This window comes from Danio aesculapii, chromosome 5 (genome assembly GCF_903798145.1).
Source record: "Danio aesculapii chromosome 5, fDanAes4.1, whole genome shotgun sequence".
Taxonomy (NCBI): domain Eukaryota; kingdom Metazoa; phylum Chordata; class Actinopteri; order Cypriniformes; family Danionidae; genus Danio; species Danio aesculapii.
Window position 1 is genome coordinate 74,219,469 of NC_079439.1, and position 63,259 is coordinate 74,282,727.

General features: G+C 39.0%; 1 protein-coding gene across 1 annotated transcript; it reads right to left on the reverse strand.

Moving 5' to 3' along the window:
• Positions 1–32,930: 32,930 nt before the first annotated feature.
• tbx5a (T-box transcription factor 5a) lies at positions 32,931–59,926 on the reverse strand. The gene is made up of 9 exons (XM_056457133.1): positions 59,655–59,926; positions 58,864–59,041; positions 57,761–57,855; positions 56,134–56,253; positions 53,831–53,978; positions 46,440–46,592; positions 41,872–41,963; positions 36,745–36,965; positions 32,931–33,568 (listed from the first exon to the last, which is right to left on the reverse strand). The coding sequence occupies exons 2-9, from the start codon at positions 59,005–59,007 to the stop codon at positions 33,063–33,065; spliced, it is 1,479 nt and encodes a 492-aa protein (XP_056313108.1). The 5' UTR covers positions 59,008–59,041; positions 59,655–59,926; the 3' UTR covers positions 32,931–33,062.
• Between the last annotated feature and the right edge of the window lie 3,333 nt (positions 59,927–63,259).

Consider the following 63,259-nt stretch of genomic DNA (forward strand, 5'->3'; position numbering starts at 1 on the left):
GTTATGCAAAAGATGTCCTCTAGTGTCCTGTATTAATAAAATCGATATTAGATTACGTGTGCTCAGGGCAAAACTACATTTCTCTGAACATAGTGGATGCATATGAATAATTCTAATCACGGTCATACTTATTGCAAAGTGAATTTCAAGTGAGAGTCAGAATCTCTGGTGGTGGGAAAAACTGTATATAACTGTGATTTAGTTAGACGTGATGGACATATAGATGTGTGGCTGAATACATAGCTGGATGGATTGAAAGCTGGATGGATATGTTGGGGGAGGGGGGATATAGATGCATAGATAGATGAATAGATTTGATTCATTTATGCATTTATTCATTGGCCTGTTGTTGTTGTTGTTGTTGTTGTTGTTATTGTGGGAAGACACTTATTGCAGGTAGAATTGTTTGTTTGTTTTACCATATAGTATATTTGTGATTACATGTTTGCGACAAACTCGTTATTTACACCACCTGGTGGAAATTCGTTTCTATTTGAAGTTCTAAACATTTGCATTGACTTTGCATGTGGATTTTAATTTTTGGGGGGGTGAGATGCTAATGGTCCAATCGGATTCAATGATCTATGCTAAGCTAAATGTCTTATTTAAAAAAAATAATGATAAAAAGCCTTGCTGTTGTTGTGGGGGGTCTGAGGGATGTCCAACACATGCTGATATCAGATCATTATCTGCTGCAGGCTGTATTACAGTACAGGGGGGGCATCATCATACTGCAGAAAGCAGTTCTGGAGGCCGCCCCACATCAAACGCTGTCAGCACGCTGAGTTATGGAGCTCCAGATCCAGCAGACAGAAACGAGGACGAACCAGCAGAAATCTGCAGCCAGTTACTCGCGGCGGTGTGTTGGTGAACGGGCGGATGATGGAGACGAAGAACAGGAGCGAACGCAGCCGCAGGGTAATGGATGAGAGTCTCGAAGACACTTCAAAGGCTGTAATGAGCCACTGATAACACTGTTCTACAGCACGGAGAGCGGAGCGTCTGATGCTGGCACTGTGCCCGCATGCTGTAATGCTGGACCAGCCAAAATATTGACCTTGTTATTAACGTACGAGCGGACACGGCCATTAGAATCTTTTTAGATGCATGCATGGATGGATGGGTAAAGCATTTACCACTTTATAATGTTGCGTTCCATTTCACAACACTTTAAAGACATTTATGGACTGAAGACATCAAGTGATGAAGTGTTTCTGGTGTCATTTTGTCCGATTCTTCGTCCAAAGTCTTAAGGTGGCCAACAGTACGGGGTCTTCTACACATTCTCTATTGGAGACAGGTCGGGACTGCAGGCAGGCCAGTCCAGTACCTGTCTCTTCTTCCTCCGCAGCAGGACTCTTTAATGTGGTTCTTCATTGTCTTGTTGAACTCTGCATGGACGTTCCTGGAGAAGGCAGCATATTGTGCTGCAGAATCTCTCGGTGCTGTTCAGCATTAATGAAGCATCACAGGAGAGCAGGTTACCTTAGCCAAGAGCACTGACACAACCCCAGACCATGATGGACCCTGGCTTTTGGACTTGTTGCTGGAAACAGTCTGGATGATCCTTTTCTTCTTTGGCTGAAACACTGCTTCATCTGAGCACAGTACATGTCTCCACTGTGTGATGCTCCATCCCAGATGCCTCCGAGCCCAGAGAAGTGGACGGCGGTTCTGGACACTGTTAACATACGGCTTCCTTTTGGCATTTGTGGCACTTGACAAAGGTTGTGGTACTTGATAAAGGTTTACCGCAGTAGTCCTGAGCCCATGTGCTGATCTGACTTATAGATGAATGAGGATTCTTGATGCAGCGCCCCCTGAGGGGTCGGAGGTCACGGTTGTTCAGCTTAGGCTTGCGCTCTTGTCCTTTACGCACTGAAACTCCTCCAGATTCTTCAATCTTTAATGATGTTCTGCACTGTTGAAGGTGAAATATCCACATGTCTTCCTCTCTTTCTCTGAGGAACATTGTGTTTACACATTTCAGTCATTTTCTCTTGTATTTGTTGTTAAACTGGTGATCCTCGGCCCATCTCTGCTCCTAAAGGACTAGACCTTTACTGATGCTGCATGTGTACCTGATCATAATCACAATCACTTTCAGACGTCTCGGTCTGTGCTCCTCAGTAAAGTTTCTCTCCTCAGCTTTGAGAAGTTTAAAGAGAAACTTCCAGTGAGTCCTGCAGGGCTCAGATCAGTGTTCAGTGGATGCTGGTGTGTGTGTGTGTGTGTGTTTCTGATGCGGGTTAATGGGCTGCGCTTCATTCATACTAATGCATTAGCGATGTCCTGCATAACAGACTGTGTGTCGGAGGAGTGTGTGGCTGATGGAGACGACACACACACGCCAGTGCTGGAGTGATTACACACACACACTGATGAATCTTGCATGAGTGGTGCAGTGGCACACACACACACACTGCTGAATTCTGAATAAGCGATGCGCACACACAGTTCAATTCAGCATAAAAGTTGCTTGCAACACACACATGCTCCAAAATCAGACAGACAGACCGACCGAAACACACACTAAACACGCACCAAATACACACACATGCACCAAAAACACATGTATATTGAGACAGACACACATACACACACACACACACACACCAGCATGTGGATGTGATTTGCGCTTCAGTCAGTCATTTAAATAACCATATTTGATTTAAAATTATCTGTAATAAAGAAATCACAGCGTTATCCAGCGTGCGCACACACACACACACACACACACACACACACACACACACACACACACACACACACGCACGCACACGCGCGCGCGGTTTTGATGATCTAGAATGCTTTAGTGACACATTCCATGAGTGTGTGTGTGTTTGCAGAAACAATTAGTAAACCAGTTTTTGTGATGGAGAGTGTGTGTGAAGTGAAGAATGCCGCTGTAATTAAAGCTGACAGACAGACGTTTGGGTTGTTTGTTTGTGAATGTTGGTCTGTCTGCGTTCAGATGATCCACTGCTGCTTTATTTCACAGCGCATCATAGAAATCAAACTGTGTGTGTGTGTGTGTGTGTGTGTGTGTGTGTGTGTGTGTGCTGAAAACTCTACAGGCTACTACGCATTGACATCGCAAAGTGTGTATCTGCAATAGGCAGAGCGCTGGATTAGATTATTTATTAAAGATATTCTTTAAAATGATGACCGTGTTAGTTTACGTTTGATTGATTGTTCAATAGTGGGTGACACGGTGGCTCAGTGGTTAGCACTGTGGCCTCACTGCAAGAAGGTCTCTGGTTCGAGTCCCGCCTGGGTCAGTGTGTGTTTGTGTGTGGAGTTTGCATGTTCTCCCCGTGTTAGTGTGGGTTTCCTCTGGGTGCTCCGGTTTCCCCCACAGTCCAAACACATGCGCTATAGGGGAACTGATCAACTATACTGGCCGTAGTGTGTGTGTGAATGTCTGTGGGTGTGTAAAACATATGCTGTATTAGTTAGACCCCTGATAAATAAAAGGCTAAGCCAATGGAAAGTGAATGAATGAATGTTTAGTTTCTGTACTTGAATACTGTTAGACTCTCCAGAAAACCATAAAGCATTGGTTATTTCACTTTTATTTGATCTCTGTGGTATTTATATTGTATTTGATTATATTTTATGCTCCTGCACTGCAAATAAAGACTTGATCTCCCTAGTCTATCTAAATTAATGAGCTCTTTCCAAATATACACTGAAAAATAATTATTCAAAGATGATTCCTTGTGGATTTACTCAATTTTTCTACGTTAAGGGGTTGTAAACAATTTATTTGGGCTGAATTTAAACAAACAAATTAAGTTGAACATTATTAAATTAAATTTGTTTAAATTCAACACAAATAAATAGTTTGCAACAGTTTTGAATGCAACACTTTATTTCAGTGTAGTTGCTCAAATCATCTGGAGAAATTATATTCATGTTGCAATAAATATTGCAGCAAAGCAAAATCTCACATCTCAGAATATCATGCAGCATAATGCTTATCTTAGATAAACTTTTATTGACTTTTTACACCCACACATACATGTACAGATAAAGTCAGAACTATTAGCCCACCTGGGTGTTTTTTCAACACATTTCTAATCATAATAGTTTTAATAACTCATCTCTAATAACTGATGTCTTTTCTCTTCGTCATGATGACAGTAAATAATATTAGACTAGATATTTTTCAAGACACTAGTATTCAGCTTAAAGTCACATTTAAAGGCTAAATTAGGGTAAAGTTAGGGTAATTAGGGTAAAGTTAGGGTAATTAGGCAAGTCATTGTATAACAGTGGTTTATTCTGGAGACAACTAATATTGCTGAAGCGGGTTAATAATATTGAGCTTAAAATGGCTTTAAAAAGGTTAAGAACTGCTTTTATTCTAGCTGAAATAAAACAAATCAGACTTTCTCCAGAAGAACAAATATTAGAGGAAATACTGTGAGAAATTCCTGAATCTTTAGCTCAACATCATCTGGGAAATATTTGAAATGGAAGAAAAAATCACAGGAGGACGAATAATTCTGACTTGAACTGTATACTTGCATAACACATGCATAAATGAGTCTTTCAGCTGAAACCATGAGAGGTTTTTCCAATAGGGGTATGTGTGTTTTTTTTCCCGCACTGCTGATTGTAAACAGGTCTGCTAGTGACGCCTTTAACGATGTTCTGCTGCTGGTTGTGTGTCATTAAGACTCCTTCAGCTGGACTGTGAACATGCTTTTGTTACCTGTGTCAATAGCAGAGCTGGAAATCATACACTGAACGCTGTGTGTTATGATGACTGTGAACACGCATGCTTCAGTTCGTGTTCGACCGTAAAACAACCTCCCAGATATATATTAAAAACAGATATTTATGTGAACAGCATCATGTGTCGGACAGGTGTGACAACAGTGAGCTTGTAATTAAAGGTGCAGTGCGCAATATTTGAAGACACTTTTGACCTCAGTGTCACGCACGTTACAGCCAATCAGCGTAAGTGACGCGTCTAGTGACTATGGGCTGTTTCTCAATATGCATTAATGTAATGTAACGTAATCAAGTTTCAATTCTGAAAATCAAGCCTGCAAAAACAGAGGACCCGTGACAGAACCCTGATGCATTCCTGATATTGAGGATGCATTAAATACAGACTTTAGGACTCTAGAAGTCCCAGAAATCATTGCGGCTGAATAAAGGGGGTGGGAAACATCGCGTTTTATACAGCAAATTATTATTATTAATGTTCAGAGATGGAACTTCTCTCAGGAGTTTCCCTAAATGAGACTGTGAAAGTAAACATTTACGTGAAAATCTTAAAGGCATAAACGCATTGTTTTCTGAAATTCATATTAAAATCTGTTTGTTTTTTTGTATTGTGTAAAGTATTGTTTTAAAAATCAAAACTTATTCATTTTTATGGTTTACAATACAAATCTAATTATAACCACTTGTTTGGTAAACAAAGTAAGTCTCTCATATAATACATTACCTGACAAAAGTCTTGTTGCTTATCCAAGGTTTCCAAGTTTTAAGAGCAGCAAATACTAACTCTACTTCTAGTTGATGATTTGGTATCAGAAGTGTCTTATATGAAAGGTAAAGGCCTCTAGATGATCTTATTTGAGCACAATAATATCTGATCATGTCTTGATGTTGACTGATTTGATTAGGACAGTAAGGTCTGACTCTGCTTAGACTAAAGTCTGCTCACTGAACCTTCAATAATGTCCAGTATAGAATATGTGCTCATGCTGCAGTGGAAACAGAATGAATATTGTGTCTGACTCCATCATGAGCTTGGAGGACTGCATCCATACATCTCTGACATGACTCAAATCACTGATTAATAAAGTCATCTGGAATGGTGAAGAAATGCAGGACTCCCAGAGTTCATCAAGAGTCTTTGTGTTCATCTTCAACGCCTCCTCCTTCATCTTACCCCAGACGTGCTCAATAATGTTCATGTCTGGTGACTGGGCTGGCCAATCCTGGAGCAGCTTGACCTTCTCTGCTTTCAGCAGTTTTGATGTGGAGGCTGAAGTATGAGAAGGAGCGCTATCCTGCTGGAGAATTGTCCCTCTCCTGTGGTTTGTAATGTAATGGGCAGCACAAATGTCTTGATACCTCAGGCTGTTGATGTTGATCATCCACTCTGCAGATCTCTCCATACTGAATGAAGACCCAAACCATGATTTCTCCTTCACCAAATCTGACTGATTTGTGTGAGAATCTTGGCTCCATGCAGGTTCCAGTAGGTCTTCTGCAGTATTGGTGATGATTGAGATGCAGATCAACAGATGATCCAGCAGAGAAATCCACCTTCTAACACTTTATGATCAACTAGAAGTCCAGTTATTATGTGTTGCTCTTACAACTGGGGCGATGACCAGACTTTTGTCAGGTAGTGTATATCTGCTAAAAGATAGAAAATAATACTTTAAATGATGATAAATAATAAAAACATTCACATTTAATATTATTACCGATATTGATCTATAAACCAGATTAATATATATTTGCACACATTTACATAAGCAAATACACAGACTCAATAATGGGCTAAAGATCTTCAGATTTATGTGGAGTAATTGTGGAAGTTCAGTACTTAAACTGTGTAATGCCTTTTTAGACGTATTTAAGGTGGACAATGTAAATCTAATAACAAAGCAAGTCTCAATAATATCTACAAAAGGACAGAAAATACTACTTTAAATGTAAATAAATCATAAACATTTGCATATTTTTTTATTACTTTAATATAAAGCTGAATAAATGTTTACACATTTACACAAGTATATAAATAGACTCAACGATGTGATGATAAATACTAATATGAGTGCAGTAACTAAACCTAAAAGATGAATAAAAACTATTAGAACTATTACTCAAACCCAATTATAACCACTTGTTTAGTAAACAAAGCAAACCTCTCATATAATAGATCTACTAAAACAACAGAGAATATGACTTTAGATGTAAATAAATCATAAAACATTAGCATAATATATAATATTACTACTGATATTAAGCTGATCATGTGCACACATTTACATGAGTAAATAATCAGAGCTAATGATGGGCTCAATCTCTGGCTCTAGCGATGATTCCGTCCTCCAGCGCTGCGTTTAGACAGAAGCGTGATGAATGTGTGCGTGTCGTCCACTAGGGGTCGTTTGACCCTCAGTGTGTCCCGTGTGGATTATGACGGAGCGGCCCTTTGTGTCTCTGGAGCCGTAATGGAGGGGCTCAGAGAGGATTCTTGTCTAAACATTCTGCACGCGGGTTTGTATTCATTGCACCCCTGCTGCTATTGATATCATTACGCGGGGCCCTCCAGCTGAGAGCAGGGGCCCCCGGCGGCCGGATGGGGGTCACGGAGCCCGCCGCCCTAATGAGAGCTGACACTGGCTCCAGGTCGACCCAACATCCACCGGAATTCTATCGGAGCCGCACTTTCCCAGTCAGCGCATTAGATCAAAGATCATTACCTGCTAATCACAACACATGAGCGCGAGACTCCACTCCTGCAGGACGCTGGCGGCAGCTACTGCTACTCACACACACACACACACACACACTCACATACATACATACATACATACATACAATGACACATCTACAATCACACACATATGCACCTGCACACTTACACTCTGTTGAATACACACACACACACACACACACACACACACTTATGAAAGTCATTCATAAATTTTCTCCTTCAGTTTTGACAGATGGAACTTTTCTGAATGGAGACGGTGTGTGTGTGTGTGTGTGTGTGTGTGTGTGTGTGTGTGTGTGTGTGTGTGTGTGTGTGTGTGTGTGTGTGTATGAATAAGTGCAGGTGTGTGTGTGTGTGTTTGTATGTGAAACTGGCTTTGTATGCGTGCATGCATCCGTGTGTGACTAAGTAAACGTTTATGTGTACTGTGTGTGTGTGTGTGTGTGCGCATGCTGGTGTGTGATTCATGCGTGTGTGTGCACCACTGAGTGTGTGTATGGGGGGTATGAGTATGTGTGAGGATTGTGTGTGTGTGTGTGTGACAGGGTTTGCGTACATGCACGCGTGTGTATGTATGTGTGTGTGTGTGTGTGTGTGTATGTGTATAAATATTTGTGTGTGTGTGTGTGTGTGTGTGTGTGTGTGTGTGTGTGTGTCACTGAGTATGTATGTATGTATGTTTGCTGTGTGTGCTGCACTCTGCTTGAACCTCAGTGCTCCTCCACTGTTCTGAGGTCAGCGTCGGCAGTGTGTGTGTGTGTGTGTGTTCTGCTGTGAGTGTGTGCAGTGTTAGTGCTGATCTCAGACCTGCTGCAGTGTCTCGGGCGGCTCTGGCCTCATAACCCCTGCTATAATCCTGTTTCTCAGCCCATTGTTGCTTCATTAGGTCAGATCTTCCGTCTGACTGCAGCACAGTGGCTGGGCCTTCCTCAGGGATCTGTCTGCTGGAGATGATGAAGAAGATGATGATGAAGATGTTCTGCCTGAAGGCTCGATGCGCACTGATGAGGGCTGAGCATTATAGACACATTATCCAGACACTGTAGATGCTGGAGTCTCTGTAAAATCTCACAGTAATAATCTGTCATGGAGAACTGAACGTTTCCATCATTAACTTCAGACGTTTATCATAAATTCACCTCCTCAGTGTACAGTTCACTGTTTTTCTTCTGGAGAGGGGTTACTTCATAGGCTGCAATTAAAGCACACACACAAAAACACACACATGTATGCCACACACACACACACACACTTGTTTGTTTTGACATAACTTGTGTATTGTGTATCATTAATTCATTTTCCTTCAGCTTAGTCCCTTTATTTATAGGTCGCCACAGCGGAATGAACCACCAACTATTCCAGCATATGTTTTACACAGCAAATGCCCTTCCAGCTGCAACCCAGTACTGGGAAACACCCATACACACTTTCACCTGTGTGTACTTAATATCTATAAATAAATGCATACATATATTTAAGAAAATGTTGTATATTTAGATAAACAGTATATATGTTTATGATACAAATTATATATGAATTTCAATATCTATGGCAATAAATAGTTTTATATAGTTTTGTTTTCATCGCATATATATATATATATATATATATATATATATATATATATATATATATATATTTCAGTCATTCATTTTCTCATCCAGCATATGTTCTACGCAGCGGATGCCCTTCCAGCTGCAACCCATCACTGGGATTCACCCATACACACTCATACACACACTCATACACTATGGACAATTTAGCTTACCCAATTCCCCTGTACCACATGTGTTTGGACTGTGGAGGAAACCCACGCGAACACAGGGAGAACATGCAAACTCCACACAGAGACGCCAACTGAACCAGCTGAGGATCGAACCGGCGACCTTCTTGCTGTGAGGCGACAGCACTACCTACTGCGCCACTGCGTCGCCCATATATATACACACACACACACACACACACACACACACACACTATGTAAAAACACACAGATTTTTGATGCAATCAATCTTGATAAATTTTCCGCAGCACTAATATTTCTCTGAGCTGCTGTTTTCTTGAGTGTCTGATAAGTGAACTGGCTCTGGTTTGACACTCAATGCTGTGCTCGTGACTGTGTGTGTGTGTGTGTGTGTGTGTGTGTGTGTGTGTGTGTGTGGCGTCCGGCGGCAGTGATGTTTTGTTTGAGTTTCTGCTCCGCTGAGCATCTTCTGTCTCCATTAGCAGGGGTTTGTTTCCTCCTGCAGCAGGAGCTCACACACATGCACACCAACACACACACACACACACACTTACACAGACACACTCATACATACTGGCAAACTCACAAACACGTTCATTCACTTACATTAACACACTCACAAACTCTCACATATTCACTCACGCAAACACACACACACTCTCTCTCTCTCTCTCTCTCTCTCTCTCTCTCTCTCTCTCTTTCTCTCTCTCTCTCTCTCTCTCTCATACACACAAGCAACTCTTTCTAACAAACACACAGACACTATAGAAACAGAGAGTGTGTGTGGATTAGTGTATTGAGGAAGACTGTTTGAAGCATGCTTAATCTCCTGTAAATCAGTGTGTTCAGAGTAAAGTGAATCCTCCTAATGTGACGCGTCTGCTTTAACTGCAGTGAAGAACACACACTTCATAAAGCAACAGAGGCTTTTATTAGCCGTCGCTGTGGTTTGAAATCTGCGCCATGGCTTTATACTATTGTTTCAGCTCTTTTCAGATGTATTTTTGATTTAAAGTACACTTCAGAACGGTGTAAAGTGTAAACGAGCTGCTGGTTAATCATAATTAAATGCTCTTGTTAGATGATTTATAGGTTATTCTGCACACATCCCTCATTCCCAACCACAACAAACTATTGAGTTGCTCATAAATGTGTTTATCAAGTTAGTCAGCTTTAAATGGGACATCCACACTTAAAATAAGTCCACTACTGCTCTCTAATCAGCACTTTAATCAAAATACATCACAGATTTAAACACATTTCAATCAAACTTTAATACATGCAGCTTCATTCTCACAAGAATACTGTTAAAAACTAGCCTAGCTGTCATCATCATCATCACAGAATGATTATGTGCGATTTGACTATGGCATGCTGATACTGTACGCAATATCTTGTGAAGTTACTCCGAGTACGATGAGTCTCTATTTTGAACCATTTAAAACCGTTAATGCTAGTGACACCTGCTGGTCAAGCCATGTAAATGCAATAAACACTGCAAAACATGCATAAAGCCTGGTTTATAGTTCTGCGTGGAGTGATCGGCGTGACCCACGGCGCATGCCTTGTGTGTAGTCGTGCAATTATACCTCTGCGTGCTGTTTGTGTTGCTCTGCAATAACAATTCCCGAACACTAGCTGGCAGTAGAGGTTTGTTCCTCTGTGTTGAGTTTCTTCCTGGGTGTTTTGTATTTTCTGAACGCAACCTTAATGTACAAGTAGCTCAAACTCGCTCATTCAGAGGCGGGAACCGGCGGATGTGCAGCAACTTTAATCATAAGATGAACACAACACATCTGGAGCTCTCTCACATGACTCCACACTTGTGAACACTCGCTCTATCGGCCTCACGGCTCTCAGCCCCGCCCACATTCACTTTTTTAAACCTATTGCAAACTTTAAATGAACAGTGTAACTTATAAATTAACTTATCATATCATCTTCTATCATAAAATATAAAGCGTTTGCATAATCTGCAGTCTTTAAGTTTTCTAGGCTTAAATATTGTTTGGGATCTGCTAATCAGGCCAAAATTAGACTGTTATTAACTATTATTCTATTTCATTTTACAAATGCCTCATTAATGTCTACAAACTCGTAAAACTGACCCGAGATCAGGTAAAAACGATAAAACGTTTCACCACTAGGGGGTGATCTGAGTGAACCCTCATGCTTCATCTGTATTTTATGGCATTACACAGATCGCCCCCTAGTGGAGAAACATTGAGTTTTCAAACTGTTTGAATGGATGACATAAATTTGATATGCACCCTGAAACACTGATTCAACACAAAACATTCAGAGTTTTCGAAGCTTCATGAAGCAATTTTTTAAACTAAACACGAAAACTATGTGTTTAAACCACATATGTGAGTTTTACTCCCCCCAAAATTAACAAAATGATTTGTTTATTTTTATTTTTGAGCATGAAATGATCAAATTAGTTCTGTTAATATCAGATGATCATGTTAACAACCGAGACACAGCACTGTAGCCCATCCCTGTGAAAATAGTCATAAACAAATATAGCGTTTCGTTCATGTACAAAGACGTGTGGTTTTGTTTTTAGGAGAGAGAGAGTGTATTATAGGCTAATTAATGCAAACCCTTTACAGTTTTGAATGATGATGTTTATAACGACCCTAATCACTGAGCTGCCCATGTGTGCTTGTAATGATGTTTTACACCCTGCATATGAAATAATGTGAATGCTAAATCACATGCATTCTGTAAATAATGTTATTAATGGAATAAAATGTGATGTATCTGAGGCTTTAGTGGACATAACCTAGTTAAATTTGCATATATTAAATTAGAAATTAGTGATCAGAAATCAAAGCTGTCCAATTAGAAAAAAAACACTTGTAGTGTATCGCCCCTTACAGACGAATGTGATCGCATATGCTTTATTGTTCAGCCCTAGTTAGGAGACCAACTAAACCGAGAGAGGGAAGGGAGTTTAATTTGGAGTGTGTGAATGTATCGGCGCAGTCAGAAGTGCACACACACTCGCACAATTGTGTGTCACGAAAGGAATTTCGCTCAGACAAATTCCAAGCGTGGCGGCAGGATAAGGCCATGGAAAGATCTCTTTTATCTCCTCAGCGCTTTTGCCTTTTGTTGATGATACACTGACCTTCCTCATCGATCTCCAGCTCTAAGCTCCTGTGCGCTCTGATAATGAGACTCCGCTGATAATGAGGGAAACTAATTGTCCCGGCGGTGTGTTGTGGCTGTCCGGCGGCATCTGACCTGCATTGTCTGCACACATCTTGATTTCATTAACATCTCTTCCTTTTACTGGCTGTCACAAAGACTCTTGTTCTGCTGGAGTGATCCACCATGACTATCCTATGACTGTCTAGATACCCTGAGGCCTTTTAAAGGGGATCTACTGTGCAGAAATAGCTTTATAAGGGGTGTAAACACAGCAGAGTGTGAGTATCTCCAGCCTCTAATGCTCAACATGAATTAACTGTATTTATTATGATCAGACTTGATGAATGAAACACTTTGATTGGCATTCTCCCTCTGTACGTGTCATCAGAGGAGGAAAGCCCCGCCCACTAGTACCTATCTCACGATCTCATTAGCATAAACAGCAGCCCTGAGTGAGAAGTAGCCGTCTGTCCATTAGCCATTAGAGTGTTTGAGCTGCTGAAGATAATGTCAGCATAGACTAAGAGGATTATTAATCGGCTATAGCTCCGCCCTCTTTTTAAATCTCATTTGCATTTAAAGTGACAGTCACCAAAACACCACAATGAGGATCAAAGCCTGCAAGGGTCAGTTTCAGAGAGTTTGAAAATATTATGTTTCTATAGCAACTGTATAGCAATATTCTTAGCCACGCCCCTCTTGCTATTAGTTGCCTATGAAAGAATGATGTGCAAAATAAAAGCCCCACCCCTCAATATTCAGTTTCAGTTGAAAATACATTAACAACTGAAATATAAGTCTCCGAAGCTACCTGTTCACGTGGATATTAAGGCCTGTTCATGACTATAAATATAACAATAAATAGAGCTCACAGGGTTCACGCCAAATTCGAGGCAAATTCGACACATTCGCAGCAACTGCGTTACATATTCTGCATCGCTCAAACCACAGGACAGTAATCCGCCTTTGTTCTCACATTTGCATGTACTTGTATGCAAATATTTATTGCACATTTGATCTGAACCCAGCATGAAATACCTTTTTATCGCCCCCTTTAGGTTTGGAGTGCCGTTAACAATAAGTAGGGCTCACAGAGTTTACGCCATATTCGACACGTTCGCAACAAATGCGTTACATATTCTGTATCGCTCAAACCACAGGACGGTATTCTGCCTCCGTTCAGACATTTGCGTTGACTTGTATGCAAATTTAATTCCACGTTTGGTCTGAACCCAGCATAAAAGGCTTGTATCGCCCCCTGTTGGTTGGGAGTGCCTTTAACATACATCAGTGCGTCTTCATGTTTACGGAGATTTTCATTCATTTATTAATTTTCTTTTCAGCTTAGTCCCTTTATTAATCAGGGGTCGCCACAGTGGAATGAACCGCCAACTTATTCAGCATGTTTTATTCAGTGGATGCCCTTTCTGCTGCAACCCATCACTGGGAAACTCCCACACACTCCCATTCACACTCATACACTACGGCCAGTTTAGTTGATCAGTTCCCCTATAGCACATGTGTTTGGACTGTGGGGGAAACCGGAGAACCCGGAGGAAACCCACACCAACACGGGGAGAACATGCTAACTCCACACAGAAACCTCAACTGACCCAGCTGGGACTCAAACCAGCAACCTTCTTGCTGTAAGGCGGTCATGCTACCCACTGCGCCACCGATTTTTTTCTCGATGGAAAACTTTGTTTCTCTGAATACTTTTGTACGTGTAGACTTGAGCCTACATCAGCTAGCGGACCGTCAAGACCTTTAACTCTTCTGCTGGAGATTGTGTCACATAGCAGACGTACGATCAACATGAGTAACTCCTCAAGACATGCTCCAGCGCTGACATGTTGTGCGAGTGCCATTGTTAATGACAGCCGTGTTGTATATTGATCGGCGATGTAGCGATGGCTCTGAGTGCTATAGACCTGTACCTGAAGCAGTGAAGCAGGACTCCAAGCCGAAGTGAAAGCAGTCCTGGGACACGCGCTCCTCCATCTCAGACTATTGTCTCCGTTTAATAACCTCTGGCTGGGGGTGTGTGTGTGCTCCTGAGGACCGCTTAAAGTGCCACCCGCTCCCCAGCGGCTCCTGCACACAATCAATAGTCCACCAGAGCAGAACTGTCCGCTGTTGTGACTCCATTTTTCACCTTGTCAAACTGAAACCCAGCTAATGTTTTCCTGTGTTCGCTGCCCTGGATTGATTTCTGCTGTCCTCACTTTTAGTTGCCTTGACTAAATATCTGGCAACTCTGGTGGAGCCACTTCAGCTGGGAAGTTTTTCTTCTGGCCTATAGAGGTGTGTGTGTGTGTGTGTGTGTGTGTGTGTGTGTGTTACTGTACTGTATGTTATCTATGACCAATGTTCTGGGCAAGGCATTAGAAGTAATGCAAGTTATGTAAACTCCACACAGAAACACCAACTGACCCAGCCGGGACTCGAACCAGCAACCTTCATTTCTGCAAGGCCACAGTGCTGAACACTGAGCCACCGCCCCTCTCATTTAGATAATCTCCCCGAATCGTTCAGCCCTAGCTGCGAGGCCGGAGACTAAAATAGTGTCGGTGGGACACTAAAGTTTGACTGAAGCACAGATAAGTCTGACAGAATGCAGACGGAGTTATTTCTGCTCTGAGGATCTACTTACTGTCCATGGAGCTGATAACAGAGCTGGATCATCCACCGAGTCCCTGTCATATTTCAGACCCGCTCTTCTTCTTCTTCTGTTCGCTCAAGTGCTTGTTAAGTGTGTTTTACAGAAGCTTCAGCATGGAGACGTGGATAGATGTGGTTATACAGCACTTAAACACTTGATCAGAAGAGGAGTTACTATCTACACAAGAGGCAGCTTGTGTATTAATACGAGAGCCGCTGTTATGGTCAACTCGAGTTCTGTGGTTTGGAGATCATATGCTGTGACTCCGTTCTCATGCTTATATACGTCCTAAAGTATTGGTGAACTAGTGCATACTGTTGAGTGTGTAACAGAGCGTGCATGCTTTAGGCAAGCTCAACATGCACTGTTATGTTGCTTTGAAGAGTTTTTTTTATGAATATTCTTTCTGCTTCCTTTATTTATCAGGGGTCGCCACAGCGGAATGAACCGCCAACTATTCCAGCATATGTTTTACACAGCGGATGCCCTTCCAGCTGCAACCCAGTACTGGGAAAGTTTGTTTTTTACTTTGTCCCATTTTGCTTTGAGAATTGCGAATGCAGAATAATCCTGATTGAGATTTCCTCTGTAATCGAGCAGCTCTAGATGGCGAGCGCTTGAGATTTATCAGTAAAAGTGGACTGAAAGGGTTCATGTTAGACTCTTACTCTCGAGGAATGAAGGGAATGAAAAATGTGAGGCATATTAGCGCGGAGATACTTAATAAACAATCTGTGATGTGAAGTCAAACAAATGCGCTCGTACTAATATCCTCAGCTGAGACCGGCGTTTAATGTGGCCTTTCCTTATCTAGAAATAACAGGATCGCAGCGCCTTACACACTTCAAAGATCCCTGCGGAGACACACACACACGCAGACTAAACCAACAGCGAGCGTTTCTCAAACGTGTGTGTGAGCAGCCACCTGCGCTTTCATTAATCTCAGCACGAAGAGATAAGCGTGGGATTGTATATATCGGCCCAGAAGAGAACACTCTTTGAAATGATGCCGGAGAAAGTGTGTGTGTGTGTGTGTGTGTGTGTGTGTGTGTGTGCGTGTGCGCGTGCGCTGACCAATCCGCGGCTCTCATATACACTTACATGTTAATGTGCATTTACTGATGGATAGATCACTCTGGAGATGGACGTGTGGAAATTATAATTACGCCATCTAGTGCCAGGGAGTGTTGTTTTTTAATTAATCAATTAATTAGTTAATTAATTAATGGGCGGCTCAGTAGTTTGCAGTTGGTGTTTCTGTGTGGAGTTTGCATGTTCTCCCCGTGTTGGTGTGGGTTTCCTCCGGGTGCTCCGGTTTCCCCCACAGTCCAAACACATGCGCTATAGGGGAACTGATCAACTAAACTGGCCGTAGTGTATGAGTGTGTATGGGTGTTTCCCAGTACTGGGTTGCAGCAGAAAGGGCACCCACTGTGTAAAACATATGCTGTAATAGTTGGCGGTTCATTCCGCTGTGGCAACCCCTGATGAATGGAGAATGAATGAATGAATAATTTCTAGATTTATTTCTTTATTCTTGTTGTGTCTCTTCAACAGTGAAATTCGCTTAAGTTTGACAAACCGCTGATGATCATGGCTAATTTGAACACATTTGTACGACTTCATTAGCATGTAAACATATGATTTTTAAAGGGAGGCGTGGCAATAAACCCCACCCCTAACCCCTCATTGGGGGATCAGCAAATTCACCAACAAGATCATATAAATTAATGTAAATTAGCCTCTAAATCAAAACATTATGAATTGTCGTCAGATATTTCGGTTTAACATTAAGCGCCATCTAGTGTCAGGGAGGGATTTACACATTCACTCAGTTCATCGTTCAGCTTGAGTTTGAGCGCCAAAAAATGTCTTGGATAAAACACTGATGATAAACGTGAGTGAACATCACCCTGGTGTTCACGAGGCTCAACTCTGACTGTTATGGTGACCTGCTTATGACATTCTGAAATGTTGAAATGCAAAAAACATCTTGTGGCATGTTAAATCTTGGCTGCAGCGCATAGAAAAAAACATGCGTCAGAATAATATCTGCATTTCAATGAACAAGCTTGACGACTCTAAGTGAATGGGCCCCTAAACAGGTCTAGTAGAACACGTTCCTGGATCAGCATTTTGTTTATGCAAATTTCATTACGTTGATTAAAAGCCTGTGGAGTGTTCGATTATTTAGATTAATTAATTCAGTTTGAATTTGAGATGTTCGGAAATTAATTTATTCATTAATATTCAGCTTAGTCCTTTATTTATCAGGGGTCGCCACAGTGGAATGAACCACCAACTGTTCCAGCATATGTATTACACAGCGGATGCCCTTCCAGCTGCAACCCAGTATTGGGAAACACCCATACACACTCCTACACACACACTCATACACTACGGCCAGTTCAGTTGATCAGTTCCCCTATAGCACATGTGTTTGGACTGTGGGGGAAACCGGAGCACCCTGAGGAAACCCACACCAACACAGGGAGAACATGCAAACTCCACACAGAAACACCAACTGACCCAGCCGAGACTCGAACCAGAGGCCACAGTGCGACACCACTGAGCCACCGTGCTGCCCCATGTTCATAAATGACATTTTAATTAAAAAATGCTTCTGACAGTCAGTTTAATGTGGTAAATCACTGCTGTAATCGTAAAGGTTAGAAGTGTGTGTGTGTGTGTGTGCGTGTGTGTGTGTGCGTGTGTGTGTGTGTGTGTGTGTGTGTGTGTGTGTGTGTGTGTGTGTGTGTGTGTGTGTGTGTGTGCAGGGTTTTCTTCATTCCAGCGCCGCTGTTCACTTTATCAAACGTCTTTCTCCTCGACTCTACACTGACATCTGCCCTCTGAGGGGTTAAGAGGGAAAGCAGCCCTTCAGGAGAACACTGCTTAACCCTGACCCGTCTCTCTGTGTGTGTGTGTGTGTGTGTGTGTGTGTGTATGAGAGAGAGAGAGAGAGAGAGAGAGAGAGAGAGAGAGAGAGAGAGAGAGAGAGTGTGTGTGTAAGAGAGAGAGAGTTTGTGTAAGTATGTGAATGTATGTGAGAGAAAGAGCGTGTGTGTGTGTGTGTGTGTGAGAGAGAGAGCAAGTTGTGTGTGTATGAATCTGTGTGAGTGCATGTATTTGTTTTTGTGTGTGTTTATGCGTGTGTGTGTGTGTGTGTGCGTGCGCGCGCTTGTTCATATATGCACGCGTGTGTGTGTGTGAGAGAGAGAGTGCTGCTGCCTCCTCCGCCACTTCACACAGTGTTTACATTCTAGTGAGAGGTCTTTATCTTCCTCTAGCCTGGATCTCTTGCCCCAAGTTTACACAGTATGACACACACACACACACACACACACACACACACACACACACACACACACACACACACACACACGAGACACGGAGAGAAGGCTGTCACAATCTCATCCGTCTTGCTGTAACAGAGGCCTAGTTAACTTTCTGCAGCCAGACCTGTGTGTGTGTGTGTATGTGTGTGTGTGTGTGTGTGTGTGTGTGTGTGTGTGTGTGTGTGTTCTTGTGTCTTAAATGATCTAATATTATGTGATATCTTCATGGCGAAGACTAAAGAAATGAGTTATTAGACATTAATTATTAAAACTATAGTGTTTAGAAAAGTCTAAATGTCACAGGAGGAGGAATGATGTAGTCTTCAGCTGAATCTCATGATGTGAGAAATATGCAAGCGTGTGTGTGTGTGTGTTCTGGAGCGCAGCAGCACATCAGCGGTGTGTGTGTTCAGATATTGAGTGTTGTGTCCTGTAGAGAGACAGTGTGTGTGTGTGTCTCTCGACTCCAGCCTGTATTCATCGATATCATCAAGTCACACATCGTGCTGTTGTGAGTGTGTGGAGCAGGAGTCGCGCTGTTCAGCCTGCCGTTCCCAGCAGACGGAGCGCTTCCAGACTCCTGCATTTACCCAGATCAATACGCTCAGAGCAGGGACTGCGGGGCCCGGGGTCACACACATTGATCTCACACCGCTGCGCATCGCACCCGCACCGCCAGCTCTTCTGCTTTTCTAGTTGTGTGGGGTTTTCTGCATACGGGAAACTGCAGCAATATTCTGTTTTTCCTCTGTGTTTTCTTTTTCATTTCTTTTGCAGAGAAGAGCTGCAGCGTTTTATTGTGTATCGTCAACTCTGTTATTGTCAACTCTGTTACCACCAACTCTGTTACCGCCAACTCTGTTACCGCCAACTCTGTTATCGTCAACTCTGTTACCGTGAACTCTTACTGTCAACCCTGTTACCGTCAACCCTGTTACCGTCAACTCTTACTGTCAACTCTGGTACCGCCAACTCTGTTACCGCCAACTCTGTTACCGCCAACTCTGTTACCGCCAACTCTGTTACCGCCAACTCTGTTACCGTCAACTCTGTTATCGTCAACTCTGTTACCGTCAACTTTGTTCCCGTCAACTCTCTTACAGTCAACTCTGTTACCGCCAACTCTGTTATCGTCAACTCTGTTACCGTCAACTCTGTTATCGTCAACTTTGTTCCCGTCAACTCTCTTACAGTCAACTCTGTTCCCGTCAACTGTTACCGCCAACTGTGTTCCCATCAACTCTTACCGCCAACTCTGTTCCCGCCAACTCTTACCGTCAACTCTTACCGCCAACTCTGTTCCCATCCACTCTGTGCCCGTCAACTCTTACCGTCAACTCTTACCGCCAACTCTGTTCCCATCCACTCTGTGCCCGTCAACTCTTACTGTCAACTCTTACCGTCAACTCTTACCGTCAACTCTTACCGTCAACTCTTACCGTCAACTCTTACCGCCAACTCTGTTACCGTGAACTCTTACTGTCAACTCTGTTACCGTCAACTCTTACCGCCAACTCTGGTACCGCCAACTCTGTTACCGCCAACTCTGTTACAGTCAACTCTGTTACCGCCAACTCTGTTATCGTCAACTCTGTTACCGTCAACTTTGTTCCCGTCAACTGTTACCGCCAACTGTGTTCCCATCAACTCTTACCACCAACTCTGTTCCCGCCAACTCTTACCGTCAACTCTTACCGTCAACTCTTACCGCCAACTCTGTTCCCATCCACTCTGTGCCCGTCAACTCTTACTGTCAACTCTTACCGTCAACTCTTACCGTCAACTCTTACCGTCAACTCTTACCGCCAACTCTGTTACCGTGAACTCTTACTGTCAACTCTGTTACCGCCAACTCTGGTACCGCCAACTCTGTTACCGCCAACTCTGTTACAGTCAACTCTGTTACCGCCAACTCTGTTATCGTCAACTCTGTTACCGTCAACTTTGTTATCGTCAACTCTGTTACCGTCAACTTTGTTCCCGTCAACTGTTACCGCCAACTGTGTTCCCATCAACTCTTACCACCAACTCTGTTCCCGCCAACTCTTACCGTCAACTCTTACCGGCAACTCTGTTCCCATCCACTCTGTGCCGCCAACTGTGTTCCCATCAACTCTTACCGCCAACTCTGTTCCCGCCAACTCTTACCGTCAACTCTTACCGCCAACTCTTACCGTCAACTCTTACCGTCAACTCTGCTACCGCCAACTCTTACCGCCAACTCTTATCGCCAACTCTTACCGCCAACTCTTATCGCCAAGTCTTACCGCCAACTCTGTTCCCATCAACTCTTACCGTCAACTCTGCTACCGCCAACACTTACCGCCAACTCTTACCGCCAACTCTTACCGCCAACTCTTACTGCCAACTCTTACCGTCAACTCTTACTGCCAACTCTTACCGTCAACTCTGCTACCGCCAACTCTTACCGCCAACTCTTACCGTCAACTCTTACTGCCAACTCTTACCGTCAACTCTTGCTCAACTCAACTCAACTCTGCTACCGCCAACCCTGTTACTTTTATTGTCAACCTCTTTACTCTTTAACAATTTTTTTCATAACAATCAAATGTTCCCCATCACACTTAAACATTTAGCATTATTTTAAATTATTAATGCATTCAGTTCACTGTAAAGTACACATTAGCTGTTTATCATTCCAGTTCATGGAAAGTGAACGGGGGAAAAATCTAAATTATGAATTGATTAAATGAATTGATTAAATGTATGATCTTCAATATGGTTCTTCTCATTAGTAGGAGTCTCAGCATTGGGGATGAAGTGAGATCACTCTTCCACAACTGAAGTAACATCTGAAGGTTTTCAGTTTGACGGACACATTTACATGCTGTCAACAAATAATGAGAAAGACAGACTCTGAGACGGCGCAGACCTTCTGCACAATAGACGCTCAATATTTTCCATATGGAGGAAAAATGCAGGTAAAGCAGTGTTTGCGGGTGGACCAGACCATCCAGCGGGACTCGAACCTTTTCTGGAAAGGACCTGGGTGCCTTATCAGTCCTAATGATTAGACAGCTGGAAGTTATTTTCCAGTCCTAGTTTCAGATTAGGCTCCCAAACCCCCACCGCACCATCCAGACAAGGACAGATGGAGATGTTCTGACATGCATTAGCATCAGATATGAGTGCATTTTACATCAATGCCATGATTTTACTCTTGGTTATCTCTGGTTGCATGATTTTAACCATGCCGGGGCTGTTCATCAGTCTTCATAAATCACCGAATGCGTCCCGCATTGAAGTCGCTGATCGATGGACTTTGTTGTGTCGCCATGATTGTAAAGTATGGATGAAGGCCTGAATTTGGGATGCATGATACTCTGGAAACTTGCTATATTTCTGTTGAGTTTTGCAATAGTAATATTTGTTGCGATATAACATTTCACAAAAGAAAATCTATTTTATTCACTGGAAATGAAAAGTCTGCTCAAATAATGCGCAGGCAGGAGATTTCTATTAGGGCTGTGCGATATTGGGAAATACTGACGTTGCAATATTTCAGTTTTCTGATATGTTTATTGTTAATATAATTCCACAATATGACTTAAATAACTATTTGGAAAGACTTTGTCATTTTACGTTGATTGGGATGATTTTGTAGAAGAGTGTATCTGCATAAAATAAATAAAATGTGTGTGTGTGTGTGTGTATATATATATATAAATAAATATTAATAATAATAATTAATAAACAATAAATATATTAATAATTAATAATAAATAAATATATATTTCTTTATAAATATATAAATTTAAGCACAGATGAAACAATAAAACAAAGATAAATATGAACTTGTGCTGGTTTTGGTTTTCGTGAAGTTGAACAATTAATTTTATTAAAGTGCCAGTTTCTTGTGCTAATCTGGTTTAAATCCTCTTTAACTCTAACAGTCGCAGACCTTTTAAAACACATTCAAGTAAAAATTTCCCAGTTTAAGATTACGGTTAAATCTCACAATGACTCCACAGATGTCTTCTTGTGAACTGTGGTTCCTGGATAATTATAATCCCGTCTTGACTTCAGCGATGTGACTTGCAGATTTGTACATTGTGATGTCCATGTTGAAGTGATTATATTGTGCGGCCGTAATTTATATGTATTATACCAAAGTTCCTTTAAGGGGCTATTCACATATCGTGTCTTTTGGGCACGCAAGTTCGTTATTTCCAATGGAGGCCCACATCTTGCTTGCGCAAATTGAGCGACGTGCACATGTTATCCAGGTGCCCTTAGTTGAAAACATCTCAAGTTTTTAGAATGCTGTGAACACACCTTATGTCTTGTGACTAGAACTGACCAATCAGCTTCATGCTTTGTATTTCAAGATTAACTGTGGACTAATTATGCAGACAAATGTAGCGCACGACCACTGCTGGGCTTTTTAGTTTTTCTCTATAAATAAAACTTGTATCAGAGCTGAAGCAAGGGGTTATCAGCTTGCATAATCTGAGAGGTGTATGGTTGCCTTGCAATAACAGACGCCACATGAGCACAAGTAACGTTGACATCTGTGAAGGAAACGATGTGCCTTGTGCTTTCCATAATCTTTTAGATATGTAAACACCCCCTCATTTCACTCAGAAAAATCCCCCCCCCCAAAAAAAATCAATTAATGCTGAATGATTTAGAGAGTAACTACAATTAGAACAGGAAATAATAAAAAATAACTAAAGGTTTACAATGCAAATCAAATTAATTCAATGCATTTCATCTTTGACTCTTTTATTAGAGTAGAACCCACAGTGGCTTCTCCCAATGCACTAAACCACATTCCTCTGTCTCATATTTGCTGCGGTTTATCAGGAAGTGAGGATTTTCTCATTGGATGGAAACGCTGCTTTATTACTGAATATTTAATGTGATATTACAGTTTTGAACTTAATCTTTGTATGGAAACGCAGCTCATGATGATAGCATGTTCATTAGTGTGTGAACTGCCTCTTTCACAGTAACAGCAGTGGTTTAGTCTCTCACAGGAGCGTGCGCTCTGATATCTGTAAGTCTTCTGGCTGTTTTTTAGCCTCTCAACACTCCGGCTCCTCTCTGTGCCGGTGCTGAAAGCCTGAGAGCTGCAGATCCAGCTGATGCATGTGTCTGCTGAAACACCAGAACCCTTTACAGGAAACCAGAAAACCTGCTATCAGATCAGACCTCCACTCCATCCACTCGCTGTGTGACCCCGACTCCACTTTACTCAGAGACCAATCTCAGTCTGGGTGTAATGATTCACTGAACTCGAGCATCTGACTTCATATTTAGATTTTCTGATTATTTATTTTTTAAGAGACTGAAGACATCATGCAGTAATGACAAGGTGTTTAACTGTACAAATATGTCAAAGGATTTACAGTTTGGCGCACAAATAAGCTGCTCACATGACGAGTTACACAAATAAAAGAGTCTCTTCATATGAACAGGAAGGCTTCGTCTGTGCTCCATTTAAAACCAGAGGCAAAACCTGAAGCAGAAAAAGCTGAAGATAAAGGGGAGGAGCTGATGATGAAGAGGAGGAGCTGAGGGTGAAGGGGAGGAGCTGATGAGCATGGAGAGGAGCTGCTGATGATGAAGGGTAGGAGCTGATGACGAAGGAGAGGAGCTTCTGAGGATGAAGGGGAGGAGCTGATGATGAAGGGGAGGAGCTGATGATGGAGGGGAGGAGCTTCTGAGGATAAAAAGGGGGAGCTGATGGAGAGGAGCTGATGAAGGGGAGGGGCTGCTGATGAAGGGGAGGGGCTAATGATGAAGGGGAGGAGCTTCTGAGGATAAGGGGGAGGAGCTGATGAAGGAGAGGAGCTTCGGAGGATAAAGGAGAGGAGCTGATGATGAAGGGGAGGAGCTGATGATGGAGGGTAGGAGCTTCTGAAGATAATGAGCTGATGACGAAGGGGAGGAGCTTCTGATGATAAAGGGGAGGAGCTGATGACGAAGGGGAGGGGCTGCTGACGACGAGGAGAAGCTTCTGAGGATAAAAAGGAGCTGGTGATGGGGAGGAGCTTCTGAGGATAAAGGGGAGGAGCTGATGATGAAGGGTAAGGGCTAATGATGAAGGGGATGACCTTCTGAGGATTAGAGGAGGAGCTGATGACGAAGAGGAGGAGGTGATGATGAAGGGGAGGAGCTGATGATGAAGGGGGCTAATGATGAAGGGGAGGAGCTTCTGAGGATAAAGAGGAGGAGACAACTATGAACCCACAATTGTGCATTGCTGGTGATGAAGAGGAACTTCTGAGAATAAAGGGGAGGAGCTGATGATGAAGGGGATGACCTTCTGAGGATTAGAGGAGGAGCTGATGACGAAGGGGAGGAGCTGACGATGAAGGGGGCTAATGACGAAGGGGAGGAGCTTCTGAGGATAAAGAGGAGGAGACAACTATGAACCCACAATTGTGCATTGACTTGGAAACTGTTTGAGTTTCAGTTTTTTCTCACAGTTCTGGGAATTGTGGCGTAAGTATCGCTGTAAACCAGTCAACACTTACTACTGTAACATCAGTCACTCAGAGGCAAATGAACGCAGAATATTGAACGTACACTTTTCTAAAGACTGATTCATTCATATAAACTCCTGCTCCAATTCTATTCCCGTTTGATTGCCGACGATGTGAATCATCACGTTTTAATCAATGTTTAAATGGTTCCTTGTTACAATTTACAGTCATGAATTCTCTCTGCATTATGGGATAGCGTAGTGTCCATTAGATGATGCGCATTACAGAATCTCGCCAGTCGTAGTAGATCATACTTCTCACATGCTGTTTTATAATACTATAAATCGAAACGTCCTACTCGCACACTGTTTCTCACACACTATACAGAAGGGCAGTGTGTGATCAGCCGTTGTGTTGCTGACGTCAGCTCTGAGTGCTGTGTTGGAGCAGCTGTGCGTCTCCTGCAGACTGATTTGCCTCTCCAACCCTTGCTTTTTGAACTCGTCATCCGTCAGGAGTGGGCCGCGTTTCACTACATCTTAATAAAGTAATCCCCCTCTGGTTTCTCCTCCCCTCTGGAATGCTCTTGTTCTCTGCGTTTCTCCGTGCTCATTCAGGATCTGACAGTGATTTGTTTTCTCTTCAGACTCCGGCTTCAGTAGTTTATCATCTCTCCAGCGTCCCTCTATATCTGCTCTTGTAAATCTGTGCTGCGCCGGCCTCTTCTCCATCTCTGGATATTAATGTGAACGTCAGCACTGGCACTGCACGACTGCTCTGTGTTATTGTTTCCTCCAGCGGTGTGTGTGTGTGTGTGTGTGTGTGTGTGTGTGTGTGTGTGTGTGTGTGTGTGTGAGAGAGAGTCATTGATGAGGCTGAACAGAAGGGAGAGCTGATGATTACACTGATGCTGATATATAAGATATGTCTAAACAAACACAACAGCTGAATAAAGACATGCCACTATTAGTACAACAATAAGCATTACACATCTCCTTTCCTTTTTAAAGCAGAGCAAGCACAGCAGAATCCTCCTCACTCACTGAACACTTCTGATTCCACATCAGATTTCAGTGCGCCTGCGGTCTGTGTGATTGAATTCAAGATATCGCATGTGAAAACACTAAACAAAACACACACACACACACACACACACACACACACACACACACACACTGATGCTCATCACTGAACCTGCTCTGAGAAACAGCCTGACTGAAGACATTTCATTGAGACCTGCATGTACAGACACACACTGCAGACACCGATACACACACACACACTTAGACACACACATGCAGAAACACACACACACACACATCCTTAGACTCAAACACACACATGCACGCACACACATTTACACACAGATGCATGCACACACACATACACAGACATGCAGACCCAGATACACACGTGCACAGACTCAAACACACACGCACACACACATCCTTAGACTCAAACACACATGCACACACAGATGCACGTACACACACATGCACAGATATGCAAATCCAGACACACACATGCAGACAAGCACACACACATGCACAGACTCTGACACACACTCTGACACACACAGACTCATACACATGCACAGACCCAGAGATGCGCACGCACACACACACACATGCATGTTTGCACACACACATGCAGAGACACACACGCAGAGACTCAGATGCACATACACTTGCAAGCACACAAACTCAGACACAGAATCACACACAGATGCACGCACAGACACACACATCCTTAGACTTAAACACACACATAGACACACACATGCACACAGACACACACACACACATCCACAGACTCGTACACAAACATACTTGCACACACACATACACGTTTGTCTGATCGGAAGATGCGTGGGGGGGCACGCTCATCAATCAGCCGCTAAGCAGTGTGTACGGGCCGGGGCCGCGGGCTGCAGGGTTAATGAATTTCGGGGGCCGCTCGGGGTCCGACTGCAGGCGTAGGAGCAGGTTGTCCAGAGAAGATCATCCGTCAGATCAAAGGGGTCACAGAATCCACCAAACACCAATACACACTCATTCTGGGCCTTACACACGTCACACACTCCTATATATACGTACGGAACGATTAATCAATCAAATAAACATAATCACGGTGTCATGATTGACCATACACACTTTATAGAGTCTGCATGCAATCAGGATTCATTCATTCACACTTAGTCCCTTTACTCATCAGGCGGGTCACCACAGTGGAATGAACCGCCAACTAACCACTGAGCCACTGTTTATTTAGCTGTCTCACATTATTATTCTTAAGGTGAGTAATGAGTCCATGCGCTTTCCTCTACTGGGAACTGTGATGGTTTAGGTAATCTTCAATTAAAGTCTCACCATTTGCTTCTGTGTTTGGATTGGCTCCTCCTGTTGACTGCAGCCTGAGGGTTTCCATAGCAACTGCATGTTAATTCCCTCTATTACTGTTAAGTTTGCTATAATGGAATGATACGCAAATGAAAGCCCCGCCCCCTACTCAATATTCAGTTTCAGTAGGAAGTAAATCACCATAATGAAATCAGCAAAAGCTGTTCACGTAGGCTTTAAGATGCACTTATATTACGGCGCTCCATCTCATGGCAATTCATAACTTATTGATTTAACAGCCAAATTCGGATTAATTTGTACTAATTGTAATTAATTTAGAGCATATTTTCTCATCTACAGTGTCTGTTGGGTTTAGGGGTGGGGTTTGGTGCCACGCCTCCTTATAGCGTAAATTTTCACACAACTGAAATTGTACGAGTTTGTACAAATTAGCAGCTAAACTGACAGCGTAAAATAATTATGTGAGATTAGTATTCTGATTTAAGATATTTTTACACTAAATTAGCCCAATTTTATGAGGAAACATAACTATGTATTCTCAGAAAATGGCTAATTTGTACCATTTCATTTGTATGAAATCGTATAACGTTGTAAACAGAGGCGTGTCCTCAAACTCCACCCCTGGATGATGCAGAATCAGAAACTCCCACAGAATTTGTATAAACATTAGTTGTATGATACATTATATAGTGTATATAATACATGCCTTGGTTGTGCATTAATATTAATGTAAATAATTAATGTATTATATTACTGTATTAGTTTGTAATGTGATAATGCGCACCTGTCGTAAAGCTGATTTAGAACATTAGTTCTTGTGAAAAGCGCTAAACAAATACACTTGAACTAATCAATATTCTATTAAAGCTGACATGGTGGCTCAGTGGTGAATTGGTTAGGCTAAATTGTCTAGAGTGTGTGAGTGAATGAGTGTGTATGGATGTTTCCTAGTGTTGGGTTGCAGCTGGAAGGGCATCTGCTGTGTAAAATGTGCTGGAATAGTTGGCGGTTCATTCCACCGTGGTGACCCTTGATGAATAAGGGACTTAACTGTAGGAAATAGAATGAAATTTCCTTAAATTAAAATTGTATCGAGGTGTTGTTTTAAATATCGACGAATACCGTATCGATGATTGTGAGTATCATTAAATCGTATGTGATTTACTCCCCATTTAGCGCTCTATGTAACTAAATTAAATAAGAAATGTAGTGTTGTATTTGTGAAATCAGTGTTTCACTTTTAGCGGATGAAGTCAAACACGTTTCAGAAGCTTCTGTAAACCTCCGTCTGCAGATGTAAAGCTCTTTTCATTATTACACTTTATCAGTTTAGCCTAATCCTACAGTTTTACAAAAACCAAAACACAGCCCACGCTTGTCTATTCGTCATTTTTACCCCCAAAACCTCTTTCCTTCTTCATCCTTTTCCCGTGTTTCTTATTTACGGGTTGGGCCGTCTGTATAGAGCCACTAGAGGTCAATGGTTAACTCCATGTTGGATCGGAATGGCCTGTTTTCCCAAGGCTGACGTGTTGGAGATTTAGAGAGAGGCCTGTGATTGCTGCCTAAACCCTCTTTAATCCGGAGGATTTTCTGCACAATTGCTAATTTGTCATCACTATCATTAATATCTGCTGCAGAACACAGGATATTCCTCAAAAACCACTGCATTCAAATAAACTCTAAAGGAATAGTTCACCTACAAACGTCAGCTCTGTCATCATTTATTCATCCTTTACTTGATTCTGTATTATGTTGAACACAAAAGAAGATCATTTGAAGAAAGCTGAAAACCTGTAACCATTGACTTCCATTGTATGTGCTTTTCTTACTATAGAAGTCAGGGGTAACAGGTTTTACATTTACATTTACATTTACATTTAGCAGACGCTTTTATCCAAAGCGACTTACAAATGAGGACAAGGAAGCAATTTACACAACTATAAGAGCAGCAGTGAGCAAGTGCTATAGACAAGTTTCAGGTTTTCAGCATTCTACAAAATATCTTCTTTTATTTAGGAGAACAAAACTGTAAAAGTTGTTTTATTTAGTAACGTTTAGGAAGCTTAATGCATTCTTACTGACAACCCAATGCTGGGTTAATATTTAATTTGAATTCAACTTAACTGTTGTGTGCTGTTGGGTTGTTTTCATCCACTCTGGGCTGATTTAGAGTCTTACTTTAGCCTCATCTTTCTCTGTGTTTCAGTAAATGTGATGATTTGTGCAGATAAATCTTATTCTGACTCATATTTAGGGGAAATGCTTTGACAGTTTTCATCAACACTGTGTTCAGATTGACTCCCCTTTGGTGATGTTGCTGCTGTTTTTGCTCTATTGACCTCTATTATAATCACATTTATTGATTATAAACCCATGACAGCAGATAATCATGCATTCTCTAAAACACAATGCACAAATGTTAAATGACACTTTTTAACCCAACATTTGGATTTCTCTGTATTTGACCCAGCATTTTTAGTGTGTTGATGAGTTATCACCTTTGTATCCTATAGCTCCAATAAAGTGCTATGGAATAAGGTCTTTATAAGTGAATTAATGAGATGTAAGTGTAATAGGTTTGTGGTGTGGTTTTGTACAGTTGCCTTTAATAAATTCAGAATTGAAGGTAAAATCTTTGACATTTATTTAGTTTTCTATGTACATGTTGTTGTATGTACAGCTTTGTAATTCATGTTTTGTGTATTACACATCTGAAACCAAACCCAGTTCATTTCTTCCTTTCTTTTTTAACAAAAAACAAAGATGTTTGACTACCAAACTCAAAATAAAGATGAAAAACAAATGTTGAAAAGTCAACCTAGCAAATGGAGATTTAAGAGAAAGACAGAGTCTTATAATACAGGAAAAATAAATACTATTAACAGGAAAAATCTGCTGACTACGAGTGTCCAGAAATCTACATTTCCATAGCAGAGATCGTTCAGGTTCTACCGGTTCACGAGTCTGGGATTTAATGTTCAGAAGATATAGAAGTATTGAGAGCATTAGCTTATAAGTACTATAGTCTAACAATCTGTTGTGTTTTAGTGTTTTTAGATTCACGTGTCCAGATCATCTACAGGATTTAAAAAGTGCTTGTTTGTCCAATTGATCCCACTGGCTATAATCCACTCTAGAAAACGCTGGGGTGCTGTAATGTAATGTGGAGTCAGATATGTATATACTCAATTATAATGAAATAAAATGATCTCAATGTTAGGTTAGTTACTGTCTGACCCAATATTGGGTTACAGAAACAACAACCCAGCTTTTTAAAAGAGGCTATCAAGGACTTAATGGTATTTTACAGACACAAAGATACATGAATGATTCTCTAAAGACAAAACAAAAGTAATATATCCCTGAATGAAATCTGCACGACTAAACTGCATTAGTCTGCACTGAATTTAAAGAGATAGTTCACCCAAAATAGGACCACTCGGCTTTCGTTTGCTCATCATCCGCTTATTCCAAACCTGTTTGAGTTTCTGTTGTATGAAGATATTCTGAAGAATAAAGTTAAAGCGCTATAATTAAAATGAAAAACTACTGTTGCTGCTATTCTTCAGAATTTAGGAAGAAATCCATGTTATGAACCACTGGAGTGTGACTAAAGGAGTACATTTCTAGTTTTGAGTCAACTATTCCTTTACCCCTTAAAGACCTAGACAGCTTCTCACGGCTAAAATAAGTATTATTGATAAACGTTTAATAACCGCTGATCTGATCTGTTCCATTCAAAGAGTGACATAAAGAAGAGATTCTCAGCTTTCCAGTGACCCATTCGGATCTTCAGAGCCTCTGTAGTCTGATATATGGCATTAGATTGATTTGAGAGATGTGGTGGATAAATCAGATAGGGTTTTGTTGATGCATCGTCCCGAAACCCCAAACTCTTCTCAACCAATCAAAGTAGACTGCTTGTTTAGTGAAACCACACAGTCAGTATGTGGGGAAATCTGAGAAATCAGAGTGAAATTTCTTGCATAGATACCCACATCAGGTTCTTCTGTTTAAGATGATATATGACACGTATGATATGTTGACTGCTCAAATACGAAAAAGACTGCTGAAAAGACAATATACAGGTGAGGTGAACACATCTCCAAAGCTCTAGGTCTTTAAGGGTTACACTGCACAATATGCTTTTCTAACTGAAAGTTTTGTCTTGTTTCTAGTGCAAATATCTATGATATGTTAAATCAGTCAGCATTTTGTAGACAAGCCAGTAATATAGTGTTGTGTTCAGAAATGAGTCAAAATGAAGAGTTTTACGTTACTACAATTGTCAGATGATTCTGCTTGTTTTAATGTAAAACTCTTCATTTCTGAACACAACACTATATTATTGGCTTGTCTACAAAATGCTGACTGATTTAACATATCATAGATATTTGCATTAGAAACAAGACACAGCTGTAAGTGAGAAGCATTTTCCTGCAGTGTGAGCAGATCTGTTGTGGTTGGACAGATGAATGAAGCTCAGTTAAATTTTTTCCCATTAATCTACAGGTTAACAGGAACCATCCTAAACACACCGCACCTCATACTTCCAAAGTACAACGTGGAAAACATCTCCAATAATGAAATGGGGAAGAAAAGAGACTATAAAACTGGATTAGTTTCCTTAATAATGTTTTCAGTCTGGATATAAAACGTCTCTGTGCTTGTGTTAGAAAGACTCACAGTCAGTTTTTACATGGCAGTTTCAGCAGACCAAACTGATGACGTTTCTGACATGTCGTAGGTATAAAAGGGCTAAATACAGTGGGTAAAACAGTATTGAACACATCACCATTTTTCTCTAAGGTTAATTATTCCCCCTCCTCTGAAATATTTGTTCATCCAATATTTCCCAAATGATGTTGAACAGATTCAGGAGTTTCTCACAGTATTTCCTCTAATATTTGTTCTTCTAGAGAAAGTCTTATTTGTTTTATTTCAGCTAGAATAAAAGCAGTTTTTAATTATTTTAAAGCCATTTTAAGCTCAATATTATTAGCTCCTTCAGCAATATTAGTGTTGGATTGTCTCCAGAATAAACCACTGTTATACAATAACTTGCCTAATTACCCTAACTTTACCCTAATTACCCTAGTGAAGCCTTTAAATGTTGCTTTATGCTGAATACTAGTGTCTTGAAGAATATCTAGTCTAATATTATGTGCTGTCATCATGACAGAGAAAAGACATCAGTTATTAACACTATTATGATTAGAAATGCAATGGAAAAACTTCTCTTTATATAATAGAAGTAATATTTATCTAGTATGTCATAATTGAATTTATTTATTAATAATTTTGCCTTTTATTTATTTTAATAGACCAATTTATTATTTCTATATTTTAAAATAAATTAATTATTATTTATATTTTTCTATTTTAGTAATGATCATTTATTTTCATTTTTTAATCTTCTGTTTATTTATTTATTATCTTTTTATTTTCATTGCTATTATTAATATACACATTGTTTGCTGCTTCGTTTTAATGTGTTTTTACATTTTAAATCAGAAATAACAAGAAATATATTTCTCTGGTATGTCATGAGTTTACCTGTTCATTAAATTGTAATCTTTTTATTTATTTTATTTCAGTAATTTATTATTTATACATATCATTTATTTTCATATATTGAAAATACATTTTTCTATTATAATAATTTGTATTAATTCAATTGATTTATGTTTATTTATTTATTATTTTCTGTTCATTGCTGTTATTAAACTGCACATTGTTTGCTGCTTTGTTTTAATGTGTTTTCAATTTTAAAAATAAAGATTCAATAAAAGAAAAGTATTTATTCTTAAAGAAATGTGTGATGTGTTCAATACTCCTGTACCTCTACTGTAATCCACTTCTGCATGTTAGCTGGCTTCATTCCAGTCGTGCATAATGCTGACACTGTGCACGGTGTGGTACTGATGCGGGGACAGTGTGCGCTGCAGCCCGTGAGCGTACAGATACTCGTTTCCTTGTAGGCCGGCGCTGGGAGACTGGATCCCCCCGCTGGGGCTGCACTGATGGGACACGGAGCCCGCGTACATGCCGTGTGCTTCCGGCATCTGCCTGGAGGCGAAGTGCGCTGAGAAATGATGCTGGTACGGCAGCCTCTCCATCTGCGGGACGCTGTACGGCGGGACGCCCGGCCAGCTGATGTCCTCCAGGCTGGGCACGGGTTCCGGTGGTTGCGGGGCGCTGGCGTACATGCAGGCCTGGCGCTGGCTGGACTCAGGCCTGTAGGGGGCGCCGCCGCTCAGACCCAGAGACTGAGAGTAGCTGAGGGGCCGGTAGTAGTGGTCATCCTCGCTTGAGGAACTCTCCACATACGGCTTCTTATAGGGGTGTTCTCCCGCGGGACACTCATCCTCCACTGTAGATGCAACACACACACACACACACACACACTTCAGAGTTTAACAGATGTGTTTATACAGGATGCATGGGAAACACATGCTTTTTATCCAGAATGCATTTCAAAATACATAAATTTTATCCAGAATTCATTGGAAATACACACTTTTTATCCTATATGCATGGAAAATACACACTTTTATCCTAAATGCATGGGGAAATACACACTTTTATCCTAAATGCATGGGGAAATACACACTTTTTAACCTAAAAGTATGGGAAATACACACTTTTTAACCTAAATGTATGGGAAATACACACTTTTATCCTAAATGCATGGGGAAATACACACTTTTATCCTAAATGTATGGGAAATACACACTTTTATCCTAAATGCATGGGGAAATACACACTTTTATCCTAAATGTATGGGAAATACACACTTTTATCCTAAATGCATGGGGAAATACACACTTTTTAACCTAAATGTATGGGAAATACACACTTTTATCCTAAATGCATGGGAAATACACACTTTTATCCTAAATGCATGGGGAAATACACACTTTTTAACCTAAATGCATGGGAAATACATGCTTTTTATCCTAAATGCATGGGAAATACACACTTTTATCCTAAATGCATGGGAAATACACACTTTTTATCCTAAATGCATGGGAAATACACACTTTTATCCTAAATGCATGGGGAAATACACACTTTTTAACCTAAATGCATGGGAAATACATGCTTTTTATCCTAAATGCATGGGAAATACACACTTTTATCCTAAATGCATGGGGAAATACACACTTTTTAACCTAAATGTATGGGAAATACACACTTTTATCCTAAATGCATGGGAAATACACACTTTTATCCTAAATGCATGGGGAAATACACACTTTTTAACCTAAATGCATGGGAAATACATGCTTTTTATCCTAAATGCATGGGAAATACACACTTTTATCCTAAATGCATGGGGAAATACATGCTTTTTATCCTAAATGCATGGGAAATACACACTTTTATCCTAAATGCATGGGAAATACACACTTTTTATCCTAAATGCATGGGAAATACACACTTTTATCCTAAATGTATGGGAAATACACACTTTTATCCTAAATGCATGGGGAAATACACACTTTTATCCTAAATGTATGGGAAATACACACTTTTATCCTAAATGCATGGGGAAATACACACTTTTTAACCTAAATGCATGGGAAATACACACTTTTTGTCTTAAATGTATGGGAAATACACACTTTTTAACCTAAATGTATGGGAAATACACACTTTTATCCTAAATGCATGGGGAAATACACACTTTTATCCTAAATGTATGGGAAATACACACTTTTATCCTAAATGCATGGGGAAATACACACTTTTTAACCTAAATGCATGGGAAATACACACTTTTTAACCTAAATGCATGGGAAATACATGCTTTTTATCCTAAATGCATGGGAAATACACCTAAATGCATGGGAAATACACACTTTTATCCTAAATGCATGGGAAATACACACTTTTTGCTGTCCATGGTAGTCATTTAGCAGACACTTTTCTCTAAAGTAACTTGCAATTGAGGAGGCATTCAGTGATTCAATAAGAAGAGGCAATACACACAACAAGTGCTGACTATACAGAGGAATGGCAGTTTGTGCTAAGAGAATTAAGTGCAAACAGTGAGGTGTTTTTAGCGCCCCTGCAGCTGGGTGGCAATGCCTAGATACGGTTCTGGTTGTTACCATGTAACACTTATAAACACCCGTTGGTTGAGAAGTAGTCAACATTTGAAATGGATCAAACCCTTTAAACAAAGTTGTCCTAAAAGTTTTGAACCACACCCATTCTTATCTTTTGTAAATCATTCATTTCAAACATTGACTACTGTAGTATTCCCCAAACTAGCAAAACACACACACACACACACACACACACACACACACACACACACACACACACTTAAATATTGTTGTTGCCAGTGTGTGAATAACTAAAATAACAAGATGTTCTCTGACTGTAGAGTGATTTATGGGAAGGCCTCTGGAAAATCTAAATGTTTTCTGCTCTCTCTCGTCTCTCTTCTGTTCTCTGACACATGAAACTAATGATTAAAATGTTCAGCATAATAACGTGAGGACCGTTCTGTACTTTAATGTCAGAGTGCCATGCAAAGAAAATAATTCATTCAAATTATAGTTCAGACTGATGTTTCTGTGTGAGCGCAAGCATCAGCATTGTTATGACTGCAGTTCACTGAACAGCCACCGGTGGCGCTAATAACAAGGTCTTTTCAGTTAGGTAAAAAAGGCCTGTTTGGTTCAATGCACAAATAGAAACTTTATATATATATATATCTCCTTATTTTTCAACATTTATAATTTAATAATGATCATAAATATTGCATTTTGTTCTGAAATATATTCATTAACCAACACAATCTCACTGCAATCCATATCTCTTTATTTATTTAGTGGCTCATTCTTAATTTGTATGATCTCATTTGTACATATTAGCGTGATGTGCTCATCCTCCTGTGAGATATAGGTTTCAGGCTTGGTTTAGAGGCACTCTTCATTTTTAAAATTCTACTCTTTCATCTTTTTTCACTTTAATTCAAATGAATTAGCCACTTTTCTGACGATACGTGAAACAGTGACCGCTCCTCGTGAGATCGGTCTGTCATTGACAGTATAATAACAACCTAAAAGTTGGATTGTGAGTCAATTATTGCTCATATCTGAACTCTTAAAGGTTCCGGGAATTTTTGCTCAATGTTTGACTTAATCTCAACTGAAACATGAATAGAGGGCGGGGCGTACAGTAGCTCCTCCCCCTTTTAAAAGTCAGCCAATAGTTTGTTGTTTTCTCACAGTTCTGCCAGTGAGTGTTTGAGCTCAAGAGCATCAAATGAACAGCCAATGACACGAAGGGGGCGGGGCATGTCAGATACTAGAGAGCATCTGATTGGTCAGAACATTTGATGAGGAACTGAGGTATCAAATAAATCATTGATTAATTTATGCAGAAGTGACAAACTGCAAGCTTTAGCTGTTTCTATCTTCTAAATGTGAATGTAGTCAGTGTTTTAGAGACACTAGATTACAGATATCCTCAAGACTGACATTCAAAAAAGCGTAGTTCTGATCACTCCTGGCCGGTTTAAGCTGTACTCACCTTTCCTCTTGATGCAGTGGAAGTCCTGTGTGTGTTCGTGGTAGGAGCTGGACTGAGGCAGCAGGTCCTGAGATGTGCTGGAGACGCCGTTCTCGCAGGAATACTGTGAGTTTATGGCTCCGGATGCCGACAGACCCTGGACGTCTCCGCTGAACGGGCTCTGACTGCTGCCCACACGCTGCCGCACAGTGCTGCGAGGAACCACCGGGTACTCCTTAGTGCTAGAGATGACAGAAGTGATGTTTATTAGTGTTTCATGACACATTCAGTACGTAAACACCAATACTCCGACATTAATACGATTAAACCAGACATATTATGCAGAGATCACTTTTGTAAAGGGTTTAAACACAGTTGTGTGTCAGCAGAGTGTGAGGATCTCCAGCAGTGTGAGGATCTCCAGCCTCTAATGCTCAACATGAATTAATTATATTTGTGTATAGTCAGACTTGATGAATGAAACACTTTGATTGACATTCTCCCTTTGTACGTGTCATCAGAGGGGGAAAGCCCCGCCCACTAGTCTCCATCTCATTAGCATAAACAGCAGCCCTGAGTGAGAAGCAGCCGTCTGTCCATTAGCCATTAGAGTGTTTGAGCTGCTGAAGATAATGTCAGCATAGACTCAGAGGATTATAGATGTGGAGTTTCAGATGCTGAATGAACAGTAAAACTGGAACTCTGGAGGAAACATTGGCGAGCTTGATGATGTAATGATGTTAATCGATGTGTGTAATATAACATGTCAAACAGGAACACACACACACCTGAATCATATTACTGGCTTATTTAGATTAAGGTCAATGATTCAATCACTGATGTTCATGGAAACACACTCAACTACTTGCTGTCTTTCAGATCTTGATTCCCATTCCTGTGATTTATTTATTTATTTATTTATTTATTTATTTATTTATTTATTTATTTATTTATTTACTTTTTATTTATTTATTTACTTTTTATTTATTTATTTATTTACTTTTTATTTATTTATTTATTTACTTTTTATTTATTTATTTACTATTTATTTATTTATTTACTTTTTATTTATTTATTTACTATTTATTTATTTATTTACTTTTTATTTATTTATTATTATTACTGTTGTTATTATTCATTCGTTCATTCATTCATTTTCTTTTCAGCTTAGTCCCTTTAATAATCTGGGGTCGCCACAGCAGAATGAATCGCCAACTTATGTTTTACGCAGCGGATGCCCTTGCAGCTGCAACCCAACACTGGGAAACACCTCATTCACACACACACTCATACACTACGGCCAGTTTAGTTGATCAGTTCCCCTATAGTGCATGTGTTTGGACTGTGGGGGAAACCGGAGCACCTGGAGGAAACCCACACCAACACGGGGAGAACATGCAAACTCCACACAGAAACACACACTGACCCAGCCGAGACTCGAACCAGAGACCTTCTTGCTGTGAGGCGATTGTGCTACCCACTGTGCCACTGTGACGCCCTATTATTATTTATTTATTTATTTATTTATTAATTATCCTAATTGATTGTAGCTTGCACAAGAATACCACAGCTAGTCTATTGGCTCTGCTTGTGTCACCAGATTCTGTGCTCCTATTGGCTCTGAGTTTCGCTGCTCGTCAGCTGAATCTCACAGCAGGAAAGAGTCTGAAATCTCCTAAATCTGCCAGAACTTCATCAGAGGGAAAATCTGATCACAATAGTAATAAATCATAGATCAGAGATTTCATGCAGGATTACAGTTATCTTTTAGGATTTCCCTAATTGTGAGCGAATCGTGTCTGAAATCTCTCAGCAGTGGTCTCCTCTCCATCTGTCTGCGACGGGAGTGTTTCTTTCTTCCATGCCAATTAATCAGTGAAAGTCATAAGTGGCACTTTGCATTGATACCTCGGCTTTTCTTTTGAACCACTGACCTGTTTCCCAGTCTGAGTTTAAGTAAGAGCAGACCCGCTCCGTCTCAGCGTTTGACAGAGCAGGACAGATAGGATATCAGGACCTTTGACTTCAGCAGAGCGGCGCGGGGGAGTCTCTTCAGTCTCTGCCTTTATAATGCATTCATTTCTCTTGTAAAGGGGCAGTGCACACTACAATCTCATTTACTGGAGAGAATCAGACACTGGCTGAAGAGTTTAGAGTATATGGAGATTTCTCTTTAAATATGTGGAAACTCGCTGCATACTGGATGATAGTTCATTTTCTTATCATGTGACCGCTCATCTGACCAGGCTTTTAATATGGTGTTTAAACTATTGTTCTTATTTCACAAGGTTTTTATTTATTTATGTTTATTTTATCAATAATTCAATAATTAGGGTCAATAATTGTCACAATGTTTTGGATCCTTGTTTACTTTGTCTCTCTCTACATGTCAAAATGTACAATAATCATCTAAAATGTCTGATATTTTTACACTTTTGGAAAAAAGAAAACACACACACACTATTTACTCACCCTCATGTGGTCATGTGGATTCTTTATTCTGTTGAACACAAAAGAAGATACTTTGAAGAATGCTGAAAACCGGTAACCATTGATTTCCATAGTGGGAAAACAAATGAAAGTCAGTGGTTACCAGCTTTCAGCATTCTTCAAAATATCTTCTTTTTTTGTATTTTGGTTAAATTTATTGGTTTGTTTATCATGTATATTTGGGGGTCAATAATTGTCACACTTCTGTTAGATCTTTGTTTACTTTCTGTCTCTCTCTTTAGCTGTCAAAATGTACAATAATACTCTAAAATGTCTGATATTTTTACATTTGTGGAAAATCCTATATATAAAGTTGTGATAAAAAAAGCACACACTCACTATTTACTCATCCTCATGTGGTCATGTGGATTCTTTATTCTGTTGAACACGATGATATTTTGAAGAATGCTGAAAACCGGTAACCATTGACTTCCATAATGGGGAAAAACAAATGAAAATCAATGATTACAGGTTTTCAGCATTCTTCAAAATATCTTCTTTTTTAATGTATGTATTTTTGGTTTATTGGTTTGTTTATCATGTATATTTAGGGGTCAATAATTGTCACACTTCTGTTAGATCTTTGTTTACTTTCCGTCTCTCTCTCTCTCTATGTGTCAAAATGTACAATAATACTCTAAAATGTCTGATATTTTTACATTTGTGGAAAATCCTATATATAAAGTTGTGATAAAAGAAAACACACACTCACTATTTACTCACCCTCATGTGGTCATGTGATTTTTATTTATTTATTTATTCTATTAAGCACAAAGGAAGATATTTTGAAGACTTCTGAAAACCGGTAACCATTGACTTCCATAATAGGAAAAACAAATGAAAGTCAATGATTACAGGTTTTCAGCATTCTTCAAAATATCTCCTTTAGTGTTCAACAGAAGAAAGAAACTCATGAAGCTTTGAAACCATTAAAGAACGAGTAAACGATGAGAGAATCTCCAGTGTTGCGTGAACTGACCCTTTAATGACGTATCTGCTGAATGAATAGTCCTAAAAGCGGTTCAGTAGGAGATCCGCACCGGCTTTGGTTGAGTATTAAAGTCCTTGTGTCATGATCTGGAAACTCAATAAAGGCTCTCGTGGGAAACATTAGTCAGTGCTTGTTTGAAAGTAACAACAGAGAAAGTTAAAGCTGCGGTATGGAAAGAGCATTGCTGTTTTTTTCCGAGCATATCGTGAAGTCTGTCATTTTACAGCGGATGACGCCTGCGAGCACAGCTTCTGCTTTGATAATGTGTTTTTCCACACTTTATACAGCAGTCATCTGGAGAAAATAAGCCATGCGCTCTTTCCTCCGCTGCACCGGCAGATTCACTGGAACAAATGTCCAGAAATGATCTGTATTTCAGGATGTTTAGCATTTGAGGGATTTTTTCTCTTTGACCTTTGACACTTGTTAAACTTTTGCCTATATTTATATTTATTTGTTTGTTTTATGGTTTCTTAAGCTTTCCTAAAGTTGTGTTTTATGTGCTGTTTTGGGTTTTTAGTCTTTGATTGAGGCGTTTTCCTTTAGTTCTGCGTCTGATTCACATTGAAGCAGCTTGATCTTCCTTCCAACAACTTTTAACCTAGAAAGGGGACTTTTATGACCATGTGTAACAGTGTGCAGTGCTGTAGAGTGTGTGTTGGTGTTGTATATTACACTACAGAAACCTTCTAATAAACTGCAGCACTGCTATTTTATAGACTTATTTCTAGAAATTATTTCAAGCTATTACAATGTCAATAAAAGTCTCTTTGTTCAACTGTAGAGTTTTTCTGCATCAGAAGTGGACAGAGCAGAGATCAACATCCCATAATGCAACTCACCACAGGAAATAAACAGAAAACAGTCACAAAACAAGCAAGTAACTCTGCTTGGTTTGAGAAAATTGAAGGAGTAAATGATGGTAGATTCTAGTAGATCTGTCATCATAAATGTACAAGAAAAGGAACGCATTTCAGATCTGCAATAATAAATAGCGCCCTCTAGTGGAATCGTCATCTGAAACATGCAATGAATTACACCCTAAGCAACATATTTCAGATACGCAATAATGTAGATAGCGCCCTCTAGTGGATTCGTCATTTGAAACATACAACACAACGTACGCTAAGTAGCATATTTCCATGTGCAAAACATGTATACAGCGCCCTCTAGTGGATTTTTCATATGAATAATCTAATAAAACCCAACCAGAGCAACATATTTTTAGGTTTCACAAAAATGTAGGCGGGCGGCACGGTGGCTCAGTGGTTAGCACTGTGGCCTCACAGCAAGAAGGTCTCTGGTTCGAGTCCTGGCTGGGTCAGTTGGTGTTTCTGTGTGGAGTTTGCATGTTCTCCCCGTGTTGGTGTGGGTTTCCTCCGGGTGCTCCGGTTTCCCCACAGTCCAAACACATGCGCTATAGGGGAACTGATCAACTAAACTGGCCGTAGTGTATGAGTGTGTGTGTGTCTGTGTGAATGAGTGTGGGTGTTTCCTAGTGATGGGTTGCAGCTGGAAAGGCATCTGCTGTGTAAAACAAATGCTGGAATAGTTGGCGGTTCATTCCGCTGTGGCGACCCCTGATGAATTAAGGGACTAAGCTGAAGGACTATGAATGATGCTCTTGTACATGAGCTGGGTTGTGTTTATGGGTGTGATTTTCTCACCTCTGCATTCTTGACATGCGATGCAGCTCCATATCGTCACTGCCACGGAAGCCCTTAGCGAAGGGATTATTCTCGATCTTCAGCTGAGTGATCTAGAAAACAACAATATAAACATTACGATCGTCTAATAATCACCATGAGGTTTACACACTGATCCTAATAGAATATTTGAGTATTTAAATGTATGAGAAGATCAAGTTTGACAGAGAAAACACTTTTATTTCTCTTATTTCTGTATTGTTTGCAGTTTATTCTTTTTAAATTGATCACCTCAGTCGCTTCAGTGTTTGAATTGATATCTGACAGAACTGACCGGTGTCTCGTACGCTATTATATCCTTTAATTGACTGGGTTTGGCCAGCAGATAATGAGAGGATTCAGCCTTGATTTTCTCCACCGCTGTGGTTGGTTTGATGCTGCTCAGATGTACAGAAACATCTGTCGGTGTGGGTCAAGATTTGTGCAGATTTCTGCTTAATAATTCACATTTGAGTAAAAGCCTTCATCAGTCTTAATGGTCTATATTCTGTGAGATTAAAACTATGAATAGTGTCAGTGGTCTGTAACCCTGAACAATAACACTTAATGTCCTTGTTCCACATAATGCATGCCCTTCTCATTAACAGTCGTTAATTATGGATAATAACATGGAACTAACCTTAAATCTGAATTCTGAATAAGTTTATGAAGACACAGTAAGGTGAACAGTGTGTTCAAGTGTAAATGTTCATTTAACTACTGCACTTACTATATGGTTAAGGTGAGTTGTGTGTAATTATACATAATTAACTTTAATTACTCTAGTAAGTACATGTGTAACCTTTAAATAAAGTCTAACTAGACATCACTTTCTGCTTTGAGACAACTTTTTCATCCATTCATTTTCCTTCAGCTTAGTCCCTTAATTATCAGGGGTCGTCACAGCGGAATGAACCGCCAACTATTCCAATATGTTTTATGCAGCAGATGCCTTTCCAGCCACAACCCAGTACTGGGAAACACCCATACACACTCATTCACACACACACACACACACACACACACACACACACACACACACACACACACACACACACACACTCATACACTACGGCCAGTTTAGTTGATCAGTTCCCCTATAGCGCATGTGTTTGGACTGTGGGGGAAACCGGAGCACCTGGAGGAAACCCACACCAACACGGGGAGAACATGCAAACTCCACACAGAAACACACACTGACCCAGCCGAGACTCAAACCAGCGACACCAGTGAGCCACCATGTGTGACACATTTTTACAAAATCATTTTATCACATTAAGTTTAAGAAATAATAATAATAATGATGATAATAGTCATTTGTTTCTCTGTGATGGGATATATGGGTTATATCCTAATGCTGGGTTATTTCAACCCATGTTCTGGTCAAATATGGACAAACCCAATCGTTAAGTTAAAATAACGGTGCTATAGAAAAACTTCAAACTATTGAACTCAGCGCTCCAGATTTGTACTCGGTTTGGTCATTTTCCTTCAGCTTAGTCCTTTTAATAATCTGGGGTCACCACAGTGGAATGAACCACCAACTATTTCAGCATATGTTTTTACGCAGTGGATGCCCTTGCAGCCGCAACCCAACACTGGGAAACACCCATACACACTCACACTATGGCCAATTTAGCTTAATTTGGGTTCTGATAAATAATAAAAGCATTCTCTTCTAGACAGATTTAAATAGTGTAATATTTACCATGTGGGTAGTGGTTATCAGGCAATGCTGGGTTGTTTTAGGTCAAATATGGATAATTATGGGATAATTTTATTTCTATTTAATTGAAATAACACTTTCTGACTGGACCAACATTTGGGGTTATCCATATTTGACCAACATATGGGTTAGGATCAAAACTGACCCAAAAGACAACCGCTGTTATAAACTTCCTTCAAGGAAATAGAATTTATTTTCTAGTGTTGGGTTATTTGGATTTTAAATTAATTTTAGATCTAAATTAAACTTCAAGATTTATAAAGCTTTGTTTAGCATTGCTTATAAAATGATGCCCACCTGACCTGGGTCAGTTCTGATCCATCAATCAACATGAAGATTAAATTTAATGTAATAAAAGGACTTTTGTAAAACATTTTCACAAAGCAAAAAGTAACGTCTAGTTACACTTTCAGAAGCCTTCAACACTCAGAAATAAAGCTACGCTATCTGTCACTGCGGTGGTACAAGTTTGTACCTAAAAGGTGCATATTAATACCTCAAGGGTACATATTAGTGTGTGTGTGTGTGTGTGTGTGTGTGCGCGCGCGTGTGTGTGTGTGTGTGTGTGTGTGTGTGTGTGTGTGTGTGTGTGTGTGTGTGTGTGTGTGTGTGTGTGATGAGTCTATCTCTCTCTGGCTGTTGTGCATGTGTGGGTGTCTCTCTCTCTCTGTTGTGTATATGTATGTGTGAGCGCCCCCCCCCCCCCTCTCTCTCTCTGTGTGTGTGTGTGTGTGTGTGTGTGTGTGTGTGCGCGCGCGCGCGTGTGTGTGTGTGTGTGTGTGTGTGTGTGTGTGTGTGATGAGTCTATCTCTCTCTGGCTGTTGTGCATGTGTGGGTGTCTCTCTCTCTCTGTTGTGTATATGTATGTGTGAGCGCCCCCCCCCCCCCCCCTCTCTCTCTCTGTGTGTGTGTGTGTGTGTGTGTATCTGGCTGTTGTGGTGTGTTTCCTAACAGGACTTGATCTTTGACTCTGCTTTGGCTCTCACTCGAGATGAGACCTTGTAAAATATTCATGTTTTACGCACCTTTGAGCTCATAAACGCATTGTTGCTTGGCAGACAGAAGCGACCTGTGTTGTATATGACGAACTGATGACCGAGTGTGTTTACATTTTGACCGAAACCTTTAAAGCGTGTGTGTTCTGTTCCCGAAGCTGAAGCACCGCAGTGTTTTCATTACAATTTCAACGCAATCAGTGTTTAATTTCGATTTAGTTTTTCATATTTAGCATGTATTAATTTTATTCATCACTATCTTCAGTAAGGTAGCCTATATATGATTTAGCAGAACAGTAAAGCGCATGCGCTTAAAGTCGCGTTTAATTTTGATTTATCCTCGTCCAGTATTAATCTGAAATAATAATAATAGCTGAAATAATCACATCAATACGAGCTGCTTTACCGATTGTGTCATGTGCTTTTAGAAAGAGTTTTGTGTGCTCTTGTGTGCACTGTTGGTCTCTAAGCGTTCTTCAAAATCCATCATCTTTAATGGCATACAGGTGCACGCGCTGTTACCTGTGTTTAGTGTGTGCGGAATATATTTCTGAACAAACATTCAGTGTTTTAATAAAGGGTTAAACAGACGATTTATTTAAAAGTGGACTGTTTAAAAAGCAACGAGACTTGTTCATTGTTAAAGACAGGCTATATTACTATTTTTCGCTTTATAATAACCTTGGGCGGAAGTTTTCTTCAGGAGGCGTCAAATAAAGAAAGCGTCAGACCGCCAGAGAAATGACTTCCACTAAGATTTGTGCTAAATGTTTGCATTATTCTGAAGTTGAATGTATTATTGCAGAAACCGAAGTAATCCCAGCGCATCTGAAATAATAATTTTACTATTCGCAAATGAGCGATTAATTATTAATCTACTGAATCACGACGGAAGGCGCAGAAAATAAATCAATCAATCAATAAATAAATAAATAAATAAATCAATAAATAAATAAATAAATAAATGGGATGAAAGTTACATCTGCTGGGACAAAACATACATATTAAAGACATATATTTTTAGTAAATACTTTTTTCCCGTCTGTATTTTCCCTATCCTCTTTTAAGAGTTTGACCAGCAGAGATTGACAACATGTGTAACATTAACGAGGCATAATAAATGTCATGGTTTGGCCCCGGACTGGTGACCAATTAAGGAGTTTTGAATGCATGAATGGAAAATTCCGATAAACATAACAGCATAAAAAAGATCAGAGAAATAAATAGACTAGTTTTCGTAATATTTAGTTGTCTTATAAACATTTTAGAACACTTATTATTATCAATATTATTTTTAAAAGGCTATTCTTATTTTCGCTGTGTGCGTAATAGCCTATCTCACGCTTATCTGGATGGTAAATGCGTATTATAGCGTATTATTAAAGTTAATACAGCTTTGAGTTTTGGAGAAACACTAAACCGACTTATAAAATACTTCATTCTGTTTCCTAAATAATAAATAAATCCGAAGGCAGTAAATAAGCTTGTTGCATAACAATATAAACCAACTGCACACACTTAAATGATTAACACGACTAGCCAAATGCACAAGTACATTATTACTAGCGCCTTGTATATTTGACACATACAATATTTGATCATTTTAATTATTATTTTAATAACTTGTTTGCCTTTAGATTAGACGAATATTAGACGAATGAATTTTGTCTTTAACCTAAGCAGATATCTCCATCCTCATTTCTTACATTCACAAAATGTGATTAATTTCTTGCACATATTTTCTAATCCTAAACTTATTACTCGATTATTTATTTATTTATTTATACATTCATTTATTTATTTATACAATAATTAATCTAACTTTTTACCTTGTGGTTTTGGTAAGATGTGACCGCAATGAACGCGGTCTCCGGGAACACGTGAGTGCAGAAAGCGGTGTTTTTGGATCCGAATCCATTGTTTTCATCCGCCTTGACGATGTGGATCCGGGGTTGATATTTATGCATGGAGTTCAAGATGATCTGTGAAGAAAAATATTACAGAATCAAAATCTCAAACGCGATCGACAGAGTAAACTAAACATCAGATTTCCACGCGCGTTATTTAAAACTTTTCTGTACACGGAATATATTTCTATTATTCATGCACGATATATATTATAATTATATTAGCATGCATGAATAAGGCGATGGCGCTAATAAATAAAGCAGTGCATGTCTGAACTTTAATATCAACGCCATTATTTGCGGTGTTCATTTTTTCAGCATCTTCCAGATTAATATTCGACGCACTTTTATTTATTTATTGATTTATTTATTTATTGATTTGGTCTCTAAAACATCACGTTCAAAAGAGAGCGTACATAGCAGATGCAGTGCTCCACATTCATGAGTTTGAAGATGAATATTTTTCTCCGTTTCTCAGTGAATATAGGTCATATATTTCAGCGCATTTAAACAGAACAGATTTATTGAACAGATATACTTATTAAAATATTATTTTAGTCACCAAACAACTTTATGAATAGAAAAATAGTGCAGTTAAATCCATGCAGAATATTGCAAAATGCACAAATTTAATCTAAATTGTGTGTGTGTATATATATATTATTATTATTATTATTTATATTTTTTATTTTAACATTTTAAAGAAATAGTATGTCCTGACATATAAATTTGAGTGTGCTCAGTTTTGAACTGTTATTTCAGTTTGTTTTGGTTGGGTCATTTCCAGTTTTGTGTACTGACTAATATAATGTATCTGCACAAATATTGATTTAAATATTAATTTAAGAGAGAGATTGATTTGAGTGGTGAACTCATGCACGCTCAGCACTGTGTATGAATCTTAAAAATCCCAAACTATTAGCTTAAAATATCATTTAAATAACTAACCTGATGTTAAGCTTGTCCATAATTGACCCAACCTTGTGTTTAGACGACCCAGCATTTTATAGAGTGCATATGTTCATATATATTTGTGCTAAAAAATGTCTCTGGCCATAACTCTGGAGTTTAATGAAATACTGCTAAAATTACTTTTTATCCAAACTCTTGTGGGTTTGTGCAGACGTCCAAGTCAGATGTGTGTGTGTGTGTGTGTGTATGCGTGTGTGTGTGTGTGTGTGTGTGTGTGTGTGTGTAATGTAGTCGACTCTAAGAGGATTTTGTTTAAACTTTGCATTCTGGGTGCGAGTGCCAAGTTTACACACACACACACACACACACACACACACACACACTGCAGTGTTTCTGCTTTGATCATGCGTGTCATCGGTCACTCCCTCTGGGCCGGACTCAGCACTGAGAGCTGGAGAGCAGGACGGACTCACAGTAAACACAGAATATTGCTTTTCTCTTCTTTTCTTCCAGATGAATTATTGCTGAAGAAAAACTCTGAATGCATCTCTGTCAAACAGAGTCCAAAACACCAGCTTATTTCAGTTACACTTATTCAAATTCAGCTATTATTGAGCCTTTTGCAGATAACCCAATTGTTTTTGTTCAATCTGCTTAAATTTGTAAGAACTAATAAGAGAACTTAAATGCTTAATGTTGTTATAACCTAATCGATCGTGTGGAACCCAGCATTTATTTACAGAGTAACAGGTTTCTGCAGAACTTTCACACACACTACACAACACAAACAGGGTTAAAGGGTGTTCAAGAAATAAACAAAAATAAAAACATGGATCACAGAATACAGAAAGCTGATCATTGACGGATGTTTTTGGCAGTGTAGACTCCGTCGCATGTTCAGACTGCTTATTTCAAATGAGCTGATTCAACACAATTCTTCAGGGTTTTTGAGACGGCTTCATTGTTTTATGTTCAATCTACTTAATGAAGTTAACTCAATGTCTTTAAGTTGGCCGAACATGAAGGTGTTGAGTGGAGCTCTGTGTTCTTGATAGTGTCCTACACTGTAATTAATGCAGGCTTCCACACAATCCCTTCATGTCGTCCCAATGCTAATCCATTAAGTTAACTTAATGTTTTTACTATTTTAAGTTGATTGAACATAAAACAATTAAGTTATCTCCCCGAAACTCCAGAATTGTGTTGTTTGAGCTGATTTTAAATGAGTAATTACAATAACAAGCAGCATCAATATTAATCTGAGTGTCCTATATTCTGCATGGCTGAAATGAGAATATCTGTAGATCTCAGTGGACATCAGAACGCTTTTCCCTCTTCTTCTTCGCGGGACCACCCAGTGTGTGTGTGTGTGTGTGTGTTTCTCCGCTGGCCCTGTATGCTAGTTTTTAATGATAGTGAGCGATCACCGAGGGCCGCGAGCGCTCTTTCATGTTCCGACATCACAGAGACGCAGAAACGCTCCGATTATACCTGCGTCCATCACTCATCCTCACACTCGCTCATTCAACATAAACAGTGTGACACACCGCTATCCAAACTGCGCCATTTTGGCTCAAATATTTTTGCCTGGCTCTGAGAGGCAAAGAATGCACTTGATGAATGCTGGACTCTAGCAGAACGCTGGGTTATTTCAACACTGATTGGGTCAAGTGTGAACAAACCCAACAGGTGGGTTATAAAGTTTAGTTTAATTATAAATGGCTGTTCATATTTGACCCAAAATTGGGTTACAACGGAACTTAAAGTTTAAAGTTAATTCACTTTAAAAAAGTTGGATTATTTCAACACTGATTGGGTAAAATAGGTCAACCCAATAGTTGGGTTAAAAACTGTAACTTAACACTTTCTAACTTAATTGTTGGGTTTGTCCATATTTGACCCAGCATTGAGTTACAACACAACTCGGCATTGCTTAAAAGTTTAGAGTTAATTCACTCAAAAAAGCTGGGTTGTTTCAACTAAATTGTGGGTTAATATTTCTTTTAAGTTTATGGAACTCAACATTTGGGTTTGTCCTTATTTTACCCATTTTGAGTTGATATAACCCAGCATTTTTTGAGTGTAAATGTAATTTTTTTAAAAACTCTTCGAACAACACTCTAAAAGAAAATGCTGGGTTGTCGTGACACAATGTTGGGTCAGATATGAACAAGAGCAACAATTGGGTTAATAGGTGTAATTTATAATTAAATGACACTTTTTGGTTAGATTGTTGGGTTTGTCCATATTTGACCCAGTGTTGTGTTAACTCAACATTGTTTAAATGTTTAGAGTTAGTTCACTTAAATCTTTTTTGGTAAAGTTTATAGAACCCAGCATTGGAGTTTATCCTTATTTTACCCAATTTGAGTTGATATAACCCAGCATTTTTTTCAACCAACAATCAAAAAAATTCTGGGTTGTCGAAACACAATGTTGGGTCAGATATGAACAAGACCAACAGTTGGGCTAAAAGGTGTAATTTATAATTAAATTACACTTTTTGGTTGTATTGTTGAGTTTGACCCAGTGTTGGGTTACAACACATCTCTGCATTATTTAGCATTAGCATTTAGAGTTAATTCACTCAAAATAAGATGGGTTATTTAAACCAAAAATTTTTTTCTCTCTTAATTTATAGGACCCAACATTTGGAGTTGTTTTTATTTTACCCAGTTTGAGTGTGTGTAAATTTAATTTAAAATAAATTAACCCAGGGGTTTATTTGTCAATATTTACTTGAAATAACCCAGCATTTTGTAGAAAGTACTTAAGCAATCAAAGCCTTTGATCTACAAATGCCTTGAACTCTGCTTTTACGCTACACTTTTGAAATGCTGGGCTGTCATAACAAAATGTTGGGTCAAAAAATGAATGCTATAGACCCAGTGTTGGGTTATGACAACCCAGCATTTTTTCTTTAGAGTTTATTCACTAAAAAACTCTAGGTTACAATCTTAAAAATGATGGGTTGTCATAACCCAACACTGGGTCAAATATGGACAATACCAACATTTTTGTCAAAGGGTCTCATTTAAATGAAATGTAAACAGTTTACCCACAAACAACTGTGTTTTTCCATGTTTGACCCATCAGTGAGTTCCACCAACCCAGCATTGATCAGTTGTGCGCGGTTATTGTGTTTGTGTCCGACATCTTTAACTCATCGCTGGAGTCTAATTAAGAGGCAGTGGTGTGGAGAGTTTCCAGCATGTTTCTCAGACAGCAGTAATTATAAATAGGGCTGAAATTATTTCAACCACCTGGAACAACAAACCCGTGGATTGTTATTTTGCTGGAGAAGAATCCGTCCGTCCTTCATTTATAAATCCCAGAGTTCCCTTTCAGCAGTAAAGCGGGAACGCCAGGAACGCTGCAGCCAATCACAGAGCAGCTCTGGACTCAGATTTACAACTCGCTTCACATTCAGCCGAGCTTCAGTTTCACTGCAGTTACATCTGAGGTCTGGCAGAGGAACAACGACCGCGAGCCGCCATCAGAGCGCACACACACACACACACACACACACACACTCTCACTCATTCAAGCATGCACGTACTCTCTCTTACACACAAACACACACACTCTCTCTCATTTAAGCATGCACACCTTCTCTCTCACACACAAACACACACACACACTCTTATCCTGAAGTCTTATCCGGAATCAGATTGCGTTGTTGTGATGATCGCTGGAGATTGTATTATTGGCTCTCCTGTGTGAAATTTAATTATTAATAAACATTTCCCCAACACTTACTCTTAATAACGAGTTTCTAATTATTGATTTACTTCGTCTTTGCCATGATGACAGTGCTTCATATTTGACTAGGTTTCTGAAAGATACTATAGTATTCAGCTTAAAGTGAATGAATGAGGTTAATCAGGCGAGTCATTGGACACCTGTAGACAATCAGAAATAATCATTACTTATGATAGCTGATAATATTCATTTAAAAACTGCGTTTGTTCCAGCCAAACTGAAATCAATAAGACTTTCTCCAGAATAGGAAACAATAGAAAGGTAAATACTGTGAAAAATGTGCTTGCTCTAATTATTTTATAAATATTCTTTTATTATATATGATGTATATCATCAAGATCTCGACCTAAGCTGCAGAGAAAGGTTACCTGGATGCATTTAATGCTTTACTTGTAAAAATAAATGTAATTAAAGGATTTTAAACCAGCAACATGCTACAACAAAGACTAATTAAATGTTAGTTAATGCATGAAATCAGTTTACAGCGTGTGTGTGTGTTCACAGAGAGTCTGAAAGCGGATGCTGGACTTTAGTAAATATATCTGCTACCTGAAGCAGTTTACAGCGAGTGAATGAATCTCTGCTCCACATCTGAGGCTGTCTGCTGGTGTTTTTGTTGTCACAATTATCATTACTGGATTTAAGACGTGTGATTACGCAGATCTGGCGTTCGTCAGCAGCACCTCTTCAGCATTTCCCCGTCTCCAGTTTCACCAGGAAAAATGCAGAGCTCCACATACACGCACTCAGAAAAACGATGTTTGTACAAACTGCTTAGTTAATTTGAGCTGAAACAACACAATTCTTGAGGTTTTTTTAGACTTAATTGTTTTATGTTCAATTCACTTTTTTGTAAAAAGTGCCAAGTAGTGCTGGGCTAAAGATAATCGTGCACTGAAATTAATAACTTCTGCTAAACTGTTGCAAATGATTTATATGTGATGAATTTAAACCAACAAATTAAATTGAGTAATGTTCAACTTAAAAAATTTAGTAAATCCAGGGAATCATCTTTGGATAATTTTTCAGTGATGAATCACATTCAAAATCAAAGTTTACACACACACATGCATGTATTGCAGAACATGTTTATTTATATTTGAATATAAAATATACACTGTATAAAATATTGAATTAACTTAACCTTTTCATTTTCTTCAAATCTTAAGTGGATTGAACATGAAACAATCAAGTTGTCCTAAAAAACACTGGATAATTGTGTTGTTTCAGTTCATTTTAAATAAATAGTTTGAACAAACAGCAAGCTCATTTAGAGTGTATATGTACATGATACAAATATATAAACATGTAACAAAGTTGTTTTGTATGATCACACATACAGTATGCATAATAAATATATAATAAACATGCGTATTATGGCTAAACAAACATTTATTTTGGATGTGATTAATCGTGATTAATATCTGCACAGCACTAATAAGTTAACTTAATTCCTTCATGTTGTCCGAACTCAAATCAATTAAGTTAAGCTTACGTTGTGCCAAAAAACCTCAACAATTTTTTAAATAAGCAGTTTGAACAAACAGCAAAAATCTTTTGTTTTTGAGCATTCGTTCGCAGCTTCACCTGATCACATCAACATGTGTGAGACGCAGATCTCGGGAATAATAAATCAGCCTTCCTCATTATTTTAGCTCAGGATTTTGGTATCGCTGCACTGAATAAAGCGGCAGCATCCTAATTAACTCGCTGCAATATATTTAACATCGCTCAACCAACATTTGCATCAGTTTAAGCTGAATTCAATCATCAAACCAATAAAAGTGCAATATAACCCAACATTGGGTTACAACAACCCAGCATTCTTTAGTTTAAGCAAAACTCATTCATTATAATCTGAAATCTTCATTATTTAACACTATCCTTCAAACACCAGCAACCCTATCAAGACAACAAGCTTTCCTCATTTCAATCTGAGTTCTCCTAAAAGTAGACATGAATATTCATATACAAGTCAATATTTTAAAAGTGTTTACATGCATGCTTATATAAATACACATTTTAAGTTTGTAGGATTAGTCATGATTAATCATTAAACAGCACTAGACTAATCTGCATATTGTAACTAATGGGTCAAAATGATTGAAATATAAATATTTATATATATATGCCAAAAAATAACCAATAAAATCATTCTCACACTGAGAAACCTTTAGGTAACAACTGAAAATGTGTATAATGCAGTATTTGGTGATTTTGTCAGAACTACGCTTGCTTTTTAATAATAAGTCAGTAAAATGTGTTTATATATCCTCTTTCACACACAAGAACACTGAAAAACAGGATTCAGTATTGTTTTTAAGGTAAGTGCTTGCAAACAGTTGATATGGGCTGAACTTAAACCAACAAATGAAATGTAGTAATGTTCAACTTTAATTAGTTTGTATAAATTCAGCCCATATCAACAGTTTGTAACCACTTACCTTACAAAAATAATAAATATCATTAATACATTTTTCAGTGGAGTCACTAAGTGCTTTACAGTAACACAAAACATAGATAACATATGTAAATCCAATGACAAATCCTCAAACCAGCTCACCGCTGTGTAAAAGCTGAAATAGAGTAATATTACTCAAGCAGAAAGTGTAAAAGCGAGTGGACAGATTTTCACTCACGTGCCCGAAGGGATCCAGATGGTTGTTTGTGAGTTTGAGTTTCTGGAAAGACACCAGTTGCCTCATCCAGTGAGCGCCGGTGGCCGGAGAGTCTGGATGGACATAAAGCCGTCCGGGCATCGCAGGCTCTGCTTTCCCAGTCACAGACCTGATGCACAGCGCACAGATATATTCATTTATACTGAACACAGCTCTATATGATCAGCCCTACTGTCAGACCAGTGCTGTTTAACAGAGCGAGAAACTTTACACAGTGTTTACCAGACTCAAAAAATGCTTGTTTAAACTACTCATTTAAAATAAGATGAAGCAACACATTGTGTTAAATTCATCACATTAACTTAATCCATTTGTGTTGGGACAACTTGAAGGAAATGTGTGGAGCACAATCTTCCAGTGTATAAAATTAGTTTAATTTGCATTATTTAGTTTTGTTTGGCTGATTTTAGATTAGAATTATACTAACTTTAAGGTTAATGCACTGTGAAAAATGTTGAGTTTCATGCAATCGATTTGTAGCAACCTAATTAAGCTAGCTGATTAGTTTTGACAAATTTAAGTGAATTGAACAAAACAATTAGGTTGTCATGAAAAACTTTAAGAATTATTGTTTCAGCTCATTTTAAATTGGTTGTTTGAGCAAACATAATTGTTTGAGTGTAATATTAAAGTCTGCTTCAGCAATATTTGTGTCTTAATTATCTTATCTTGCCTAATTAACCTTAAATGTCACTATATAAGAGAATATAAGAGTCTTGCAAAATATCCTCGTGGTAAAGACAAACATCAGCTATTAGAAATGAGTTATTCCAACTATTGTTTAAAAATGTGTTGAATTAAATCTCTGTGACACTTAAATAAATAAATTTAAATCATTTAATTTAACTAAAGCATGAATAATATTCATTTAAGCTTCATGGCATAAAATGTTCCACAGAATGGATTTGTGTTGGGTCAACATGACAGAATTATGCCATTTATTAGTTTTTACAAGTTTAAGTAGGTTGAACATGAAACAATTCAGTTGACTCCTGAATTGAGTTTAATAAGTAGTTTGAATAAACAACAAGCATCATTTTTGTTAGTGTTGTACATCTGCATCACTGTAAATCACAGAGTTTTTCTTATTTTAGTTTGCTATGATCTGATTATTGATGCTGTCGCGTGTCTCTTCATTTGGCTTTGCATTCATTATTGCAAGCATAATTTCATTAAAGCTAAAGCCCGATGTTTTGTTCCCTCAACATGTGTTTCCTTCATTGAAATCGAATCTTGTCAAGAAGCGATCCAGCCTCTCATTCATCATGCATGGCTGCTTTGTGTATTGTACGTAATGTCTTTCAACAGGCGATTTCTTTGGTTAATGGCTAAGATGATGGTTGATCAAGAGGGCCATTAGTTCCAGAGCGTGCACTGAACGGGTAATTATCAGGGATATTGGCTTGTGGACATCCTCCCTCAACAACCTCAACCATTTACAACCACTGACCCAGAAAGAGGAGGAGAAAACAAGAGCGTTTGCTCCAAATACTCTACTTTCTGCTGGAATTACACCATTATTTGCTTTTATTTGATTTGTTTATTTCAAACTGTGTAATCCACTCTTAAATATAATTATTCAAACAATAATGATAATCTACAAAATATCTGACAACTCAAAAACATTTTAATTTAAATTGGAATAAAGTGGACTTAAATAAATCAACTTCATTAGCTCCTATTTATACTAGTAATAATAGTACATTTGTATAATTTAATTATTAATTTAATAGGTTGATGTCATGTTGCACTCTAAAAAATGATGGGTTGCATAAAATATGAACCAGTCTGGGTTACATTTTGGGTCTAAAAATCGAATTAAGTTAACCCAGCAATAGGTCAAACTTTACCCGAAATTGAGTTGAAATAACCAAGCTTTTTTTTAGAGTGTATAAACATTTGAGAAGATTTTCTAGTCGCGTTTTACAATAAAGTTAACGTTAGTTAATTTGTTTACTAGCATGACCAATCTAACGTTGTTAGTTATATTTAATGGAAATACAGCCGTCCATTGTTAGGTATCGTGAATTAGCGAATGTTTGGATTTTAATAACGCATTGGTAAATGTTGAACTAAATGTATAAGTATTCTTAGTTCATGTTAATAAACAATTTAACTAAACTAACTGTAATGACCCGGTTTCTGTAATGTGTCAGAGAAGATGTAAGACAGCAAGAAAACAACTTATACTTGAGTAAAAAATATAATTGGCAATATAAATAATAACCCACATCAGTTAGTACAATAATTCATGACTGACGAACCATTTGTTATCGGCGAATTTATAGCGGTGATCGTCCGCTGGCACAACATCCATCAGCAGAATGTATTTGGTTTTGGGGTTCAACCCGGTGACCTTCACTTTGAAGCTGGGGAACATCCGCCTGTGCAGAAAACGGCGGAATATTACACAATACTCAAGAATGGGGATAGATGCAGTGTTCATTTATTAGTGGAGAAAACAAAACACCGATCGCTTTAATCCGTCTTTCATTTCACAGCGTGTTTACTTCTGCCTGTGCTAAAATGCTCAATCGCATTGAGGTTCAATTTATAATTCAAAGTCCTGTATATGCCTGCGGAATTACCTCACTTGCAGCATTGAATTGAAAAGCAACACTTTGTAATTCGTGAAACTAAAATAATAGCATGCTGAGTGAGTTAAAGCTAAGCTAGCAGGTTCGGAGAATAAGCGCGAGTTTGGCGCGATAAACACACGTGATGCATTTTGACTTTTCCCCTTGAGTTCACTTTCAGAAATAAAAACTTTTCAGATCTGAACACTGTTCAAGTTTCACACGAGGTCATGATTTTAGCGTAAAAGCGAGCTTGTTCAGATGTCTGAAATGATAAACTAGCTTATCGACTGTGATTGAAAGCGGCCGCGGTGTGATTATTGTTTAATAACTTTGATAAATGACAGAAAGTGCGCATGAATACAGAGTCGTAAAGTTAAACATATTCTCTGTCTAACTCCGAGAGCTCGGTGTTGGCCTTTCATCATTAAAAACACTGACAACATGTTAAGCAACAGCAACCTTAATTGAATTAGTCTTTTCTTTAACCCGCTTCTGTATTCGCAGATTGTGTTATTGTTGTCTTCTAGTTGATCACAAATATTCTTATATACATTAAAAACTATTTTCAGAAGAATATCAGTGCCGCTTTAAACCATCAGATTATTTACTGCTTATAAACAGTAGTTTATGAACGATTAATATCCTTAAAACAGAGAAGATGTCGCGCTAAATGTACAATTCGTAGACAGAGTTACTAGTAATGTTTTAAACAAGTGTTTAACTGATTCAGATTTACTGTACGACCCGAACATTTGTAGAAAATCCACTTTAAGAATTATGATGATGAATGATTCCAGTAATAACTTAAACAATTAAAGAACTCAAACAGTCTTAAATTCTTTAGGCCTGTAGTCAGAATATTGAATTACGGGAATTTGTCTAAAACATAATAATATTACAAAGAAACACAACATCGCACTTTCAAAACACACAGGCTACAAATGTACTCAAAATAAATATGGGCTTAAGTTGTTTATTTTGACATATTTAAATTAAACACTACAATAAATTATTATCATTATTATTATTATTATTGTGTATAAATCTGAATCTCCTGAAGCAAATCAGAATGTCGCTGAACTCAATATAATAAATGTATATTAAATTCTATTTTAATAAACCGCCCATTGCTTTGTGAAAAAAAATCTAATGAAATATAATAATTTGCCGTTATGACTAGGCTAATATCACAAGTAATATTAATTAGAGTTACGGAATAATTAATTATTATACGGATAAATTTGCGTGTGTGCGCGTTTGGTCTAAAACATGCACCGAGTTTTAGAAACATTTGTAAACATTCGAGTCTTACCTCCCTGCTTTGGTGATGATCATTTCTGTTCCCACTTCATGAAACTTTGTCCACAGCTCTCGCTCGTGCAAGTAAACTTTGATTCCCTCCATTCCCTTTTAAAGAAGCATTCAGACTCAGAGAATGAACACTCATGCATCGAAATAATAACATCATAATGCAATGCATTTACAGAGAAATAATGCTGGCCCACAGACTATAAGTACGACCGACAGAAGTTGACAGAAATTTTAAAATAAAATAAGAAATAAAAACTTTTTTACTCGTTGATGAAGTTTGCAGAACATTAAAATTAAAGTAATATGAAGTAATAATAAAATGTCGTAATATGAAATGGATCGAGAGAGAGAGAGAGAGAGAGAGAGAGAGAGAGAGAGATTTTGAGTTTATCGCTATATCAACTTTCCCGACTATTTCATTACAAAAAACGGGTAATACATTTTCTATAGAAAGTTATATCTGAGATGAGTTGAAGAACACGGGGACTGTCTACTGTCAGCTATTTCCGCGTGAACACGGAGCCAGACTGACATACACACACATGTCGGCCTTACTGTGGTTTGTTTTGAAATATTCTTATTTATTAATGATTAAATAATATCACAGCTTTACTGCCTTTCTTATATCAGCGGCAGATCATCTCTACACATCACACACACACACACACACACACACACACACACACACACACACACACACACACACACACACACACACACGCACAATAGAGCTATTATAAATAACTATAGTCTAAACCTACTACGTGAAAATATTTTGCATATTAAAATGGTAAAAATAATTACAATTAAAGACAATTATTATTAAAGCAAAATTAAAGTGTTGGCGCACACTCACACACGCACACGACATTAGTTAAAGTTACCTGTTGAATGTTTATTTTAGTTGCTTATATTCTACTGTTTTAATATAAATAACTAACCTAAACCTAAGTGCAAACGTTTTGAATTTTACAATGATCAGAATAATTCTAAAGAGAAGTTGGTCAGGTTTAGTTTATCCCTGGGCGCACACACACACACACACACACACACACGCACACACACACGCACACACACACACATCATGCCACTAGTTGAAGTTACCTGTTGGATGTATGTAGTCTGTGATGACGGGGATTTGCTAACGGCTCCGTTCTGTTTGTCTGGTTTTCCTTCGTTTTGTAAATCTTTAGCGTCGCTGTCACCGGGAGAGTTTTGGAGCCGAAAGGTGTCTTCGCTGTCCGCCATGTCGGAGAGGCCTGTACGATGTCGACCGTGAGGCCTAAATACAGAAACAAAAAGCCTTTTACATCAAATATTTCAGCGTTCAGTTCACATTAGGTCATTTTGCACCACTTCAATACGTCCATATGCATTTGATTACAGTGATATAAATGATCCGTGTGCGTGTGAGTCCAACACAACTTACAACAACCGAAATTAACTTTAACTATTACAGTACAACATTGATAATTTAAAAAAATAAACATTTATCATGAAGAAAAAAGCTAACTCTGATGCTATTAAATATTTTAGAATTTGGAGCTCTCTGCACTTAAATGATCCAGGTCAATTCAACTTTGCACCAAACACGCACATTAAAATGCACATCACACTGCGCTTTCAAAGCTTATTACAGGTTTCCTTTTAATCAATCTGTGGATAAAATCAAAACACGGACTCAATTAAAACTTTCTTTGTAGATCAGCAGACCCAATGCACTGGTGTTCGATAGCTGGTTTACTATTAAGAAATCAAACACTTGAGTATTGTGTGTGCATCAGTAATAGTTTGTTCATCGATAGTTTATGCATCTGAAGCGATGGCTGGCCTATAAGTGAAACTACAGAGTCAATCAGATTCAAACCAACGCGAAAACTGGCTGTAGATATTACCTTAAATTCTGATCCCGCTGGTCAAATCCCTAAACAACCAAAACAAACAGCCTGAAGAGCTCGGGTCAGGTCCCAGCACTAGCCGTCTGATAGCGAACTTCCCTCTTTGAATGTCAAATATATTCCAAGCGCGAAGCTCACGGGATTCTGCTCGGTGAATCCATAGATTTCCTCGATGTCCTCAAGGAAGCAGGAATCTTCATCCGCCAATATCTCGATTAAACAAAGCAAGATCTGCTAGTGCTAGTGACGGACTTGCGCTATCGCCAGTATCGCGCATTCAGCGGCTGGTATTCCCGGAGAAATGAAGCCCAATCGCCTCCTCCCTCTCTCTCTCTCTCTCTCTCTCTCTCTCTCTCTCTCTCTCTCTCTCTCTCTCTCTCTCTCTCTCTCTCTCTCTGCCTCTCTAATGGTCAAACCAACTGGAAACGGAAGCTCTGGGATGAAGCACGTCGGTTGTATGGGTCGGTCTGCAGTGTGGACAGCAGTGCCGTGACAATATCGGTCCACCCACAGCACAGCAGCCCCCGCATCACCCCCACCCAGCCCACATAAGCTCATATTCTTCCGAGGAGACCTTTAAGCACACATTTAACATATGTGCCAGTTATTCCACAACTATTATTGCACACAGATATGCAATATGCAATTTAATGTATAGTTACAGAACATGCATATAGTACAGATTTTAAATGAGAAATAAAGAAATACACCCACACGAGCTATTATTTTGCATCTAATAGACATCCAAACATAAACGTCTTGTTTTAAAACTAAATTTGGGTTATCAGTGAAAACTACACAAGTCCTGAAATACAGAGATGAGACAGGCTTCACACGTGTTTTCATTCCTGTCTGTTTTTAACTAGTCTAGTTCTGGGCTATTCTTAAACGTCAGTAGTTGTTTTTTATCCAAGGCGACTATGTTTAGATGTCTATTAGATGTCTGTTTTTCACTGACTGCCCGAATTTAGCCTTTTTTTTGCCAAGACGTCAATATTTAGACGTCTATTAGATTTTTACTGACTGCCCACATTTAGTCTTTTAGCCAAAACCTCTGTTTCGATATCTAGACGTCCATTAGATTATTAAATGTGCAAATTCAGCCTTTTTTAGCCAAGACTATATGTTTAGATGTCTATTAGACATTTTTACTGATTGCCCAAATTTAACCTTATTAGCCAACACGTCTATGCTTAGATATCTATTAGACGTCTATTAGAGTTAGTTTAAACAGCGCTGTTGTAACTCAAATTTGGGTTAAATATGGACAAACACTAGATTAGATTTAATTAAATCTAAAGTACAGCGTCTGGGTTTGTGCATATTTTGGTGCAGCGTTTGGTTATACAGCAACCCAGCGACTTTTAGAGCGCACTGAGATGCAACATGAGAATATCTGGATGCTCGTCTGAACGCTTTTGATCTCTATTAATAGGCATTGTTGTCGGCGCAGAGAAAACTTATAATGAGAGAAAGACACATGCACGAAACAGCTGGACGGTGCGTTTAATTTAGCTGGACTGTTGAAATGAACACTTGTAGTCTCGTAACGTGTTTAATGTTTGGTTTGTGTGGCTCGAGGAGGATCCAGAAACTGGTGTCTCTGCCAGCGGTGTGTCCAAATGACTGAACATTTCACACGTCCAGTTTCCTCGACAGGCTGTTATGTTGTCTGGATTGGTATTGGATTATTTCCTCAAAAATATGGCGAAGGAGTCAAACACCAGTCTTTGCCTAGAAATCACCGGGAGCTCACTGACAGCGTCGTGGGCCTGCGATGGTAAATGTAAGTATAATAAACAAATAAACGAGTGCTTAAATGAACAGCTAATCATTGGGACAAATATCCTGTAAAGGAATATAAATGTGGACCCCGCAGGCCACCAGACACACGCGTTCCCGAGTCACTTGTTACACCACAGGATAGTAAAGCGCCAAATCTAGTCAAGAAGCTTCAAGCCATAAACTAAATATAGCAGCTGATAACCCTGCGCTTCATAAACACCAGCTGGAGAAACGGGTGGGTTAAAATCATAGTTTTATTAATGGATAATAATCAGAAGCCTCGGGCTCTGAGGATCCGTCACAGGCATCTATCTATCATTATTGATGATTATTATTACCAATGAAACGCAGCAGATCATCACTGTTTTGACTCATGGTGTAATGAGTGATAGCGGTGTAATTACAGCCCTCTGGTGTAATGAGCTGCTGTTATCAGAAACATCACATCACTGCTGCTTTTAGTGGATTTATTCTTTAATCCACAAATATAATTTAATGATTTAAAATGCGGAAGAAATTGATTATCAAACTATTTTAGAAAATAGAGCGATGTTAACGCGTATTCTGACGCTCGCTGATTAAATTCATTGACTTTACTTTGTAAAAGCAACCTTCATGTGATTTTATAATCAGTGTTTAAAGTAAGACAGTTAAAAAGCAGAAACAATAATGCATTATTATTGTCACCCCAGATCTTTTTTTCGTTGTATACTAGAGAATATCTGCATGGAAGATGTCAGCGAGTTCTTCTAAATGAGCTTCAGCTGTAGGTATGTGTGTGGGTAAATTACATTAACAACCATTTTAATTATTACACGTCAGAAACGCAGAGAAGAAATCCGTGGGTCAGTAGATAGAAGATTCACAATAATGGTTTAGACTTTTCCAGCCTAGTTTATTGGTTAATGATGTAAGGCCATTTTCTTATCTAAATAAACAATAATGGAATCCTTCAAGAGTTTTCTCGCTGGTTTTGAGAACTCAACTTTATTTTGTTTGATCACTTCTAAGTTTTTTCTCCAACTTGCTTTGGTCAAACTAATGTACTAATGTGAGAATGTGCATATAGACCACTTACGTGGCATGAAGCAGCTTCTCTCCTGAGCGCAATCCATGCGGTTCAGTTCAAGTTTTTAAAGCTTTTCAGAAAGTTTTAAAAGGAAACACTGCACTTGTTGACCCATTTCTGCTGGATTTACCCTGACATTATTCTAACTTTGGCTCTACTAAATCTACAGCATATAATGACTATTTGTGTTGTCGGAAAAAACAATCCATTTGATTCCTGTATGGCAACACTGAACTTTCCGAAAATACACGATCTCTAAATCAATTAAAACACTACATTACACAAACACATTGAATTATTAATTGTAGTTGTGGTAGCAATATTACAATTATTATATTTAATCATTTGGGAGACGCTTTCATCCAAAGCGACTTACAAATGAGAAATCAAAGCATCAATAGAACAAATATAGGGATAATTCATATAGTTAGTCTAATATAATATAGTTAACACAGTATATATATATATATGAGAAAGAGATTAAGTTTGTTATTAATATTATTGTAATTATCATTTATATTATTATAATAATCAATATTTTATAGACGAGTTTATCCAGTCTGACGCGCTGTATAAATTACACCCAGACCCCAAAGCGGTGTACAGGTCAAAAAGCGCGTGGGGAACTTATTTAACTTATTTATTAGGACTATTTATGTATTATATTTTGCGTGCGTGTGTGTGTGTGTGTGTGTGTGTGTGTGTGTGTGTGTGTGTGTGTGGGATTCCTCTTGCGTGTTTTAGCGTG

What these genes read in the sequence shown, in the direction of transcription:
- tbx5a (XM_056457133.1), bottom strand. Translation starts at nt 59,007, where the DNA reads ATGGCGGACAGCGAAGACACCTTTCGGCTCCAAAACTCTCCCGGTGAC. An exon ending in AGACTACATACATCCAACAG is followed by an intron (nt 57,856 to 58,863) that starts GTAACTTCAACT and finishes CTTCTTTAAAAG; the next exon opens with GGAATGGAGGGAATCAAAGT. An exon ending in CATCTTACCAAAACCACAAG is followed by an intron (nt 41,964 to 46,439) that starts GTAAAAAGTTAG and finishes GTTGTTTTCTAG; the next exon opens with ATCACTCAGCTGAAGATCGA.